This window comes from Acomys russatus, chromosome 27, assembly GCF_903995435.1.
Source record: "Acomys russatus chromosome 27, mAcoRus1.1, whole genome shotgun sequence".
In the NCBI taxonomy this organism is placed as follows: domain Eukaryota; kingdom Metazoa; phylum Chordata; class Mammalia; order Rodentia; family Muridae; genus Acomys; species Acomys russatus.
This window is the reverse complement of record NC_067163.1, coordinates 4,401,583-4,473,671: the sequence shown is the minus strand read 5'-3', so window position 1 is coordinate 4,473,671 and position 72,089 is coordinate 4,401,583. Positions and strand designations below refer to the sequence as shown.

General features: G+C 45.9%; 1 protein-coding gene across 1 annotated transcript; it reads right to left on the bottom strand.

The window, feature by feature from the left end:
• Nucleotides 1-37,209: 37,209 nt before the first annotated feature.
• On the bottom strand, nucleotides 37,210-37,709 carry LOC127209856 (60S ribosomal protein L27a-like). The gene has a single exon (XM_051169489.1). The coding sequence runs from the start codon at nucleotides 37,707-37,709 to the stop codon at nucleotides 37,263-37,265; it is 447 nt and encodes a 148-aa protein (XP_051025446.1). The 3' UTR covers nucleotides 37,210-37,262.
• Between the last annotated feature and the right edge of the window lie 34,380 nt (nucleotides 37,710-72,089).

Below are 72,089 nucleotides of genomic sequence, written 5' to 3'. Positions count from 1 at the left end.
TAGAATGTGTGGATCCTGGCAACGTCCCCATAGTTTACCAAAGGAAACACCCATGCGCACACGCGCGCACTAACGTGAGTTCCGCTAAAATGAAGTAGTTTTGCACCTGACATTTCTCTAAAGGTTTCTCTTACAATTTCTGCAGGGTGGGTATCAAGGCTGCCAAGCAAATAGTTCATTGTTTAGGAAAGCCTTTCAGCATATGTAGCATTTCAGCAGAAATAACTTGCTGTGTAGGCATTACTCAAAACGTGTCTCGTGAATTTTCCCCCCATAGAGAACCCTGGACTGACGCCCAGGACAATAGCATAGCATGATCCCACTGAAGTTTGGCTTGGGAGCCAGTGGCTTCGGTGTGCTGACTTACTGGGCATGGGTGAAAGGTCACCCCAAGGTAGCCACACCACCAGAAAGTCTTGCCCGGGCAAGGATGACTTCTACATAGCTGACTATATCCCCTCAGCTTCGTCCCCACACCGCGTATATCTAATATCTCCTGCAACCATGAAATCGGGGCAGAATTAGAATCTCAGAAGTGTGAGAAGGAGAAGCTGCAATCTCAGGCCAGGCACAGTAATCCTCCCCATCGGCAGGAAACTAGGAAGTCTCGAAGTCTCTTGTAAGTGGTCACAACTGTTCCCATGAAGACAGTGGTTATAACGCTTAGAGAGAAACAACTCTATAGAAGCAACTTGAACCCCAGTAAAGCAACAAACTCTTGGGCATTGCCTTGACACCAGCCACATAAGAGGAAAGAAAATATATATCACACTGTCTCCTGCAGCTGGGTGAGGTGACTGGATACGTCCCAGCCTGCAGAGTGGAATGGCAGGAGGGACTGGAAAGGGTCATGGAACAGTCTTCACTCTTTTCCCTCATCTACAAAATCAAAATGCAAAACCAAAGCAAAACAGAGACAAAAGCACCACCAGCACGAAACAAAACAAACAGCTTACCCCAAACTAGAGCGACCATCATAGATCATGAGAAGCTGGGTGTGGGTTACCATGCAAGCCCTAGGCTGTACAACACAGCAGAGAGGAGAAAAAGCAAACATTGGTGGTGCCCAAGCAAGTGACCTGGATGGAAATGTGCTGGCTGTGGTCCATGAGACCTTGAGGATGCGGAGCTGAGATTTCCCACTGCTCATCCCAGGAGGAAACAGAATAAGCTAGAGACGCCATGTTTGTCCCCTTAACACTCCTAAGAGGCACCGAGAAACAATTGGTTCCCACAGGATCTGCGTCCCTTATAGGTAGACATGCAGGGGATACTCTGGGTGTCAGGTGCTCTGAGGACAGAGTTTTCCAGCTTCAGCTTGTTGTCACTACAAGGTATCCCTAGATGACAAACAGGTCTAAGCACAATCAAATAAATAAAATTCTGAGGCTGGTGCCTCTTCTGGGCCTAATGACCGCTGTGTGCATGTGACAGGTGCCTCCTGGAAGCTGATGAATAAATAAGGAATAGACACAGTGATCCAGGGGACAGAAATTGCTTAAAGATTGCCCTGAAAAGATGTTACTGAGATAACGTTCTGTTTGAAGCTGACTTTCTGAACTTCCCACTGACGCAATGAAACAAAGTACCATTGTGACCCAAGAATGGCCTACAGACAAATGAGAGGATGCCAGAGGCGGAAAGGCTTATGATGAGCGAGGCCAGCACTTCCGTTGTGCATGTGGCTCATAGCAATGGAGCTTCTAACATGCTCAGGGACCAGTCTATCTAAGCTAACACAAGATCTGCTTTTAGACTGTACAAAAGCAAGGAGTGGCGGGCGGCCGTGCTAGCGCTGCAGTGAGGACAGCCTTGAGATCAGGGCTTATTTCCCAGGACTGTGCGTATTTCACTGAGTGCAGGCAGATGGGGCCCCTAGAGAAACACCCGTGCATTTTTTATTCAAGGCAATTAATAATTCAAGGAAACATGAATTAATTTAAAATGAATAAATTATCACCCCACATAGAAATCATTTTTCCTCTTGAATAATGGCTACTCGCTGAGACACATGGTCCACTAGACACATCATATCAGTGACTGCATAGCCACCAGCCAAGGCAGAGACTCTGGGGTTAGAAAGTTGACACGAGTCTGCACACAAAGAGCTTTGTATCTACGTGAGAGATACACTAGATCGGGCGGCTCCTCCACTCATCTGAGTAATCTATCGCCGAATGTTTTTTTCCTTCACTTATAGTTGTTTACTGGATCTGAAAGTATTTTAGTCTTATGGGAAACATGCACACATTCTCTTAGAAAGGCAAACTTGAAATACCTATGCCACTCTTTCTAGAGAATTCTCCATGTGGGGTATATATGCCGGCCCACACCACTGCAGCTCTTGCCCTGCCCTGCCCGCCCTGCCCTTGCCCCTCACTCATCCGTGATGGATACTACACTCATTTCACATGTTACGACCACAGCTAGGAGCTGGAGCTTTGTCTCAGATAAAGACACAAAACACAGGTCATAATCGATGCCTCCAAGTGTTTTCTAGAAGATGCCACTCCAAGAGTCTGCTATTTCTATCTCTAGAAGCTATCTGTACCTCGATCCTTCCTTATTTTTGCCAACTGTGCTAACCACTCGGCATGCTGGGAGAGGGTCCCTGATTATAGTCATGTGCAGGTTTGACTCCAATGCCTCAGGGCTCCCACCAACGCCCTGACACAGGAAGGATTCACATAAGTTCAAGGCGTAGTTCTGAGCATGTCAAGATGAAATTCCTCTTTGCGGTGAGGACTAAGTACCCACAAAATTCACCAGAATGTATTGGGTAAGTGACTGTGTTTATCATAAGGCAAGCATGCAGATTAGAAATGACCCTGGGGAAACCCTCTCCCTGAGGACATGTGACAGCCCAGCACACATGCATGGCACACCCATGGAGCATGGCAAAGCCAAGCTCACGCAGCAGTGTTTCGGTGTGTTTGCCCACGCTTCCTTACAAGACATGGCTGTAAATGCACACTGCGTGCTGGTCCAGACTTTGACTCTGTGGTCAGAGAAAACATCATGAACTGGATTTCTGCATGGCCAACGTCATCCTTAGGCTTCTACAAGCCTTAAGCTCAGGATTATTGTCGCAGTACATGCCCCTTTGTGACTAACCCCAAGAAGTCAGCCAAAATTCAGAGAAAAGAGGCACATTAAAGCAGGTACAAATGAGATCTTGAAGATCTTAAGGAATACAGCGAAAGCCCTTCAGTGCTGGCAAACCACACCTTAGATTACTCCTAGCATTTCTTTGGGTGATTTTCAGGTCCATGTTTCATTGCCCCGCCCCTAACCCCGCCCCCCCCCCAACCCCGCCTCCTGCCTCGGGATTCACACTGCTACAACTCCTGTTCCCTTTCCTTCACGCCATTTCTTCTGAGTCTGCACATACGAATACAGTGAGAGGCTGGGCTCCCTCAGCTCCTTTGCCTCTGGATGTGAAAGAAGGTTGGAGAAAGGCCAGGGCTGCAGTAGCAGAGGTGCCTGGGTTCTGAGCTTCTCTGGGAGGTACAGGGAATGGGAAACAGCAGCTCCGATCCCTTGGGAGGTTTTCTGTGGGGATGGCAGAGAATCAGTGTGTGTGTTGGGGGGGGGGAACCTGGTGAAAGAAAACAGGAGTGTCCCTCCACAAATGACTGCCCTCTATCTGTACCCTGAACAGTGACCTAAGGACACCCAGGTGGCACGGAGTCCGGGGACCTCCATTGACTGAAGTAATCAGAGATCAGGTCCACTGAACAAAGGAAAGGCAGAAGGGGCACTTACTATTCTTCTGAATTGTAAATGTGAGCCTTGGTGGTTAATCAAATCAGCATTAATTATTAAAGAACATTATTCAAAATGAGGCTTTAAAAAAATCGATGATAACGTACTCTCTCCTAATCTGGTTACACAATCCACAAGTGTCAGACTCACAGAGAGACTCCAGCACTGCCTCACACAGATCCCTAACCCCATGGAGAGACTCCAGCGCTGCCTTACACACATCCATACACCCCACAGACAACCCTTGTGCTCCCCCAAGCCCACTTGCACAATGAACATTCCCCTGCGATTTTAGTGGAAGAGGGGAATACAAGTCCAACACTGTGCAGAGATGACCATCCTTCCTGTGTGCTTCCAGACAGGAACACTTTGTTAAGACATGAGAAAGACTTAAAACAGAACTGCATGGGATATACAAGGGGACGACTCCAAAGCTGCAACGAACCCCACCCCACCCCCACCTTGCACACTCCAGTAATCTAGTGACCTCAAACCAGGGGACCACCCAAGGCCCGAGAAAACCACGAGACATATTCATGATAACAGATTGCCAAATGCAGCTGCAGGACAGGCGGGTCTTCAGAGCGGTTGGTGAAGGGGCTCAGTGTTTGGAAGTAGGAGGTTATTTGTAGTTGGAGTGGTTCAGTAAAAAGACTTCCTGGAGCAATGTGTTTCTGTTTTTGAAGAATTTGGTTATTGGAAGAGAAAGAGCAGAGCTAAAATGATGATGTCTCCTATACCGAGGTCACTCTTGGCTCACCACTTCTGACCTGAAGAAGGTTAAACACAAGAACGGCAGGCTTACCTCTTTCTCCTCACACCCTCATGCTCCTTCCTCTGACAAAGCTCTATTTTTTCCCTCCCTCCCACATACTTTTAGGAGAAAATGAAAGGCTGAAAATGCATTTGTGACCTTGGGAGGCAGCTCAGTGGATGAAATTCTTGCCACGCACAGGCAGGCTGAGTTACTGAGACTGCTCACTTGCTTAGACCTCTCACTGTGCTGGCCATGACCCCAGGGAGGTGTCCTCACTCAGGCTGAGTGGCGAACAATCACCTATGACTTCAGCTCCCCTGAGGATCCAATGCTGCTGGCCTCCATGGGAACCAGCACTCACTTGCAGATACCCATACACCCATACATACTGAAGACTTAGAAATAAGTCTTTATAGGGTACAAGATGGCATCGCCATGTATGGCCCACATATGAACAGCAGGGCAGCAGTGAGAGCAGAGCAACTGACAGGCCGGCAGCGGACTCACTAAACCCCAAACTTCTGTCTTCCCCAGGTAAGACAAAAGCTCACAGTGAGGAAAACTCATGGGTCCAACCCCAGGTCACCTGGCTAAGTCCTGACACAAAACATCCAAGAAATCAAGGACACCATAAAAACACAAAACCTAAGAATAATAGGAATAGAAGGATTCCCTGCTCCAAGGCCCAGAAAATATCTACAACAAAATCATACAAGAAAATTTCCCCAGTCTTACGAAAGAGATGCCTATAAGCATACACTAGGTCAACAGAACACCAAATAGATGAGACCAGAAAAGAAAATTCTCCTGCCACATAATAATCAAATCACTAAATGTATAGAACATAGAATAATATTAAATAAAAGCTGCAAGGGGAAAGGCCAAGTAACATATAACGGCAAACCTATCAGAATCACACTTGACTTCTCAGAAAGACCATAAAAGCCAGAAGGTCCTGGGCAGAGGTCCTGCAAACCCTAAGAGACCATAGATGTGAGTACAGACTACTATATCCAGTGAAACTTTCAATCACCATAGATGGAGAAAACAAGACATTCTACAGTAGAGCAAAATTTAAACAATATCTATGCTCAAACCCAGCACTATAGAAGACGCTAGAAGGAAAACTCCCACCTGATGAGGTTAGCTACCCCCCCCCAAAAAACAAAAAACAAAAACAAAAACAAAAAGCCTGCAGTATATAAATAACTTCAGTACAGCAAAGGCAAAAGCAGACAAGCACACAAACACAGTTCCACAACCAACATCAAAATGAAAGGTTCTAACAGTCTCTGGTCATTAATATGTCTCAACACCAATGGACTGAACTTTCCAATAAAAAGACAGAGATGAACAAGAATGGATGCGTTAAAAAAATAAGTCAATGTGCTGCACACAAGAAACACACCTCAGCAACAAAGGTAGACATTACCTGAGAGTAAAGGGCTGGAAAAAGGTTATCCAAGCAAACAGACCCAAGAAACAAGCTGGAGTATCCGTTCTAATATCTAATAAAATAGACTTTCAACCAAAATTAATCAAAAGAGATGAGGAAGGACACCTCATACTCATCAAAGGAAAATACCACCAAGATGACATCTCAATTTTGGACATCTATGCTTCAAATACAAAGTCATCCACAATTGTAAAAAAAGAAAATTAATAAGGGTTTAATCACACATTGAACCCAACATATTAATAGTGGGCAACTTCAACACTCCACTCTCACCAATGGACATACCCTCAAGACAAAAACTAACCAGAGAAATAATGAAACTAACAAATGTCGTGGATCAAATGGACCGAACAGACATCTACAGAACTTTTTACAAAAACACAAAAGAATATATGTTCTTCTCACCACCTCACAGAACTTTCTCCAAAATTGAACATATAGTTGGTCACAAAGCAAGCTTAAAAAAATACAAGAAAATTGAAATAATCCCTTGAATATTATCAGACTATCATGGACTAAAGCTGAACTTCAACAACAATAGAAATAACAACAAGCCGACACACACGTGGAAACTGAACAGTTCTCTACTCAAATGACAACTGGGTCAGGGAAGAAATAAAGACATTAAAGACTTCCTAGAATTCAATGAAAATGAAGGCACAAAATACCCAAACCTTGGGACATAATGAAAGCTAAGAGGAAAGAAAGTTTACAGACTAAGTGCCTTCATAAAGAAACTGGGGACATCTCACACAAGCAACTTAACGGAACACCTGAAAGCTATAGGGAAAAAAAAAAGTAGGCAGGTCCAAGAGAAGTAGATGGCAGGAAATAATCAAACTAAGGGCTAAAATCAATAAATTAGAAACAAAAAGAACAATTTTAAAAATCAACGAAAACAAGAGCTGGTTCTTTGAGAGAATCAACAAGATAGACAAATCCTTAGCCAAACTAACTAAAAGGCAAAGGGAGAGTACCCAAATCAACAAAATCAGAAATGACAAGGGAGACATAACAACTCCAAGGAAATCCAAGGAATCATAGGTCTTACATCAAAAGCCTATATGCCATAAAATTTGAAAATCTAAATAATATGAACAATTTTATTGATAAATCCTACTTGACAAAGCTGAATCAAGAACAGGTAAGCAAATTAAACAGACCTATAACCCCTAAGGAAATAAAAGCAGTCATCAAAAGTCGCCCAACCAAAAAAATAGGCAGGGTCAGATGCATTCAGCACAGAGTTCTATCAGACCTTCAAAGAAGAGCTAAAAGCAATACTCCTCGGACTATTCTACTAAATAAGAACAGAAGAAACATTACCAAACTCATTCTATGAGGCCACAATCGCCTTGATACATAAACCATACAAAGATCCAACAAAGAAAGAGAATTTCAGAAAAATTTCCCTTATGAACATTGATTCTAAAATATCTGCAAAGTGAATCCAAGAAAATATCAAAAATATCATCCACTATGACCAAGTAGGCTTCATCCTAGGCATGCAAGTGTGGTTCAATATACAGAAATCCATCAATCTAATTGGCCATATAAAAAACTGAAAGAAAAAAAAAAAACGTATGAGCATCCCCTTAGATGACAAAAAAGCATTTGACAAAATCCAATACCCACCCATTCATGCTAAAAGTCTTAGAGAGCAGGGATACGAGGCACATACCTGAATATAGGAAAGGCAATATACCCCAAGCCTATAGCCAACATCAACCTAAATGGACAGAAACCTAAATCAATACCACTGAGATCGGGGACAAGACAAGGCTGTCCACTCTCTCTGTATCTCTTCAATGTAGTACTTGAAGTTCCAGCTAGAGCAATAAGACAACTAAAGGAGACCAAGGGGGAAAATTCGGAAAGAAGAAGTCAAAGTATCACTATTCATTGCTAATGTGATAGTTTACATAAGAGACCCCAAAAATTCTACCAAGGAACTCCTACATCTGATAAACTCCCTCAGTAAAACGGCTAGATAAAAAATCAATTTTAAAAAACTCAGTAGCCCTGCTGTATACAAAAGACATTGGGGCCGAGAAAGGAATTAGAGAAATAACACCCTTCACAATAGCCACAAAAAAAAAAAAAAAAAAAAAAAAAAAAAAAAAAAAAAAATCTTGGTGTAATTCTAGCCAAACAAGTGGAAGACTTCTATGAAAAAAAACCTTTAAGTGACCCTGCCACCTGGGCTGGGAAGCCCAGGAGAGAGCTAGGAATACCTTCCAAACAAGCCAGGCAGGTAAATGCTGCTGAACTGGTGTGCCTACACCCCTGGCCCTCTAGCAGGAAGTAGGTTAGCTAGAAAACAGCTCACTGTCACAGAAACAGTGTTGTCATGTGGTGTTGGCCCAGGGAGGCTAGAAAGGCCACTTTGCCCACAATGGCTACTCAGACACTCACAACGAGACAAGGCAGATGTCCAGACTGTCACGAAGACCTGCAATAATCCACATGCAACAGTTTTTTAAAGGAGGAGCTGTAGGAAATTATAAGCTCTGTATTCTTTGATTCATTAGGCAAACGCCTGGAAGCTGGGGGTTGGGAACCTGGCTGACAGTACGTGCTCACCAGCCACCATGCACTCAAACAAAGGGCGCTGTTGAGAGGCACTCGGCAATTTTACCACACCGAAGATGACTCTTATTTGTGTCCCATCAGTTAACCTTGAATCTCCCCCATTTCCTAAGGATAAAACCAGTGCTTTCCTTTAACTATGGTAGGGTCTTCAATGACAAAGTGCCAAGCCCTTGTTCGCACACGCTAACTGTGGAAAGCCGCATTTGCAGAAGTTTGTCTTGGAAAGCTGTGCTGTTACTAAAGGCCATGAGCCACTTTTTGTCAAAGGCGGTGGGTTTTATGCACCAGCCACTTGGTAATTATCTCGCCATCTGTGGTCGCACAGGGGTTTGCGATTCCATCCAAATTCAACAACTTGACCTTATTAGTCATCCAGTGAACAAGAACAGTGTTACTGAGATAAGATTCAAGCCCTACAGTCCATCAGCCCTTCTGAGCTCAGACTCAGCTTATCCTGGGGGTGGGAGTGGGATGCGCGAGGGGCTACTGACAGCAGACTCAGGGGTCTGGTGACCACTAGAGGCAGAAACAAAACAGACTGTCCATAGGGTATCCAGCTCATCCATTAATGGGGATACTTTGACCAAAGTTCAAACACAGTGGGTTGGGTGAGAAATCAGAAGTAATATGCAAATTAAACTATGAGGTTATTATTATAGGAATCTCATTTTGAGGTGATTAATATGCAAATCACATCCCAAAGATATCAAGATCCATTCTTTCAACTTTAGAAAAACCATTACTCTGAATGCAGCAGCCCTCTGGATACATCTGAATATTGCTCTCCTTCCATTTCAAATAGAAAGGCTCACTCAAAATCTCTCTGGAAGTTTCTTGCTTTCAGTCAGACAGGGCATCTGCTAAGCTAGCTTTTTTTGAAATGCACTTATTTACCAAAAAGTTCAAGCTGGTGAATTAACAAATCCCGAGACAATAGCATGCATACAGTTTTCATCGGATACAGCATCTGGGGGCCAAAGCCCAAAGCTGGCAACATATGCTTCCAAAGAAAAGAATAAAATATCTGCTCTGTTACTAGGAACCTAAAAGTGAAGGAGCAGCTGCCACTGTCATGGGAGGTTGCTCACCCAGGTCTGCACTTTTGAGAGCAGCAGTCTGTAATTAATCCTGCACTCACCAGCTGCCTCTGCCGTCCCCTCCCCAGGCCCCTCCTGAAGAACAAGTGTGGCAGGGTGGTGAGCCTCATCTGCTGCCAGGCTTAAGAAAAGAAATGGTATTGTTTGCTCAGGCAAGTCACCCTGAAAGTGTACAAGAGTAACGGTAATTAAATTTCTATATAGTGCAAGTTGAGTACAACACATTCAATCACAGGGTCCTAAGTACCCAGACTTTATTTTTGGGATTATCACTAACACCTCCTTAGTAAGTTCATCACCTGCTGTGGATGTGACCCAGCTGCCCCCCCTCACCAGCTGTGTGCTCTGTTGGTGTTCTTCAGGCCCACCCAGGATGAAAACAGGTGGCAGAGTTGATGCTAATGTCTCTATCAGAGGTGTTTCTGTGGTGGGTGATTTTGATTCTTAACTATTTTGGTGACGCTCAAGACAGGGTAGTTGACAAAACTGGGTTTGGGAGCCTGTTTCTCCGTGCAGAACCAGGTGACCAGGAGAGGCCCCAGAGCACAGGTTCCCCGGATCCTGCTGAGGTCCAGAAATAGCAGCCACAGCATAGAGACTCATGAATGTCCACTGACTGAATGACCATGCTAAGTGTCCAGAAGCCCGGAGTGGGACAAGAAGCTGTACAAAGGCTGTAGAGCAGGCACGTGGGTCACAGCTGAAAGCAGGGTGGCTGGGTCTGCATCTTAGATCCAGCCACAACTAAACCAGAAGCAAGACTGGCCGCGTCAAGGGAAAGGCTCAAGAGAACTGAGTACGGAGAGAACAGACCTCACCACTCTTCAGGCCACGTCCGCTTTACTTGACCAAGTCAAAAGCAATTCACAGTTCATCCAGCGAAGGGGTTTGGCTGCCACACTGTTGTGCTCCAGAAGTGACATGCTCCTTGTCTGACACAACAGGACAGGGAGGAGATTCCAGCTGCTTCCACTGACGGAGCGGAGAACTCGGGGCAAGAGGTGAGCTTGCTTACAGACCTGTCTTTTCAAAGTGAAACGTGCTGGTCCGAGGCGTTCGTTCAAGCCTCCTGCAGATTCTTCTGCTCTTAACCATCTCCCCCATGACGAGGCCGCTGACCACCCCCTCCACCAGACACGACCACTTCATCACCAGAGTCACCACTGTCCTCCCCCACCTCCCCCATCTTGGACTCATTTCCGGATTGAACTGCTTGGGGGCTTTGTGTGATGTGGTCTGCGAGGGTTGACTCCTGTTTTCTGTTCTAAAATGTCCATGTTGGAGCCTCCAGCTGGTCCTTACTTGGGTGTGGGGCCATTGCGTCCGTTTTCAGAAGTGGTCATTAGTGTGGCCCAAACCCAAGAAGACTGTGTACTTTAAGCGGGAGAAGGGTATTCAGCAAGAATGCAAGGATGAACAAGGATAGCAAGACAAGCAGCTGCTCGCAAGGACCCAGAACACGGCTGGATGGATTCTTAGCCGCTGTCCGCGATAGAAGCCAACCCTGTCCCCTTGGGTGCCTGACACCCAGAGCTGTGAGAGAAGACATTTAGACAGCTGTAGCCGCTCAGGCTGTGGTACTCTGTTACAGAAGCCGAGGAAAGGTGCAGCCATGAAAACCAGCTCTGCAAATTATGGTATGTGAAATGCAGTTTAAAATCCATGTGCAGGCAATAAGCAGGCCCTACATGAAGGACCCTGGCTCCGTCATCTGTTCACGGACGCTGTAAATGAGACGATGGAGATGTGTTGGAATTGTACATCACCGTAGTTTGTTGTAACATAACTCACAGGAGTCTTTGCTTTCTGCACAGGGAGGGACTTGGGGATGTACAAGCTGCCTCCCCAGCCCTGGCCTGTATCTCAGGCTCTTAAAAAGTCTCCCCATTCCAGCCATGTGTGGTGGCGCATGTCTTTAATGCCAGCATTTGAGAGGCAGAGGCAGACTGGTCTCTGTGAGGTTGAGATCTTCACATTGAGTTCCAGGATGGCCAGGGCTGCAAAGTCTCCAAGGAAAAAAACAAACAAACAAACAAAAAAAACGGAAGGTTCCCCCTTCTAGAATACCGTGGGACATTGATAAAATACCGTCTGTTCTTAGGTCTGGTCCCTTCATTCCATAACTTGGTTTTACATTTGGAAAGTAACGAGTGGCTAGTTACTACACTAGAAACAATCTCTTAACAAGAAAGATAGGGGGAATGCAAAGTAAGAAGATTGTTGTCTCTCCAGTGGATGTTTTTCACAAATCTAAATAAGTTTGAGACCTTTTGTAATGAAATAAATGTAAATTTAGAACCAAGTATAAAATATACATAATAATAGGAACATCTCCAAGATGTGTAAAGTTGACATTTATTTTCCTAATTACTTTCACTTTCAAATTCTGCCCAGAGAAAGGAAAAGCCACTGTAGTTACGAAACAGATCATTAACTATAATTACATTTATAAGGAAAACCACTTAGGTCCCACATGCCAGGTTCAAGGTCATATTGTCAGGCACACAGAGACAGTTTGCAGTGTGAGTGGTGCTGTTTTCCAGCCAGCTGCACAGAAGGTGAGGGGGTTAAGGAGCACGCAGACCCCTAAGATGTTTGTATTACAGGCAATTATGTCTGCAGCCAAAGGGATCAAGAAACAAGACTTGTCTGGCAGATAGCTGTGCTGCAAATAGAAATTTGTAGATAATTAAAAGAAGTTGAAATCCAATTTAGAAGTCCTAATCATTTGCTCTACTTACCAACCAACATAAATCTACAAAAAGAAATGTCAATAAACCACTGTCTTGCATAGTCTCCATGTAGCAGCCATACAAATGAGCTGTGTCCTTTGAGTGTCTCTCATGAGCCGCCTCCCCTGTCCTAATCTCACAGTCATCTCCTTTCCCTGTGTCCCTGGCATTGGCATGGTGTGCACTGCACTTCCTGGGACAGAGGGTCACCCACTGGCTGCACCCCAACTGCCTTAATGTTTCCCCGGTGTGTTCCTTCCCAGCTAGGCTGAGACCCAGAGGACCAGATCACATGCCCCTATCTCTTTCTCAGCATGACAGCTCTCTGGGTACTTTGGACAGGAGAAAAATGGAAGAAGTGGGATAAGGACGTGGAGCAATGGGGAGAATGGCGCTGAAGGAAGAAAACACAGGAAAATGGCAGTTACCCAAGTCAAGCATCCCAAGTGTAACTAAGGCCAGTTCCCAACTGGCTGACAGCAGTGTCAGACATCTCCATGCTGGTCTCCGCTGGGAGAGAGAGACCAGATGAACACAGGCCAGCGCTCTTGACTGCCCCCTCCAAGGCCGAGGCGCTGACCTGATGGCCAGTGCAGGCTTCTCCTGGGGGGCAGCTTCTCTTCTATGCTCTCAAATTGTATGTAACTGTACTGCAGAGCTTTAAACGTTTATTGATTCAAATATACGCAAGACAGAAGAGAATTTAAATCTCCATCACTGTTAAATGAATTGTGAAATGTCTCAGATTGTCGATGGGTTTTATTAGCTAGTTTTCTATGTGATAAATGCCAATTGTGTTCAATATGCCATAATTCTGTAACTCAGAAAGAAAATATACTTTTCCCCTTCATGAGGTTACTGACAAGTTGTTAAAATGTAAGGAACTTCGTGTTCATGATGAAGATCTTAAACATAATCCCAAGAGTCCATGTAACAAAAGCCACATTACCCTTACGTTTTATCCTTGCATATAAGTTGGGCTCCCTTCAGGCACAGTGATCCTCAGTCAGACCGAGACTGTAATTCACATTTACCTGCGTAGCAGTGACCCTTGCAGATACATCACAGACGTCATCTGAGTCTCACCACAGCTGAAGCGGCTCGACTCATCTCCAGGTCTCAGAGCTGCTCTGCCTAATAGTAAACTGTTTGCTCAGGTCAGATGCAAAGCAGGAGTGGCCAAAAAGGAGGCTTCAGTGAGGCCAATCCAGACAGAGTGAATTCTGTAGAATATATTTTTAATGTTTTTTATGAAAATTTCCTGCATGAATACTTTATTTACATCATTTTTATTCTTCTCTCTTCTCCGTTAATTTCTCCCTTGTCCTCCCAACTCTGTCTCAAGCCCATAACCTCTTCTTCATTATTGTTATGTATATTTGTATGAGAAATATAATATATATGCATGCATAACCCACTGAGTCCCCTCACATGTACGTGTGTTTAGATGCTGTCAGCTTGCGATCAAGTCATTCATAAGGGGTCTTGTCTCTGGCTTGATTCTCCATCAGCAGCCAGCGATAGGCCTTCATCTAGGGGTGAGGGGCTTGTAAGGTCTCCCTCACCTGTGCTGGCATGTCAAATGGTGTTGCTGTTGTTCAGGTCCTGTTTGGGTGGCTCTATTTATGATCTTTCGTGTATATTTAGTTAGTGACAAACTCTGGTAAATCATTGTCTTATAAACTGATGGATCTTGGATTAGAGTCTCAAGTCAAAGGGCAGAGTTCAGCTAGATGTGAATTTCTTATCTGTGTGTGTGTGTGTGTGTGTGTGTGTGTGTGTGTGTGTGTGTGTTCATGTGCATTCACGCACACGTGTGCCCATCTATGTGTGTGCGTGTGCATTTGTGCAAGAGTGTCTATGTGCACGTGTATGTGCCCGTGCATGCATGTGTGCATGTGCATGTATGATAAAAGTAGAAAGTGTGACAGCAGAGAGGGTTTCAGACAGTGGGAAGGAAAGGCAGTGTAAACCCAGGGTATCGGAACACGTGTAAGATAAAGACAGGCATCTACTTGGGGACAGAAGACCTTCAGAGAAAGTCACTCTGAAAGGAGCCTGAGCACAAGGCACACTGGCACATCTGTATGAAAATGTTACAATGTAGCATAAAACATTCTCTTACTGGAAACATTAATTTAAAAAAAAAAGGAAAACAGGGAGCAAAGCTTACATCTGTAGTTTTTCTACTTCTTTTGCCTCTCCATCAAGTCTTGCTGCAGTTTCTCTTGCTGCAGTTTTGCCCATGGGTCTTTTATCTTTACTCTATTGCCTAGTGTTTTATCGTCATTGCCTGACGTTCTGCTAAACCAGGCTGTTTTTTCAGCCTTCTTTTCAACGAGCCCAGAGGTAATAGTTGCGATCGTGTTATAATTTTTCTGTCTTAAGACATGGGTGTTTATTTTTGTTTGATTCATATCTTGTTACGCTGCTCAATTGGTACAACAGACCCTTTAAATATTTTTTTCTTTAAAAAATCATGTTGTCTCCAAAAAGAAAGGGAATAGCATGAATTCAGGATAGAGAGATGCCTCAGTGGGGAAGAGTGCTTGCTGTGCATACCTAAGAATCTGAGTTCAAATCTCCAGCCATCGCATGTAAAATCTGAGCATGGCACACCCTCCTGTAACCTCAGCACTGGGAGGAAGAAACAGGAAGATGCCAGGGGATCAGTGGCTCGAATTGCTTTCCCCAGGCTCAGTGAGGGGACTTGTGCCAAGGCTGTGAGGCAGAGAATGATGGGAGGCACAGAATCTTCCTCTAGAGCTCTATGTACACACACACACACACACACACACACACACTCGCACACACACACACTCGCTCACATACACTCGCACACACACACACTCGCTCACATACACTCGCACACACACACACTCGCTCACATACACTCACACACACTCACACACTCACACACACACTTGCACATGCATACTTGCTCACACACACTCACACATACACTTGCTCACACACACACACACTCGCTCACACACACACACGCATAGATACACAGAAGCACACACACTCGTGCGTTAAGTTCATAAGACAGATGCAGTATTAGTACATAAAAGCACTGAGTTCTTTGTGACCTCTTAGAGCAGTACGTAGCCTCTGCTAGCTATGTGGCTTTCCCCTGAAATGTGTGTCCTACATGTTGCTTACCCTAGTCAGTTAAATATCTACCCACCCTCCCACCTGTTCACATTGTTGGACTTTAGATCTGAGGAACACGTGAGCAACTCATATGTCCATGCATACAGCTTTACAAGGAAAAGAACGACTGAAAAAAAATATTAGCAAGGAAAAGTAAAGGGACCAGAGAATGAGGAGAGAAAAAGGCAGAGGCAGGGGAAAGAGGAGGAGGAGGAGGAGAAACAGACACAGGGGGGCAGGGACAGAAGGAGACAGAGGCAGGACGGAGGTATAGACTCTGATTTCCAAGCCACAGAAGAGCCGCCCTCCCCCTTGGCTACATATTTTTACCAAGCAGGTGCACTCCACAGGGTGCTGGCCTCCCACACCACCAGTGCTCACTACAAATTGCTACTGGCCACTGACCTGGAACCATCTACTGTGTAGATTAAACCATCCTGTGCTTGCCTACGTGGAATCCAGACTTCCAGTCTCTAGCAGAATAATCATTTTGGGATAGAGAATTAGAAATTTATTTATCCCACTGGTTTCCTGGAAACATGAACACATCAAAACAGTAGGAGGGTGTCTGTTCTGTTTTGTTTTCTATTTGAAATACTTTTATTGCATTGCTGTTCCCAAGTGCTTGAAGCTAGTGTTTCTCTCAAGGACACTGAATTCAAGGTACATACAAATTGTGTATGTAAGTATGTAATCCTCCTGATTTTTTTTTTCCTGAGACACAGTTTCTCTGTGTAATAGCCCTGGCTGTCCTAGACACATGTTGTAGACTAGGCTGGCCTTGAACTCACAGAGCTCCACCATCCACCTGCCTTTGCCTCCCGAGTGCTGGGATTAAAGGCATGCCCCACCATGCCGGCTCAGATTTTTACTTTTATAAGATAATAACTGAACTTTAAACCATCAATTCAGACAATTAAACACACTCCTATCCAGGTCTGTTTATGAGTCCTATCCAAGGTTACATTTGGTTAGAGGCCACCATATGGGTGCTGGGAATCAAACCCAGGTCCCCTGGAAGAGCAGCCAGTGCACTTAACCTCGTAGGCACCACTCCAAGCCCTTGAATCAGCAAACCTCTGAAGAAGCTGTGACCGTAAGGGTTACTCATAGCCTGTGACTTTGGAGTGGTGCTCCTCTTCCTTTGTTTTGACTTCATCCTTTTTACAAGCAATAATTATTTGTGTGGAAGGCAGGAATGACTGTCTAAGCCGCATTGCACATGTAAGTGGAAGCTATAATTTAGGACTAAGAAATGCTTCTCTCTGTTCAAGGAGGAAAATGCTGTGAGAAGAGCAGCTGGAAGACCCCGGGATCCCTGGTAAAGACCGTACCCTGCTCCCATCTCCTGAGAAAGGGAGATGTCCTAAGATAACATCTAAATTCCAAATTTCAGACATCCAGGGAGGCATATTTCCTGCTTGGCTGGTTCCTTGAGGACACACTCCACAGAGTGTAAGGTCATTTTTCTCTTTATTCAGAATTCTTAAGGTCAAGTTGACATTGACTAGGGAGCCACAAGAAACACACTAAATATAATCTTCCTCTATCCGACCCAGTGGCCCAAGGGCAGCTAAACAGTGAGCAGGAAGAAGATGGCCATTTCTCTATAGGAAGTTGCATGCTATCCCAATTTCTCTGATAGAAACCTTTCCAGGGAAAACCCCACATGCTTTCCTTTCAGGGCTTTCTTTAACAATTCTAGTCTATTTTCATCAAATATATTACTCTTTAATTTGTTATGATTCTTCAAAACAAATGCATGGCTGTAAATATTGGCTCATCGGTGAAGCTATGAGGCACTAGTGGGCTGTGATATCGTGTGTTGTCTGCAAGTTCAGCAGGTTTTATGCTGGTGTGGTTCATTGTGTCAAGTGTCAATCAAAAACTAAAGTCTGGTCCGTATGTCCTCTCATCAAGATGGGTCCTCAACCTTTAAAACTTGTAGCATCATATTTCTGAAAGCATCAGCTGTAGGCGACAGTTCTTCCTGATAAATTACCTCACATTATTCTTGGCCCAAAACATCATATTGCTCAGATTGACTTTTTTCAGTGTTAATTCATGTAGAGTATTCATTTTCAGGGCTCTCTCTTACTGCCTGGCTACACTTCCTGTCACCATTTTTACACCTCTGTACCCAGGAGCGAAGGCCGACCTGGAGAGAGAGACATGATACATCCCATGGTCACTACAGACACAGCCCTCAGTGTCCAGGAGCAGTAAAAGAGAAAATTCATTCTGGCATGTGGCCAGGAACAGACTCATTCAGACATGACTGACCCACAGCCTGTGCGACAACCCTCCACAGTTTCAGTTATGAGCACTCTATCATCGCACTGTAAAAACTACAGTGTTCAGAGGTGGCAGGTGCTGCCCATAAAAGTCTGTCTTAATATAACTCACTAAAGCCCCATTCGAATGCTGCTGCTACACACTCATGACGCATTTATCTCCTTTATGGCATTCTAGTTTTCATTAAAGATGTCTGAGGGAGTCACTAGGTAAAGACACGTGCTGCCAAGCCCGACCACAAGTGTAGTCCCTGAAGCCCACATGATAGAGGGAGAAAACCAATCTCCAAAAATTGCCCTCTGATCTTGATGTGTGCACCATGATACATGTACACACACACACACACAAATGTAAATGTAAAAGAATAACTAAGGTTAAGTATAAGGAATAATTGGAATAATTGTGACAATCCTTCTGCAACCCACAACCATTTCAGGTTTCAATGTGTGCTTTCTCTGGTTAGTAAAGTCAGCACTGGGCACTAAATGTGGATCAATTTCAGCCACAAAGCAGAGGCTCCTGGAGACTGAGTCAGATCAGTCCCACCCAAACCATGCTGCTACCCCATCGTGGAGAAAGGTGTGTGATAAACTATGATCTTGCCACCCGTTTGTACATATAGAGAGCGCACACATGCGCACACATGCACACGCACACACACACACACACACACACACACACCTGTGTGCCCAGTACTGTATGCTGGATTATGAACAGACCTGGAGCATTATGTGGCTTCAGTTTCTTCTCAGTTCACCTGCACTCTGCAGTTATTGTACTTTTTGCATTATTGCACTAGGTACAAGCCCTTCTCGCTGGCCTGAATGAGAATACCCCCATAAGCTCAGACCCCCATAAGCTCAGACCCCCATAAGCTCAGACCCCCATAAGATCGGATCCCCATAAACTCAGACCCCCATAAGATCGATCCCCATAAGCTCGGACCCCCATAAGCTCGGATACTGGAATACTAGGTCCCCACTTGGTGGAACTGGTTGGGGAGGGTTAGCAGGTTACAGCTTGGCTGGAAAAGCACACCATGGGGCGTCGTCTTGGAAGTTTCAAAGCCCCTTGACATTCACAGTTCCTCATCTCTGCTCTGTGCTCTTTTGGCTCAAGATATAAGCCCTCAGCTGTTAGCGTCCAGGTCCAACCGCCATGTTTGCCGCCTGCTGCTGTGCTGTGCCCAACATGTGGACCTTCGTCCTCTGGAACCATGACCCAAATAAACTCTATTCTGTGTCTCCTTGGTGGTGGTGTTTAGGACAGCAATGGGAAGATAACTAATAGACCTTCATCCCGTTGTCTTCATGGGCGCCACCTTTCCCTTTGCAGAACAGTTCAAACTGTCATGCACTGTCCTGATTTTGGTGTCTTCATGGGGCTTTATTTTAGTCTCTCTTCATTCTTCATGATTTGGTCTTGATCGTCCGTCTACTGTCTGTCCCCTGAAGTTGCCATATGTCTTCCTCTGCTCTTCCAAGTGTGTCTCACTGTTGTGGGCCTTTGGTGTTTCTAGGGTGATGCTGGCCCTTTGATAGTTTGCTCTGCAACTAACTGGCTTAACTCACTCTCTCCCTACCCAGAGTCTCCTGCACTTGGATGTTAATGACAGTTAATAAGGTCAATGTTAACATTCTGCAAAGTTTGCCGAATATCTTGCTAAAATTGGACTGAATGCCAACACATGAAACAATACTAGTGAAATAGGAGGTGGCAGACTAGAAACCCTCTTAGGGCTAAAGAAAGTGTGATGCCCTGAATCACCGGTGTCATTCAGAACAAAACAAGCACTTGCCCTGCAGTGATGGCCACAGAAGACCATGAGCATCTCAGAAAGGCTCTAGAGGGAGTCTGAGCATGAGAGTTCCGGAAAAGAGAAGCAGGAAATCTGCTGACTGGGAAAATATACAGAAAATGGAAAGTAAAATCTCAGAAAGCCAGACTGGCCATGAATGTCTTCTCCTGAAAGGAGTCAGTCTACAAAGACTAAAAAAGTTGGTTAAAATTTCAGACACCAAAGTCTCATGAAAATAGAAATATGTCCCAAGGTATGCAAAGAAGCAGGGGCTCAGTAAAGTGGGTAAGATTACTGTCCAGAAACAACCCCACAGATGTAGATATCTGTTAGTAACCTGACAGAGAATACAAAGTCTCATCATAACACAGTTCAAAGAACTTAAATAAAACACAAACTGGCAATGTAAAACAAACAAAAAAAAGTAAAGCAATGGTATGAACAAGAAGAGGATGTCGACAGAGAAAAACAAATTATAAAAAAAAACCAGAATATAATGCTTTAATAAAACATCACTAGAGGGTTTCAGGGCAGATGAGTCAAACAAGGGGAAAAAAAGAATTACCTCATTCAACTTAAATTATTGAGTCAGAACAGCGAAAACAAGCACAAAAGTGAAGCTCACGTAGGGGAACTTATGATTCCACCAAATGGTGGGGGGAAATGTGCACTGTGGGCATCTCAGAGTTTCCAAATGAGAAGAAGTGAGACAGGGACAAAGATGACTCGAAGAAATGATGTCTACAGTGGCCCAGCTCTGCAGAGCTGCACATCTGGACTCACGGGACTCTACAGACTGCAGCAGCATGATCTCAGAGTGGCTCCCAGGTTCACATGATGTTTTTAAAAGCCAACGACAGAGGAAGGACCTACCTGCTCTCCGGGTGGGAGCTTCATAGGATCCTCAAAGAACCTTAGCACGAAAGTCAGAGGAAACTGCAGTAACCACATCCAAAACACTGGACGGAAAACAAAAACATGCCAGGCAACAGGATCATGTGAGGCAAAACTGCCTTCCAGAATGGAAATAAAGGCATCCCTTGATGAACAGATCGAAGGGAGTTTGTCACTCAAGGCTGCTCTACTGGAGACACCCTTGGATGAGGTGGGTATGGAAACCATCCACTGTGGGACCTGCTGCTCATTTGTCTTTAAATCCAGTGGCGCATTTTGGACACAATCGAGTGCCCCCGGAGTTTGATGTACATGTGTCTAGGATGGCGATAACTTCTTGATTCACTGTTGCTCTCTACCTCTTCTGATTAGCTTTAGTCTGACATCTGTCATGCCAAACATTAGGACAGCGATGCCTGCCTCCTGGCTTCATTTGATGGGAGTCCTTTTTCTCACCCCTTTTTCTCTAAGCAGAACCTGTAAGTAAAGCTGTGTTTCTTGTAGACCATAGACAGATGGATTTTTGCTTCTTGGTCCAATCAATCTGCCTGTGTCTTTATTTTGTTCTAAGTCTGTGTAAATCATTATTTCACTATAATGTATGCCATTATAATATTTTTTAAAGATTTATTTATTTATTATCATGTATACAGTGTTCTGCCTGCATGTACATCTGCAGACCAGAGGAGGGCATCAGATCACATTATAGATGGTTGTGAGCCACCATGTGGTTGCTGGGAATTGAACTCAGGATCTCTGGAGGAGCAGTTAGTGCTCTTAACCGCTGAGCCATCTCTCCAGCCCAATTATAATATTTAAAAAAAAAAACAATTTTAAGTACTTAATAGCATACAGCACATATGATGAAAGATTTCTGCCAAGCCATGAGTGGGACACCTATCTTACTTCGTCTAGCGCTCGGGGGACATTGAGAAGAGAGACGCAGGGAGGGTAACGTGGAACATTGACTTCCAGCTGTGATGTGGGTGTCGTGCTCCTGAGCTCACAGCTGTGGTTTCCACACAGGACTGGGCATTGACACTCTCTCGTGGAAGAAGGAAAGGCTCTTGGGATCAGGCTGGTCTGTAAAATGTTATACGCAGCCAATGGCTGACAGAGGGAGGGAGACATTCTTTTCAGAGGTTAAGCCACTAATAAAGGTGCACCTGCGTCTGTAAACGACCCCCCACCCTATGCTCCTATAAGAAAGTGTAGTGAACTCAGAGGGTCTAACTCAAACATACACACAGACAGGAAGGCGGAAGAAGTACTAAAGGGGTGCGTAAGAGAATCAGTGGATGAGGAGGGAAAAGAGGCAGTGGAGAGTAAATATTGTCAAAACACGCTTTGTAATGGATGAAGGTATGACCATAAAACCAATTGCTCTAACCGGTTACTACATACTAACAAAACAGTAAAAATAAGTGTGGGAAAGACATTCTGTGCGCATGGGTTGGAAGAACATATAACATGAAGTGTCCACACTGCTCAGTGAGACCCACACGTAGCACAATCCCCCCCAGAACACCACAGGTGGTGGCGGTGTAGAAACAGGAAAGGTGCTCTAGAGTTCATGTGTGATCTCAAAGGACCCCAAGTACCCCAAATGATGGTTAGAAAGAAGAACACAGCTGCATCACTACTGATTTCACACGTCCTGGTGCCAGGACACATTAAAAGCTACACCCATCAAAGCCGTGGAGTGTGGCATAAATATAGACAAGGAGTCCAAGGAGCAGATTAGAAGACTCAGGAAGATGCTTGTGTGTGTGTATACAGTTAGCTTATCGCCGGTAACAATCCCCAAATCAACAAAACTGTCCCAGAAATGCTCCAGACACAAGAACTTTAGATGTGCATGAGCCTAGATCCCCAATTTTAGTTCTGAGTAAGTCAGAGTGCTAGCTTCTCCTAGCTTCATCCTTGGACTCTGTATGTAGTCCGGCCCGCTTGCACTGACTTATGGAGGTCTAGCCCTTTACATTCCTACACATTGCTGTGACCTTGTGGCACGCAGGTGTACACGTTACATTTGGCAGGAATATACACAGCAGCTCCTGGCTTCTGGTTGTTTCCCTGTGGCACTTGGGAGAGAAGTCCACCTTACCCAAGTCTCCTGGAGTTTCTGGTGTCTCTGTCATTCCTGCAGATGGCCCTGGCTGAGGAGCCCTTCATAATTCACCCGTCTTAGTCTGTAACGTAAGGTTATCCTAACATAGGGGCATTTCACTGTGGTCAAATGGCACTCATCTTCAGTGCATCTCTGTACAGTGTTGGTGACAAGCAGAGAGAAGCTGGCCACTGCCCGGGGATCACAGCAGAAGAGATGGGTGCTTTGTCTCCAGCGGCTTCCTGGCTAAATGTCACACCGGACAGTGGGTGGCCTCTCTAGTTATTTTTCTTGATTTCTCCTGACAATGTAGGTGACTGTGAAATGACCGTTTTGCTTTTAAGAGCCTCCCAGTCTGTTCACATCCTGTCTGGTTTTACAATAACAAATGTGACTCTGTAGTCATCTCTCTGTAGAGCCATTTTCCCTGACATCCTTACCGCACACCTGTCGCCGGTGGGTCCCATGGATTACTTAGACTCAGGCCCATTGTAGTACTTCTTGTTTCAGTATTTTTATTTTGCCATTTTTATCTTTTGAGAAGATGGCTCAGACTCTGCAAATCCCCAGACTCTTAAGAATGAATGAACCATTCACCGGTGAGGGCGGTATTGACAAGTTGTCTTCTTCATGGTAGCTCAGCAAAAGCTGAGGCCTCCAGACCTCTAGATCGGTGGGAAAGCCTTGACAGCTTTGTCCCATTAAATCCTGCACCTAACCCTGCAGCGCCCTTTGCCTGCCCTGCTGAGCTGACAAAGCCTGGGAAGGTTATCCCAAGTTTCCATCTGACTCAGAGAAGCGCATCTCAAGCCTTTTCCTACTCAAGGTTGTCTCCTGGTGGCTCGTGTTACACACACACACACACACACACACACACACACACACACTTCTTCCTAGTGCTTGTGCACCCACAGCGTCAGCAAACTGCCCCCAGCAGATGTAGCTTGCACACCTTAGCTAACCCCAGACCCCACTGGCTGCCTCTGCACAGTGGACATGATCCCTCGCTCTGCGGCCCTATATTTGTGTCTTCTCAGCACTGGCCATGACTCTTTCTTTCTTAGACTGTATTCCTTTTATCTGGCACTGAGTTTTAAACCACCGAAATGAATTTCCCTTTCCTAAATAAAAAAAGATAAAAGGAATATTAATAGACATTTTAAAGCAGGATCGAGACAGGAGCTCAGAGAGCTAGCTTTACCCAGGGACTCCCAATCACACAGCACTGGGCTGCTAATAGCGGAGGATCTGATTTAGGAAGGAAATGAGTGGCCAAGTGAGATCTTATCTTTCTCACAGGAGCTATTGAATATTTTAGATGCGGTCGCTAAAGGCACAGAGAGCCACGTGCCAGGCAGGGGCTGCAACCTCCAGGTTCATTTTAAAACAGGAAATAATCCTGATAGTAAAAAATGAAATTAAAATGCTTTCAATGTGTTCTTTCTAGAGAAAGAAGGGTGGCTTAGAAGCTGATTTTTATACATAATAATTCAGTTTAGCATATTTGAACTTTAAACTCATCCTGTTACACACCCCCGAGCATACATTTTTAAAAGATTTGTTTTATTTATGCGTGTGTATTTATATGCATGTACAGGTACCTGCAGAGGCCAGAGGACATACACTCTCCTGGAGCTAGAGTGACAGGTGGTTGTGAGCCACCCCATGTGGGTTCTGGACCTGAATTCTGGCCCTCTGGAAGAGCAGCAAGGACTCTGAACTGCTGAGCCACCCGTCCAGCCCTTCAGCCTTACATTTTAAGAACAAACACTCACAATGGTATTTATGTGCCGTGAGCTAATTGGCTTCCCTTGTATTCCATATAGTAAACAGGTGTATTATAGTTAACTATTTATGTATAAATGATAAGACTGTTTTGTTTTTTCAAGACAGGGTTTCTCTGTGTAGCCCTAGATGTCCAGGAACTCACTTTGTAAACCAGGCTGGCCTCAAACTTACAGAGATGCGCCTGCATCTGGGATTAAAGGCACACACCACCACTGCCCAGCAAGATTTAAAATCTTAATAAATGGACATCACATCAAGTATTTGGACATAGTATGCCTCATATCTTTCCCCCTTAATTTAGTCAATCTATGATTTACTTTTTAAAATATATTTATTTTAATTCCAGTTATGTGTGTCCATTTAAGTATACGGTGGGGTGTGTGTGTGGAGATGTATGTGCACGCGCATGTGTGTGCGTGCCCATGGGGTCCAGAGGAAGATGTTAGATCCCTGGAACGGAGGTGCAGACCATTGTGAGCTGCCCGGGATGGGGGCTGGGAACTAGACCCGGGTCCTCTGGGGAACAGCTAGACTTCTTAGCCGCTGAGACACCTCCCCTTCCATGTGTCCGCCAACATCCAAATAAACCATCTGTCCCCTCTTTTTTGTTTTTGTTTTGTTTTGCTTCTTTCATGATAGGGTCTCTCTGTGTAGCCTTGGCTGGCCTCAAACTCACTTTGTAGACCAGGCTGGCCTCAAACTCAGAGAGATCTGCCTACCTCTGCCTCCTTAGTGCTGGGGAAACTGAGGCAGGAAGCTATTGCCACAAAATCAAGGCTAGCCTTTGCTATAGATTGATTTGGAGAGCAGCCTGGGCTATAAAAACACAATCTAGACAACATGCCAAGATCTCAGGCTGTCTGTCGACAGGCCACACATGCCCTGCTGGTATCACACGCCATCCCACCACCTGGTTTCCTGCAGGACACTTAAGGGGGTAATTATCCTCACTCGTGAAAGCTGGTAAGAATACAGCACAAGTAAAGAGACGGCCGTACGGTGTGGCTCTGAGGTTAGCCAGCAGTGCAGCCAGCAAGTCTCTCAGGCTCCTGTGAAATGAGGCCGACCTGTGAGAAGAAACTGCTAGAGGGCTTCAGAGGCACGAAGAGGACAGAGTTTAGGGTGAGGCAGAGGGGAGAAGCAAACAGAGTTAGAAGGGGCTCCGCAGGCCAAGGCTGACAGTAGTGAGGCTGGAATACTCTGGGGCAGCTTTCCTCTCACTAATCCTCATGCCAGTTGCCTGTTCATAAGGAACGTGCCATACCTAGGAGCGAAAGGAAGTGGTGATCACACGGCAGGAAAGAGAAGCCGGATCTGTCAACTCAGCATTTACAGACAAGCACGTGCCTGCACCAGAGACGCCAGGAGAGGAACACACATGGCACCAGGTGTCCCGAGAAGGTGTTCTGCAGAACTCCGCTGTACAAAGTTGGGGAGCCTCCCTCACCCATTGAGTACGAGAGAACGACGTGGTTCAGCAGAAGTGGAGGAACAAGCAGAAGGTGGGCATGAGGGGTGTGGATGAGTAGTGATGTGCACTACATGGCTCAGAGGAGCAACGGTGATGCGCACCACATGGCTCAGAGGAGCCACGGTGACGTGCACTACCTGGCTCAGAGGAGCCACGGTGATGCGCACTACATGGCTCAGAGGAGCCACAGTGATGTGCACTACCTGGCTCAGAAGAGCCACGGTGATGTACACTACATGGCTCAGAAGAGCCCACGGTGACGTGCACTACCTGGCTCAGAAGAGCCCATGGTGACGTGCACTACATGGCTCAGAGGAGCCACGGTGATGTGCACTACCTGGCTCAGAGGAGCCCAAGGTTTACACTATGGGCAACAGGAAACTGCTGTATCCTTCAGCAAGTGGTCTCATGGCCAGATTTGCATTCAAGACAGATCTCTCTGGCAACTGTAAGCCTCACTCAGAGGGACGAGTAAAGCAGGAAGATGGATGAGGGCCTGGTCCCTGCGCCCTGGCAGCCAAGCACCATGGAGCCTGGATCGGGGCAGCCGGAGAAGGTCACAATAGGAGAACAAATCTGAGCCATATTCATGAGATAAACGTTGGTGACTCGGGTGACTGATGGGAAATAGAGAGTGGGGGAGGGGGAAAGGAAGAACAGAGCCCACGGAAACAGAGCCCATGGATGAGAGAACTGTGGTCGCACAAGGCGGCAGCACAGACTCAGTTCGGAGAGCCTGTGAGGGAAACCTGGGTCAGCTTGTGGAGAGCCAGGTGCTGTACCCAGCATACAGGGAAGGGCTCCTGCAGGTGGACAGTACATGAAGACAAAATAAGGAGCCACAGCCTGAGGAGACAGGAGGAGAGCTCAGCCACAGGCACATAGCAGTGGAGAACAGGATGTGAGGGGGAAACGAGGGTAAAAAAAATACGGGGGCAGTGGAGAGACAAAATTATAGCTCATGGGGCCAACCAGAGGCAGCATGGGAGGTGGATGGCAGGGCACTGAGGCCAGAAGTCTGTAAAACTTATGAAACCAGGTCAGTTTGTTTCAAATAGTTAACAAAATTGTATGTATGTGAGATTGTGTGTGTGTGTGTGTGTGTGTGTAATATTTTAAAATCCTGTGCGCATGGTGTTATGTACCTAGCTAAATATAGAGACAAGCTCCTAATTCTCAAAAAGAAAGAAGTGAGGAAAGAGAGGGGAGGGAGGAGGAAGAAAGGGAAAGAAGGAAAGAGAAAGAACCAGGAAATGGAGGGAGGGAGAAAGGCCCAAAGAAATCACAGCATTAGCTTGCCACTGGAAAAATAACAATGTGTTTGAAAATATTGGTATTGTGTAGAAGTACTTTAGGCTGCAACTGGATGATACAAACCTAAGTGTTCTCAGGGTTAATGCCCTGATATGTTGTCAGCTTTCCCTGGTTATCATAGTAACAAAAATGATCATCTAAGAAAATCGTTATAGGCTCTCGCCTAAGTAGAGGAGAGAGCTACCCCAGCTGGAGGGAGCCACCACGCTTGCGCTCCTAGACTCAGCACTTTTCAAAGGACAGGTCAGAAGAAAATGACCTGGGGATAGCTATGTGTTAGCCTCAGACCTTGTGTCTGCAGGACCAGAGTGAGCTAGGGAACTCCTCTCCTTCCTACCTACCTCGAGGAAACACTGAGTCGGCAGCCACAGAACACCTGCACTCCACCTGAAAAGTGCACACTGATCTCTTCAGAATCAAGTCAATGCATGCTTCAGTCATTTACCACAAATTAATTTTTTTGTTTTGTTTGGTTTTGTTTTTGATTTTCTAGACAGGGTTTCTCTGTGTAGCCCTGGCTGTCCTGGACTTGCTTTGTACACCAAGCTGGCCTCGAACTCACAGCGATCCACCTGCCTCTGCCTCCCAAGTGCTGGGATTACAGGTGTGCGCCACCACACCCAGCCTCACGGTGACAACAAGTGAGAAGCAACTTAAAAGACAAGAGGTTTGCCTGGGTTGACAGTTTGAGGAAACTGTAATGTTGGGGAAGGCGCTGCAGCCTGTGCCCTCTGCTCACACGTGCCAGGAAGCACTAAGGAGAGAAGGCTAGGGCACAGCTGGCTTTCTAATTTCTCTGTCTTTACTCAGTGCAGGTACCTGGCCCGTGTGGTGGCGCTGCCCTCATGCAGGGTGGGTCTTCACCTTCAGTGAGCTCTCTGAAAATGGCTTCTCTCTCTCTCTCTCTCTCTCTCTCTCTCTCTCTCTCTCTCTCTCTCTCTCTCTCTCTCTCTGTCTCTCTCTCTGAGTTTGACAACACAGCTAAGCTAACCATGAACATGGCTAGCCATCACAGGCCCATTCTCTATCAACAGGACACCCAAGACCCTCACTTTTAAAGCCATCACAGCCCAACTTCAAAGACGCTGCAGGAAAGCGAGTGGCAGTGTCCCTTGAATGTGCCCACGGCAGGGAGAAGCGGGATGGTTAGCCAATAACTTCCTTCATTCAAAAAAGATTGTGGTTTTTCAGGGCAGGATAAGGAGGACCATTAAGAGGAAACACACAAAACAACGATCAACCCACACCACTCAGAGGCCATGAGAGGGAAACATATTCCAGAACGAAGCAGGTGCTCATCTCTTGTCTTGCGGCCCCAGCACGGGGTGTCACTGTCCCTGGCAGAAGTCTACAGAGGGAGAGGGCATGGCATTCAGAGGCTGGAATCAGGGAGCCTGAAATTAACAACCATGCTTGGCGTGCCTTGTGGAAGGTGAAGGAAGATCTTAGAGTCAAAGGCAAAAGAGGGGACGAGGTGTCCCTTGGGGAAGATGGGAAGTCCTAGGACCTGCCTCCTCACCTTGTATTTCCGGTGGGGAGCACTCACTTTTACTACCTGGCACTCCTGCTAGCTCACATGGCCACACCGAGTGCTAGGGTACGTAGCCTTGTGCGCAGTGGGGCACAGTGGAGGAAATGTTAAAGAAGGAGGTGTGCCAGACATGGACCAGAATCTATAACCGCCTGGGGACAGAGAAGGCAGGACCCCTGCTGCTCTCCCCTCGGGGTCTTGTCACCAAGTCCCTCCTGTTTCCCACAACTCTAACATCCCAGGCTGACGGGGACAGTAGGGCTTGGTAAGTCTGCACACATCTAGCTGGTAATTAAAAACAAGACTAAAACCACACAAGCCGACAAGGCTGCCCAAGTCCTCTGAGTATTGGTTGCTTCCAGTAGGAACGTAAGACGTTTCGGGCTCCTCTTTACATACCGTCTGTCTGTGGCTCAGATCCACTCCTGCGATGGAATCTGCAAAGGGCAGACACCTGTTTGAGGTGCTCAGCACAGCACAGACTCTAACGGAAAGAAACACCATTTTCCTCCAAATAGCTGAGACCTGGGACAATTCTATTCATCACATGTGTGCCTGGTGGTTCCCCACCCCATATTCATTATCTGCAAGCTACATACATACACATACACAAACATGCACATTTGAGTTCCATGTGAATTCTATGCATGGATGTGGCACAACCCCACACATTTTCCTTCAGAGATGTTTCCATCTTTATATTTAATCTCTCTCAAGAAGACCCGTGTCCTGCTGGAAGCCCGTGCCCTGCAGAGGGCTCTCATTCTGGAGGCACTGTCTTTTATCTGCACGACACGGAATTGCTCACAGATAACACTAATGACTTGGTGTAGCAGCCACTAGGATGTCTGTGTTGAAGCATTTCAGGATTGTGGGGGGTGGAGAGAGAGGGCATCTTTACAGAACAAAGTGCAAACACAAGACACTTCAGCTATTTTAGTGTACACAGAACACGGCGGCTCTTTACATTTCGGCGGCCCCCAATTCTCACAGAACAGAAATGAACTTAAGCACTGCATTGAGCTCCCTAGATGTCATTTGGACTAAAGTAACTATTCATTTAGTAAACTAATATTACACTGTAAGTGACATTAATGGCATATGATGCGGTCTGTGTTAACCATGGGTAGATCAAGATGGCATATATCCCAGCTGCCACAAAGTCCACCAAATGTAGTTCTTGTGGGCTCACGCTGGTCTCTGCCCTCACTAACTGTGCATTAAGGTTAACCATCCATCACTCACACTTCTGTAACTTTAACAACCAAAACACTTTTGACACATTTCAGGACACGCTTTACCTATAAAAGGGACACCCTGCCTTTGACACCTTTAGAGATACCAGGAGCAAACTTGAAGCAATCCCAGCAGCTCTGGAGAGCCTGTAGAGGTCCCTCCTGAGCCTGGCTTTCACAGGTCTCACCGGTGACTTTGCTGCCTTCTCTTGACTCTAAACTAAATGTTTCAGGACAGGCATGACACTCTGGCAGTAATATGGAGCAACTGTCACCCTGGCAGGACACCAGAGACTTCCCATGACTCTCAAAGACAGCCCCGCCTAGGTGGTTAATGCTTCTCAGACACGCAGGCTCACACACCCAGGCACAGACCTTACACACATATGCATGCCTTGCACACACACACACATGCTCCACATATGCACACACACACACACATACCTTGCACATATACCTGGGTAAAGACTGGTCCCTAATCCTTCCCGCTAAGCTCAGGACAGCCAGGTCTCTCTTGCCCTGGCTCCTTGATGACTTCTGCAGTGACCGATAAATAGTCCCTTCAGGTGGCAAGTGCTGAACACAATATTTTAACACACTGACCCCAAATCCATTCACGAGTTTCCTGGACCACGTGTAAGTAAAAAGCGCGAATTAGCGAACTCTCTGAATATCACCTTTATTTCCCTTTTAGAAGGTGTTGGAAGCATCTGAGAGACTAGTTAAAAGGAGAGCTTCCGCCTGCCCGATGGCATTTAACCCAGGCAGGGAAGGCAGGCTTTGTGGCCCTGGGAAGCACAACACTGACCTGCTCCTCACTTCCTCGCAGGCGTCTAAGACAATGGGCTGACAAGGGGTTGAGAGCAGGGGTCAGAGGGATCCCTGCAAAAGGCACCAGCTGGCAAGCTCCTGGTGCATCTTTGTTCTCCCAAGTCTCTTTTCCATTCCCAAAGAGGAGGAAGAAGTGCATCCCATCGTCCCGGGAACGGTTGCATAGGTGACAGCGCAGCATCTCCCATGGCAACTAGAGGCTTCATACAGATTAACAGTTTTGCCTCCCTACGGATAGTTCAGAGAACGATTCTGGTCTTGGCCTTCTTTCCCACGCCCCAAAGGTGGCAAGGTCCTCGGGATCCTTTGCCCAGAAGGACCGAGAAACAGCGTCTCCACGCCCTATGCCCACGCCCCACGCCTGTCCAGCGCTTATCACCGCAGCTGGGACGGGAGCTGGGGACCCTGCAAGGCTGGTCCACGCATGCTACACGACCCAGGACGGAGGCTCCTCCAAGTTCCCCATGCGAGAGACCCCAGACGCCGCCCCTACCTGCCTGAGGACGATCCTCGGATCTGGATGCCCCTTGATCCAGCGACGGTCCCGGCTCGTCCAGGTTCCTGGGCGCGCAGAGCAGCGGAGATGCGCTGCACGGAGACGCACTGGGGACACGGACTCCACCCGCCCGTGGCTCGCAGCCCCCGCCCCTCCGGCCGCAGCGGGGTCCCTGCCTCTCGGTGCTGAGCCCCGCCCCACTCCCTACAGGGCACGCCGCCAGGTTCCCTTCCCTCTCCGTTCTCCCGGTCCCTCCCGGTCTCCGAGCAGCCACCGGGCCTCGTCCTGGCGCCCTCCCGCCTCCCCGCCGCGCCCCTCGTCCCTCCCACCCTCTCACGCGCTCTCACGCGTTTGCAGAGACCGCGCCTCCCAGGATGGCTCTGCCACCCTCCCTCGGGTTCCTCCCGTCTCTCCCTCACTGAGGATGCGAGAAAGGCTTTAGCGCCTCAAACTTTTCCGCCCCCGACTTCTGTAAGGCCGCGGGGAACCAGATGGCACTGCGCCCTGCACCGGGGCTCCCCTCGGACATCCCACCAGAACAAAGGCCATCCAGTCCTGGCGACGGTGGCAATTGTCCAGAAGGAATGGGTGGCCAATTTTAAAGCTACAGAAGCCAGTACAGTCTTCTCCCTCTCTGCCATTCAAAGCCTGCTGAAATGGGCTCCAAATTAAGAGTTTAGGCGCGGGACACAAGGAAAGCACCCAAAGACTGTAATGCTACGGAGATGTGCCTACCCCCTTCAAATGTGGTTCTTTGTCAATTCCTGTACATTTGCTTGTCTTTATTTTGCCAAAAGTAAAGAATGGTCTGTTAATTCCTGGGTGGGGTGTGTGTGTGTGTGTGTGTGTGTGTTTGTGTGCCTGTGTATGTGTGTGTGCGCGCGTGCGTGTGCATGTGTGTGTCTGTATGTGTGTGTGTGTGTGCCTCATAGGGACCAGCAGGGTGTCAAGAGACACATGAATAAATGAGTTAGTTCTTGAACACATGGGGATGAACTGTACAAGTTCATATAACCATGGAGAAGCTGTAGATCTCTGCACTGAATACATTTTACATTTTGTATGTAGGTGCTATCACCTTACATTTTAAAAAGAGTGTGTTAGATCATTTGGAAGATAACCTAAGAATGTCGAGATAGGTTCAATTGAACTGTTGAATTACCATTAAAATTTTGAAGTGAAGGGCTGGGGACACGGTGTCTGTCTTCGAATGCTCACCAAGCAGAAAGGCCTGAGTTCTACCTCGTAGAATCCATGTGAGAAGACAAGTGTAGTTTTAAAAAAAAAAGAAAAAACAAAACAACAACAGCAACAACAAAACCCACCACAACTAAGTGGCTTGCATCCAACGCAGGCCAATATGGCAAGCCCAGGACAATGAGAGACTTCATCTCAGAAACCAAAGTGGGGATGCAGGAGAGACACCTAGGCTTGCTCTCTGGCTTCTACACCCTCACACGCATGTGCCCACACACAACCTGCACATACAACATACCAGCACAAAGCTATGAAGTGGTGATATGAAGACTTTTTTTTCCAACATATAAAATAAAACCGGGTTTTTAGTTATTTAAAGAACTAACTTGTGAAATCATTTATCAAAATAACCCAACAACATCACCAAGCACAGTTTATCATGGCTGCAATGACTTTAAATTACAACTCAAACAGACACTTGCGTATCCGTTTCCTCTCCTGGCCTCTTCTGCACTTAGCAAGATAGAGATACTAAGTGTCCCGCGGGAAATACCAAGCACTTCTATGAGGTGTTGCGTGGTATTTGAAATCCTAGCCTCCCATTGTATCCTGAGATTCCTAGATACAAGGAAGCATATAGAATGTTAGTGCACTAAAAGTCAGGCCTGGCCACCAGCATTTACAACTGGGTGGGCACAGAGTAAATGCTAACAAAGCATAATTCTATTCATTGTGAAAGTTTGTGTTTCCAGTCATCAAACAGAACATATTTGTGAATTATGACTACGAGCTTGACATATACTTAAATCTTATTACAGGTCTAAGCTTCGGTATTAGCCGAGAAGCCATAGGATAACCCTTAAAAAATGTACAATATGAAACATAAGCAGTAAACACATCCATTTCATTTCAGCTGTTCTCAACACACTGTGCACATGAGTAGCCAGAGGCCTGGAGCACGCCACTGCTCTGATAAGGTTTTTAAAATGATTATTCTGTCTAGGACTATGGGCAATGTATTATTAAGAATGTCAATATTGGCTCAGCTCCCAAAGGTAATTTTCCTCTCTAAACTGAGATATAAATGCTGGCTTGCCACTGATCTCCGTGTTTACATACACACGTTGCACTCTGAAATAGCAATTATTTTGCTACCATAAAGGCATGTGTCATCTGGCCTTGCCAACCCCTTGAGACCAGCAGAGCTGTACCCAGTAGTAAAAGAAGATGACCTTCAATGGAAGCCCAAAGGACACGATTACCAGGAAGTTCCCAATTACGTTGTCCCCCACCCCCAGGAGAGAAACTGTTCATTTCATGAGGGAAAAAAAAAAAAAACTCTGTGAAGGATCCCACCCCCGACCCATCCCTAGTTGTATACTTTTAATCTACTCTGTCACTATAGATTTAAGCGACTTTGGAACACACAAGTTATCAGCTAAACAGAAGTATTCATTCTCCATGAAACATCACATGGACTTTAAGGTTCTGCCCATGAGCACCTGCTTAAGAGAAAACTGAAGAAATCCCCCATGAGATGGAGAGAGATGCAGGAATAGTGTCAGCAATGCAGCCGGCTCTCCGCTGGCTACGCGCCTGTGGGCTGCAGTGTTGCTCCCGCGTCTGTCCTAAAACCTCTGACGCGTACAAGACAACACTTCCTCACACAGCATCTCAATTCACACCTTCTAAAACATACCAATCGCCATCCTTGTGCAGATATATTCCGAGGGTTTATTCTATTCCGTGTGTCCACTTACATAAACCCACATTATTAATACACTGTCCTGTTTTACTGTGACTTGGAGGGCCTGAAGTTAAGAGAGTGTAAATCATCCACTATAATTTCCATTTTATCAGATGTTTTTCTCTTGCCTGTCCTCTGCATTTGCTTGTAAGGCATGCCAAAAAACAAAAACAAAAACCCACCAAAAACCTAGTTGGTCAATCAGAAAACTGCAGTATGTGTCCCAGAGTCCACCAAGTCTGTAATTGACATTTTCAGTTTGCATCCTAACCTAACCCCCGGGTATTTGCATTTATGTCTCTCTAGGTTTGATTATTTCAAAGATACATTTTAGTTTCACATACTCTCTTATAAATTCACTCACATGCTCAATCACATGCTCTCTCACATGCTCACTCACATGCTCACTCACATGCTCACTCACATGCTCTCTCACATGCTCACTCACATGCTCTCTCACATGCTCACTCACATGCTCACTCACATGCTCACTCACATGTTCACTCACATGGTCACTCACATGCTCTCTCACATGCTCACTCACATGCTCTCTCACATGCTCACTCACATGCTCTCTCACGTGCTCACTCACATGGTCATTCACATGCTCACTCACATGCTCACTCACATGCTCACTCACATGCTCTCTCACATGCTCACATGCTCATTCACATGCTCACTCACATGCTCACTTACATGCTCTCTCACATGCTCATTCACAGGCTCATTCACATGCTCACTCACATGCTCTCTCACATGCTCTCTCACATGCTCTCTCATATACTCACTCACATGCTCTCACATGTTCTCTCACATGCTCACCACATGCTCCCTTACATGCTCACTCACATATTCACTCAAATCCTCTCTCACATGCTCATGCTCTGTTCATCTCTCTGTGTTTACTATTAGCACACGATTTCATGTCCTGTCCCATTGCTTAGCCAACAGTTCTAGTAGCTGACTCGGTGGTTCTGTGAGGTCCCCTAAGTTGATGCCCACACTTCTTCCTTTGTGACCTCACAGTGTTGTTGTCTCTGTCTCCCGTGCCTGGCACTCATTGGGCCACACTCATTGGCTGCACTCGTCGGGCTGAACTGGGAGTGGATTCCCTGCCTGGTTCCCGGTCTTTCCTTACCCGTGTGGTGGTATCTGTCTGCCATGGATTCCTCCTATGACGGGGAAGCTTTCTAGGTAAGGAACGGTGGAATTCATCAACTGCCTCTTCCTTCTTGCTGATGTTAACTGGCCAAATGTACAGATTAAATCTCTAATGCTAAACTAATCTTGGATTCTGGAACAAACAACTCATGAGATAATTACTTTGAAATATTGCTGGATTCTATTTGCCTAAGCCCGGCTAGAAGTTGCTTCATTTATCTTCTTGAGAATATTCATTTATAGTTTTCTCCTACTATCATGTCCTTGTCTGGCTTTAGTGTTAATTTACCTTTAGTGAATAAATTAAAAAAAAAAAAAAAACTCTTGTGTTCTCTTTATTTTCCTGAAATAATTTTAGTGTAAAGGGAGTGACTTGCTACATTGCCTGATATGTTTTGAAACAAACCAGCAAAGATATCTGGGTCTAAAATTAACTTGGAGGTAAAATTTTCATGTTTAAATGTAAAGATAACAAAACAGAACTATTGGTGTCATCTTCTTCCTTGTGAGAGGAGTTTGTGCTCTTTCGGGAATTTATCCTTTGCATACGAACAATCACATTTATCGACATAAAGATTTCATTGCAGCCTCTTACGTTCGCAACATCTTTAGAATGTGCGGCGAGGTCAGCCTTTTTGCTCTCCCAACTGGTAAGCAGCTTCTTTTTAATCCTCCTGGCCGCTGTGAGGGGAGCAGGTCACTTAGCAATCTTTCAGATGCACAACTCTGGTCCCCTCTTGTTTGGTTTCCTGTATCCAGGATGTTATTGCTTTTTCTCTACAGCTTTGTTTGAGCAGCATAATCCTTTTTGGTTTTTTTTCCCTACAGTAAAGACACAAGACATTTGATCCGAAGCTTCTCCTGTCTTACTTGTTCTTCGGGAATCACAAACTTTCAACTTAGTTCTTTTGTAGCTATGTCCCCAGCATCTCAACACTTGTCATTTTCAATGAGCTCAACACACTTTGTAAATTCTCCTTTGAGTTATTATCTCAATCTAGTGATCACTGAGGTCAGAGTTAATATTTGATTTCCAAGGCTTTGGCCATGTGTGAGACATTCTTATGGTTTGGTATCTAAGTCAATAAAAGTGTGCCCACCCTGGCTATCTGCATGGCTTCAGTCCTTTCTCTTTGTTTATTTTTTGCATGTGCATGTGTGAGGTGTGCACACCTGAATGTATGAATGTTTGCATATGTACAGGTAAACATGTGTGTGTGTGTGTGTGTGTGTGCATGTGGAGTCTCAAAGTTGACACTTAGCGTCTTCCTTGGTGACTCTACAGGAATCTCACTGAACCTGGATCTCACCAATTTTACTAGTTTAGCCAGGCAGCTTATGCCAAGGAGGCCCTGTCTCTATGTCAGGGTGCTGGCACTACAGGCCTGCTCCACAGTCACACAGCTTTCACGTGGCTCCTGGAGAGCAGAACGCTGACTCTTCATCCACTGTGTCATCTATCCAGCCCTGCTTTGATCATCTTAAATTCATCAAACTTTATTTGATGACCCAGAACACGGTCAACCATGATAAACATTTCCAGACTGCTAGATGAAGTAAGCGTATATCATGCTGTTTTCAGTTTGTAAAATTAATTTGGACCAAGATAAATTATGGGGTGGCTGGAGTCGTTTGCTTATCTTTATTGCCTACCTGCTGTAGCAATTATTAAAGAGGTATTAAATCTCAGATTTTAATAGTTTAATGTTTTTATTTAGTATGTAAACTTTAGAATTGTCATATATTCCTGGTAAAATGATTGCTTTCACATTACACAATCTACATCTTTTTTTTTTTTTTTTGAAAATGTTAACATTTAATTAACCTCCCCAGGCAGCTTTAAGCCACCAGGACACAGGCACCTCCAACACCCTTAATCTTCTCTTCAGCTCTTCTGCTAAAGAATTTGGCCTTCACAATGACTGGCTGCTGAGGGAGCTTGCCCTTCCCCAGAACTTTGTAGTAACCCAATCGCACAACATCAATGATGGGAGCAACTCCAGTCTTGTTTTTTGCAGCATTGACCCATGTCTGCTCACTGACCAGTGTCCACAGCTTATCCAGGTTGACAGTTGGGCAGAAGCTCTGGTTCCTCTTTAAGTGGTAGTGCCTCATACCGACTTTTCCAAAGTAACCTGGGTGATATTTGTTGAAGTTGATCCTGTGGTGGTGCATGCCTCCAGCATTCCCGCGGCCTCCAGGGTGCTTGCAGTGCTTACCGATACGGCCGTGCCCGTGGCTTACGTGGCCCCGGAGTTTTCGGGTCTTCCTCAGTCTGGATGGCATGGCGGCGGCAGAAAGGAAAGAGCCACAATCTACATCTTTATACCTGGTAATATTTCACTATGTAAAATCCAACACACACACACACACACACACACACACACACACACACACACTTATATGACATTTCCGATGCAGATGCAGTTTGGCCACAGAGCGTGTATTTTAGTTCTGACATATGCACATAAATAGCACTAACCAGGCTCAGCAGGTTATATTTATATATTTAGACACATATAAGCAAAAACACATACGTATATGTAACAGTAATAATTAAAGAAAATAAGTCCATAAATTGGTGAGGACATGGGAGGTGTTGGAGGGAAGAAAAAGAAGGCTGCGATTATATTTTAATTAAACTAAAAAGCTGTCAAAGAGGAAAAACTGTAGCCATGAGACAATGAAACATTCTCCCAGGTAATAAGTAATAAGGCAAGCAGAAAGCAAAGGCCAAGTGTGGGGCCTCCCAGCAAGGGGCACGCTGGTACTGAACAGCAAAGCTTTTTGTCAACACTGTGCAAAATGCAGGGGTTTTCCTTGCCACTCAAGGCACTCGGGCCAACTAGAATGATGCGGTCACTCTCGTGTCTGAAAACAAACTCTTCTTAGAAGGGTGTAACTGAGCAGCATTAGAAGCCACAGAATAGACTTGAATGAAAACCACGTACAGATTCCAAGCTGAAGACTTTCCACTTTGCCAGGTGTCAGATCATTGGTCCAGTGTGTCGGGCTTTTGCTGATGTGATAAACAGCATCTTTGTGCATGAGTTATGACCGCAAGACATCTCGTAAAGCCTGCAGCCCCTTTTTCTCCCAGGATCCTCATCTCGCACTATGTAGCAGCCTCTTGGGTCTTATTCCCACAGGCTTAGCTCTCTGGGCTCTTCAGCTCCACAGACTCTAGTTCCAGCTCATGCCTTCAGTTGCCCGTCCCTTCATGTAGGTAGACGATGTTCACCCTGACCTAAGCGAACTGTATTTCCCAGGCCCTGCTCTGAGCCCGTCTCCATGTGTTGTATACGTCTTCCCTAGATCAGCTGAGTCTGCTTCTGTCTGCAACTGAAATCTGCCGACTTTAATTCTCCACTTCATGTCTCCTTGTACTCATCCTGGGCTGCTCAGTGTGTCACTAAGCCTTGTGGCACAGCCAGGCGCTTTCTCAATCCTCTTACTGTTTAACTGTTATCTACATACTTTCATGGGTGAGATCAGAGTAGAGAGAGATGAGTGTATAACGAGGTTAGGATGAACAGCTAATGCTAGGGATTTAATTTATTACCTAACATGCTCATGCAAGTGTGGGGCACTGCTGGCGAGGTCAAAGTCCGGTGCATCCAGATAGCCAACTGAGCTTGGTCTATTACAATGGACTCCCTTTTTCCTTGTGGGGGTTCCCCTTTCTGAACCCTAGAAATTCTAAGGAGCATCACATAGCCCTCAGGCAAAATTACAAGCCTGACCCTTTCCTGATAGGACCTGTTCATCCATCACCTGGGGATTACCCCACCCTATGCTGAGGAGATCCTAGCCTCCAGCAAATGGCCTTTAATCATACTTAGGAGTCCTCCTCTCACCTACAGGATGATGAAGCACTGTGTTTTCCTTCTTGGGATAGGACCACATGCCACTGTATGTAAATGAGCTACTGTACCACTGTATGTAGATTAAGTATCTCGGCATCACTAGCCTAGTGAATCAGACACATTCACCCAGAAACCCGTTCCCACTGCCCAAGGTTTATAAACAAAGGTTGGCTGGATTGCACTCAGGTGCTTGTGTCATCCCTCCACCATGACCGACTGAGGTTCCGTTTATTTTGGGGAAGAATTGCTACTGGATGCCTGGGGCTTGACTGCGGGTCAAGACAGTCAAGGCTGAGATGGTGGATCTGCCATGGTGAAGCCTGTCCCCCCGACCCCCGCCTCCACCCACTGACAGCAAGATTTGTGCAACCTCCCCATCGGGCCTGCATCCCCCCAGGCTTGTCTTCTGCCCTGCTTAGCACTGCAGCTTAACAAAGGACAGTGACACTTTGGGTATCATCATGGCCGTATGGCGCTCCCAGTCTCCACTGCTGTCTGATACCAGCAGTCTCATCCTAAAAGAGCTAAACTGTAACATCCCTTGGAGAATCATTTCTAGATGTTCCTGAGAGAGGAACCAGACCTTTGACCTCAAGGTCCATCTGTTCTCCTCCAGAAGCAAGCAGCTCCTAGATCTGCCCACCAGACGTGGACAGACAGGCAAGCCCTCTACTCTGAGCTACATCCCAACTACCTTGTGATTAGATAGTCACAGCTCTCTATATGACACACATGGGAAGAAGGAATCTCAGCTGAAGGATTGCCTCCTCAAATTGGCCTGGGACAGTGTCCGATTGCAATTGATGTAGGAGGGCCAGGCCCACTGTATACAGTGTCATCTCTAGGCACATGGCCCTGGGCTGCACTAGAAAGGCAGCAGAGAAAGCCAGCAGAAACACGCAGGTCCTCCATAGTCCCTGCCTCTGCCCCTGCTTGAATTCATGCCTTGACTTCCCCCAATGACGGACTATGATGTGGAAGCGTAAGGCAAATAAACATTTTCCTCCCCAAGATGTTTTTGGTCATGGTGTTTATCACAGCAAGAGAAAACAAACTGGGACACACCTGAATCTCATATATTTGGTGATTTGCATAGTTATTAAGTCTCACAGTAATTAGACAGGAAAGAAAATCCATTGTTCTAGAATGTTGACCTAACATTGTCTTCTTACTCTTTCTCTTTCTTTTAAAATCTCATACACAGTTGTGAGGTTCAAAATGCTCAGCTATGATACCCACTCAGTCTATACTGTATGACCTCTTCTGGGGGTCAAGGGAAATGGGCTTGGTGAGCCGTTCTCCAAGACCTTCCTTGAGTTATGCCATCTACCACAACCTTAGAAGCCCACCCTTACATTCTAATCTGCTTCTCCTGGGTTTGAAGAAGACATTGTAGATGCTGAGCTTGTGATGTGGTCTCTGTAGGGATGCCTGGTGTCCTGGCCACAGTGGAAGGCAAGCAGGTGTTTAGTGACAACAGTGGGAAAGTTGACAGACACAAACAGCAAAGGGATGCCACAGACTTTTTTGATGAGTCACTCAGGCATTTATTCTGTCTTTCACTGAAGCTTAAAAATGACCAAACTCAACATTAGTCCTGAGTATAAAATCTTGAGAACACCCTCCTCTTATTTAAGAAAGAATTGCATTTCCAGATGTGCTGAAAATTCCTTACCAGCAAATTTTGTCGTTACAAAACATACAAATGCTTTTGAGAGATAGAACAGCCCTTAACAAAAGAAGCCGCACGAAGACTGTGTGCTCCTACGTAGGCCTTCAGGTTCTGTAATGTACGTGTCTCTTCTCAGCCAAGGGAAGAGGGCAGACAGACACAGTTGTGCCTCCTGGAAGCATTTCATATCCGCATGAGTCTTGGAGGCTCCTAGACCTCCTAGGTGAAAGATGATGGGCTAGAAGCCAGCTGGATCCTCACCCAACGCTGGCTTTATTCATCATACAATTAAAGAATGCTGGCTTTCCATTGACATGCCCTTTATTTCCACATTGGAATCTCAGCAATCAATCTCTTCACTTTGTTTCAATCTAACTGTTTAGTGCCATCACTCCTGGGTACATTTGGAAACTTCTCTTTCCTAGGACATATTTTCCAGAAAACAGGAACCACTGATTCCAATAAACCACTTAGGGAAAGAAGTTGTAGATTTTGGGTGTCACATTTTCATGCAGCTACCTAGTCTCACCCTCTGTCAGGAAAATGTCAGAAAATAAAGGCAAAAATATCCTTGTTGTCTGGAAACAATGTTTACACCTGCGATTTACAAGCACCATCTGCTTTCTAGTGGTACTAAGTTTAGAAGTAATTGTTAAAACTCCTGAGTTCGATCCAACTGTGAAACTCATCTTTAGATCCATGCATATACCCTCATGAAAACACTGTGTGTCTCTTATATATCCATAATGTACACCCATTTCAAAAAGAAACTAGATTGTGAACAGGTATTCTGTGCCATCTTTTATTTGCATTTATTTCTTTGCACTTCCTAAAGTTTTACGAAGAGAGATATGAAGTAGCAACGAGCTGAAGAGCACAGGGAGAAACTAAATGGAGCAGAACTTTCTGATGAAGGAAGTTGCTATTCAGCAGCCCGTGATGTCTGGTCTCATAATGGGATGTATCAATAACACAAGGGATAGGCTGTATCAATGACACAAGGGACAGGATGTATCAATAGCACAAGGGATGGGATGTATCAATCAATAACACAAGTGATAAGCTGTATCAACAGTACAAGGAACAGGACTGTAGCAATTGCACAAGAGACAGGGATGTAGCAATACCACAAGAAATGGGCTCATAGTGAATAAACTCACAGTTGCTTTTAACAGTCTTAGCAACAACAACAAAATAGATGTAAATATTTCATCAGTTATATCTTTCATGAAATACGTGAGTGCTTTTTTCCTGTGGAAATAGCACAGTTTCTTTTCATGTTATTTTAGGCAGGTAACAACATCTCCCAGTGAGCATTTATTTATAGAATCGTAGCAGAGTTGTCTTAAAACCCAGCCTTTAGGAACAACTGGAACTAATTCTATCAGTGATGTGCACCTGTGTAGAATAAGTAAGCACAGTGATGTGTGCTTTCAGTTGGGTGAGATGTGAAGATGATGATCACAATGGAGTGGGGAACAGAACAGTGTTTGCCAGAAGCTGCAGAGATCAAGGGAGAGGGACCAGTGGGCAGAGGGTGTACAATTTACAGTTGTTTAGGAGGAATAAGTCAAGAAGCCATTGTAGAGAATGGGGGCTATGCATACAATAAACACCTTCTATTCACTGTGATTACTTGGGTGTGTGTGTGTGGCCAGATGTTGACATCTCCTGTCTTCCTCAATTGATGTCTACCTCAAGTTTTGAAACAAGGTCTCTCACTGGATGTGGCTCACTAGTTCAGTTCAGCCACTGAGCCCCAGATGGCCTCCTGCATCCCCAGCCACTTGGCATGGCTTTTTCCATGGGTGCCAAGGAGAAGAGCTCAGGTCCTCACGCTTGCTCATCAGTCACTTCCCTGACTACTGTGCCAGCTCCTCAGTTCCTGTGTTCTGGAAAAATATGAACAAAGTGGATGCTAGGTATTCTTGCCACCAAAAAAAAAAAAAAAAAAAAAATGACCTCAGAAGCAACACAACTAGTAGTTGTCTGTGACTCACACATCTGTCATCCCAGAAGTCACGAGGCTGAAGCAAAGCAGGGGCCTGAGAACAGCTGAGGCTGCACAGCTGGATTCTGCTTCAGAAAGACAAAAACATGAAAAGTGGCATCCTATCATGATTAGCACTTTACACATGAATATAAGTATCCCACCACAGCCTGACTGAAGGTGCTGCCATCATTACATCTAGCCAGTGTCTACACTATTGCTCTCAGCAGCCTGTCAGTACACCTGACTGAGGGAAGGAGCGCTTGATGACTCGAATTCTGATCTCCAGGCCTCTTCACTAAGGCCTCTCCTGTATTTGAGGCAAGCTCTGTTTTTAGGCTGGGTGCGATATTTACAGTTTTAGTTTGTACTGAATGCTTTTTCTTACAATTTTGGTCAAGGTAACGAGAAGAATTCCATTGACCCATAAAGTGACCCAACAGGGTTCTTGTGGGTCTGAGGGTCTGTTGAGTTTCTGGCTCTGGGGAGATGGTTTAGCAGACAAATTCTCACCCCTCACTGAGCACATCACTCACAGGGAAGTTTTATTAAAAGACACTGAGATTCTGTGGGCGAGGGGCAGGACCTGATGCTGCAGTCTTTGCATTTTTTATGATGCCATTTTTATACCTGGAGCTACTATTTCACTGTACAGTGATGTTTTTCCATTTACATATGTTTATGATAGTGTATCTGTCTTGAGAAAGTCATGGGAACCATGTTTAATATGCAGGTATGATTATTGATCTTATTTTGCCAATAAAACTGAGTATTTCAAAGAGGTCAGTAGGTGCCCAGATATGCACAGCATGCAGAAAGGCAGTTACAAAGCCACACTGTGGGCTAGCATTCTGGTCCAAACGCTCATTCCACCGTGTGTTCCACCGAGAACGATGCGCCCCAGCCCTCTATTTTGCACTTCTTTGCCTGTCCATCGGGACGCTAAGCATCTGCAGATGCAGGCATTGGGCCCTGGTGAGGGCACAACACTCCAGAATGCTCACGAATGTCTCAGAGGCCCAGACACCCAGGTTGTGTCCATGTCTGACAAGTGGACCTGGGTGTTGCTTACCTGTGTCCCCCTTCATGGACCCCAAGAATGGGCCAAGTGGGCAGAGTCAGTCTGCTCCACTGATCTGAGGCCACTCATAACTCATGGCCTGAGGAGTGCCCTCCCCCTGTCCCATGATCTTCCTCCTCCTGCTGCCTCTTCCCTTGTCCCAAACTCATGTCTGCCTTTCCCCTCCACACCACCCAAGGATGGCATGTCTGTGTCTGCATCTGCAAATGCTGAAAGAAGGTCATGGTGCCCAAAGCCTCATCGCACAGGTATTTAAAAGCTGTAACTGGCAACTGTGACAGAAGTGCCTTCAGCCTCACAGAGAAAACCTGTGGCGATATTTAACACCAGCAAGGAGTTATTCCGATGTGGAGAGGCTCTCAGGCCCTTCCTGGTTCCTATTCTTCAGGGCATTTTGAACTGCCTGTGAGGTACATAAGTAAAGAGACCATAGGCAAAGCGCCATCACCTAAATTTACAGTGGATACAGCAATGCTCTGATCTTTGTCTCATGTATTTGTCCAGGCGCTCAGTAAAACAGGCATTGGAAACATTAAAAAATAAAATAAATAGAAAAACAGACCCCTGACCAAGACTGGGTGCCCATATATGACTATCCCAATGTATACAGAGCCACTGGGTACAGGGTTACCATCCTGCACATGGAACAGAGATGTGCTTTAAAGTATAGGCTTTTCGTCACGGATCTAGGGAGAAAGCAACACCTCAGCAGCTATGGAAACCATAGGCTGCCACACTTACAGATCTCAGGAGGAGGGCTGCAGGACAGCACAGGGAATCACAGCCCCACCAGTAGATAACCTAATTGTGCCTTCTGCATGAAGGGCCCAGAGAAGGAAGGCCCAGGATTGGCTAGTGTGGGCAATGTCAACAAGACCTGCAATTAGTAAAAGAGATGCCTGGGAATGTGGACTCTGGGTGAACTGATTAATGAATGAAAGGTATTCCCTGGCCAGCCCTTTACAATGAACTAGACTTTGGGGAAGGCCTTCAAGATGCCATTGCATCAAAAGTACAGAAAATATTTGTAAAGAGGTTAATACCACAGATACTAGGTTAAAGCATTTATGAAAACGTTTTATTGTTCATTTTTTATATTCACAATAACAACTCCTTTAAGGGGTTGGGACTGTCGCTCAGTTAGTAGAATGATTGCCTAGCATTCATGAAGCCCTGGGGTTGGACATACCCTTCCTCTAGCACTATATAAACTGAGTGTGATGGTTTGTGCCTATAGTCCCGGCATTTAGAAGGTGGAGGCAGGGGGATGTAGAGTTTAAGGTCATCCTTGGCTACATAGTGATCTCAAAGCCAGCCTGGGACACATGAAATTCTGCCTCAAAAGAAAAGTTACTTTCAAAAGTATGTCTATAAAACACTTCCAAAAAGAGACCATGAATTTGAAAGAAAGAGGTGAGGGGTATGTGAGAGGGTTTTGAGGGAGGAGAAAGAAGGATAAAAAATCACATAATTATACTACAATCTCAAAAATAAAAGGAAAAACAAAAAAGATCACAAGTAATTTTCTACTGTACTCAGTTGATGCATGTTGGTGTGATGGTGATAAAGCCATGTCTATGTTTTACACAAGAAATTAAAATGTCTCCTTAAAATGCAATTCCTATGCCACAAACAGACCAAATGTATTAAACAGATAAGTGTTAAAATGAAGCCATGAGGCAGGCATGGCAGTGCACACCCCTAACCCCAGCACTCAGGAGGCAGAGACATCTCTGTGAGTTTGAAGCTGGCCTGGTCTACGCAGGGAGTTTCAGGTCAGCCAGGACTGCACAGAGAAATAATGTCTTGAAAAAACAAACAACAACAAAAAAACAGAATGAAGCCATAAAACCATAGCACAACCTGGATACAACACAGAGTGGATTTTGCATTGATTGAGAAGAAAATCTTCACAAGAAAGAGCTCTAGGGATCTACTGGTTCCTCCAAAATGTCACAGGATAAAAGGGCAAGCACCAGAGGACGAGGAGCTGGCACAGCAGAGCTCCCTGACTTGGAACTGCACATCTCAGGGCCGCCTTGGAGAGCGCTTGACCCACTTCAAACCTGGAAGGCTTGAAAGAAGGGAGGAGTCCTTAGGGCACTGCTGCCCACATGCAGATTTAAGTCCTTCAGGGGACAAGATGTAAATCCCTCATGGCCGGGAGAGAATGACTGCTGATATTTTAGTTCACTGTTGTAGCACATGTGTTATGCATCCAAGGGAGCTGGGGCCTACATATGCAACATGCTTCTAAGACATAAATAAAAGATCCAAACAGAAGGGATTTTACAGAGGCTCCCAGAGAATTCCGATGGGCACAGGCCTCAGCCTGAAGCAGAGAGGTCTCTTCTTACAGACTGTGATGGTTAATGCAAAGTCAGATCTGATTAAAACACACACACACACACACACACACACACACACACACACACACACAAAAAGAGAGAGAGAGAGAGAGAGAGAGAGAGAGAGAGAGAGAGAGAGAGAGAGAGAGAGAGAATAATTGACTGATGAGAACTCATGAGTGCTCAGTTTTTAAAAGGACACCTATCTCATCTCCCACCACAGAGAGACAGAGACACAGACAGAGACATAGAGAAAGAGAGAGAGAGAGAGAGAGAGAGAGAGAGAGAGAGAGAGAGAGAGAGAGAGAGAGACAGAGACATACAGAGACAGAGAGAAAAAAAGAGAGGGAGAGAGACACAGACAGACACAGAGGCAGACATAAACAGAGACAGAGAGAGACAGAGGGACACATGGAGAGCTTCCAGGGGACTAAGGCTAATTTAGAAGGACACTCATCCCATGGAACATGAGAGTAAGTATTCAGTCACAGTAACAGTGAAAAAAAGCACAGAAGGAAAAGTTAGATCAGATGTTTAATTATCACGTAGACATCTTTGAAAATATCAGAAGAGTCCTGTGTTTACCACAAGAATGAACTGCTGTGGACATCACTGCAGGCACACATTGTCACTACAAAAGAAGGACAGCCCGAGGGGGCCATGCTTCCTGTGGATACGGGCACTCCAGTGCAGATGATGGACGGACACGGAATGCTGATGTTCGGTCAGCCACAAGTACCTTCATCAGATTAACACGTGTGGTGCTCCTATTAACAAACTCTAGAAGGATTGGCATACATCCTCCTGTGAGCGGAGCACTGTGGCCACTTCCTGTCCCTTCCCACAAATGACCTGGTAGTCGCTGAGAAAGTGACAATGCACAGATTCCTTCTCGGTGCAGGAATGTCAGCCAAAGGGCTGGAGCTCAGTCAAAGGCAAACAGACTTGGCTAAAAGCACAGCTGCTTTCCAAAAGCAAAGTGTGCTGAGGGCTGTGGACTGATGTTCTCCAGGCCGCTGTGTGACAGCGGCGTGAACCCTCAAGCTCCCCAGACCTCCAGCCAGTCACACGTTCAGATGGCTTCCATGATATTTTTTTAATAAGATAAAGAAAATAACTGAAATTCACATGTGGCTGGTGTGATATAGACAAGGAAATCTTAGAGAAGACAGTCACGAGATTCTACGAGAGAACTCATTTAATGGAAGCCAGCGTGCTGAGCCAGGATTGATGGCGAGAAAATAACATCCCCAGTAACTTTCAGAAACCCTGGTGAGGGCACTGAGCTTTCTACAATCTATTACATGGGGATTTTTGAGTCAATCTTATCTACAGCTTAGGAAATAGGCTGACCCCAATTTGCCATTTTGATTGTCAAAATCCTAGATTTCTATGGAGCCCTTATGAAAAGAATCTTCTAAGGGCTGTGTAATGGCAGATAAGATTGCCCAGGCTTATATTATTTAGTGAACAAGCGAGTACAGAATTACATAGCCAGTGTTACAATTTAACATTTTAATGTATAGATAAGAGGTGACTGTAAGAACCGTTAATAGTGGCTCTCTGTGGGAGGTGATTGCACGGTGGTTTTTGTATTCTTTGTTCATCTCTATTTTATACACTAAAAATGGTGGTCTTTCCCTGAGTCTGTTTGATGCACAAATCCTCAGCGAGGTTATCCGTTCACCCATGCATCTCAGGTCAGCTTCTGAACCCCAAATCAGGTGCCTATTTGAGGGACTTCAAGTTTCCTGCAGAGAATTATTAATATAAGGGCAGAAAAAAATCTACCATGATGCCGCTGGCATGTAGCAACACTCGCGCTCCTTTTAATGTCACTCTCAACATCTAAAGGCGGAAGACGGCCTGAGAGATTGAGCATGCACCCACGAGCCCTTCAGGGTTTTAAAGCCCAGAGGCTGGAGCATGGCTGGTAGTGCTTGCCTGCACACCAGATGCCCTGGGTCTCACTTCCAGCCCATGTCCTGAGCAAGGGGGGTGCACAATTGTAGGCCCAGCACTCGAGAGGCAGAGACAGGAGAATCAGAAGATTGATGTCATCCTCTGCTCCAGAACAAGTTTGACACCAGCCTGGACCAGTCTGTCTTAAAAACACCAACACAGTGGGTATTTCAAAAACTTTTCCTGGCCCAGGTCACTACTGAAAGCCTGGATCCTGAAAGTCCAGCTAGGGAAGCAGAGCTCACCACAACTCAGTCATACGTGCTGCTCGGTGATGCCTCTGTCCACCTGTGCACCCGCCCGTCTCCCCACTAAAGACCACAGCTTCCTTGGTTCTCACCTGCTTGGGTCCAAACCATCAACAGCAATGCGGTCCTCTCCTATACGAGCAACCCTGAGGAAACACAGTTGGTTGGAGCTGCCTTCCAATCACAGGTCACACCCATCCATCCCTGTGTCCCCTGAGCATCCTGACTCAGCCGTCTTGGGCCTGAGCCTCACAGGTGTGAGTTTTAAACATGACTGGTGGAATGACGCTTTGAAGTTCAGGCTAAATCTTATATCTCCTTAGCTCAAACCCCTCCAGACCTCTCATTTCAGAGTCCAGTTGGCCCCTCTTCCCCAGCAGTCCTCCCTCCTTCACTGGCTGGTTTGCATCACTCCTTGGGCACTCCCCGCCCTGCCACAGAAGGCTCACTCCCTCCTGTCATTGGGATCACTTTGCAAAGCCTGCCCCACTGAGGAGCACACACGGCTAGCACCTGGACTAACTGTCCACCCTCAGTCCACCCCTTACTCCTGATTCAGCACTCTGAGAGGAAAGGCCTCACTTGAGCATTTCACAAGCGTGGTTGGCTCCTGCTCCAGAAAATCTGACATGTTCTGGAATTTGGGGGAGTTTGTACTCAGGTGGCACACACATACAGAGAGAGAGAGAGAGAGAGAGAGAGAGAGAGAGAGAGAGAGAGAGAGAGAGAGAGAGAGAGAAGAGGAGAAGGAGAGAGAAAGAGGGAGGGAGGGAGAAACACACACATTTGTAGGAAAAATGTAGGAACTCCATTCATTTCTGTGTCACCCACAAGTGGCTGTCATACTTTTTACTTTGTAATATTAAGTCTAAAACAGCCCCCTCCCGCAAGCCAGTGCTGCTCACAATGTCCTAAATGACAGTCTGGACTCAGCTCTGGGAGGAGACCTGGCCTTTAAGTGTGGCATGGGTTACAGAGGGAAGAGTGAGGACAGAGGGCAAAGAAAGCCAGAACATCGTGGGTCTTGGATCACTTGCCTGTGCATTGGCAGAATTCACCAATATCAGTGAGAAGTTGATAGCTGAATGTGCCATTTTCTGGACATTGAGAGTGATTCTCAAGCTTGAATTGTAGCCAAGCCATATTGTGGTAAATAATAATGATGGTGATGATGCTGGTGGTGATGGTGATGATGATGATAATGGTGGTGATGATGATGGTGATGGTGGTGGTGGTGATGGTGGTGGTGGTGGTGATGATGGTGGTGATGATGATGGTGATGGTGGTGGTGGTGGTGATGGTGATGATGATGGTGATGATGATGGTGATGATAGTGGTGATGGTGGTGGTGATGGTGGTGGTGATGATGGTGGTGATGGTGATGATGGTAAGGATAATGGTAGTGATGATGGTGATGATGGTGGTGATGGTGATGGTGGTGATGATGGTGATAATGGTGATGATGGTGGTGATGATGATGGTGATAATAATGGTGGTGGTGATAGTGATGATGGTGATGGTGATGGTGGTGATGATGGTGATGATGGTGGTGGTGGTGATGGTGAGGATAATGGTAGTGATGATGGTGATGATGATGATGATAATGGTGGTGGTAATGATGATAATGATGATGATGGTGATGGTGGTGATGATGATAATGGTGGTGATGATGGTGATGATGATGATGATGGTGGTGGTGGTGGTGATGATAATGGTGGTGATGATGGTGATGATGATGGTGGTGGTGGTGATGATGATAATGGTGGTGATGATGGTGATGATGATGATGATGGTGGTGGTGGTGGTGATGATAATGGTGGTGATGATGGTGATGATGATGGTGGTGGTGATGATGATGATAATGGTGGTGATGATGGTGATGATGATGATGATAATGGTGGTGGTAATGATGATAATGATGATGATGGTGGTGGTGGTGGTGGTGATGGTGATGGTGGTGGTGGTGGTGATAGTAAAACAGTGAGAATTAATGTTACCTCAAGGTCCAAGAAGGGGATAAGACCTAAAAAGACCGGCAATGGGGGTTGCAGACTCCAGTTTTGAATGAGAAGAGCCCATGATTAGTTCCAGGGAGGAAAGGAGACAGTTTTGAAAACAGTAAGGAGCTAACATAGGCTCTCTGTCCCCCAGACCAAGGCCCTGGGTCACCCCCAACCCAGCAGAACACCAGCGGCACCTTCCCTGCCTCCCACCTGCTCCCATCTCCTGTAGATTCCAAGCATCTTCCCTTCTAACCTCCCCTTCTTCTTGTTGTTTTGTCCAAGACCCCAACCCCAGCAGGTACCCCATGCTACCGCAAAGGCTGCTCCTCTCAGGGCAACAAGTGGGCTGAAAGCTGACCCACACCTCTCCCGCTGCTCCTGAGATCTAGCTCCCTCATTTTTTAAATTTAATTAATTTATTCAGATTACAACTAAATTGTTATCCCATCACTTGTATCCTCCCATTCCTCCCTCATTCCTGCTTTCACCCTACTCCCCTCTCCTAGGTCTATGACTGAGGGGGACCTCCTCCCCCACTATATGGTCATAGGCTATCAAATCTCGTCTTGGTAGCCTGCTTACTCTTTATTTGAGTGCCACCAGGCCTCCCCACCAAGGGGAGGTGGTCAAATATGGGACACCAGAGTTCATGTCAGAGTCAGTCCCCACTCTCCACATAACTGTGGAGAATGTCCTGTCCATTGGCTAGATCTGAGTAGGGGTTCTAGGTTTACTATTTATATTGTCCTTGGTTAGTGCAATAGTTTAAGCAAAACCACTGGGCCTCCTCATTTTATCCCCAGCTCTGTAGCAGGAAACCTGCTGTGGTCTCCCTTTACTTTCTGATCCCACCTCTAGTAGATCACAAAGATGGTTCCTTCCAGCCTTCCCTCCCCCAACTCATCCCAGAGTCCCAGCCGCCAGGAATTCCCCATGAACACACATGCTGAGCAAGCCAGTAAAACAGGCAACACACACCCATTACACTCTGAAAATCCAGAAAGGATTTGTGTGTGTGTGTGTGTGTGTGTGTGTGTGTAAACCTACTCCAGTGAACCTTCCTGGGATCTATGAAGGCAATCCTAATGAAGACTCCTAGGAGCAAGAGATACAGTCTCAATTGTATCTTGTAACCAGGCGAGGCTTCCAGTGACAGGAACTGGATTGCATTCGGTTGAGTAGTTGGCCAAAGGTATCCCACGGAAACCTCCAAACAACCCAGGCTGTTGCTCGGTTGCTCTCCACAAACTGACAGCAGGGCCCCAATCACAGAGGACCACAACCAAAGAAGCCATTGAACATGTGGCAGTCTTTGACCTACACTCTGTCCTACCTGCAAACCATGCCAGGGCAATGGTGGCACAGAACTTGTGGGAGTTTCCACCTAATTAAGACTGAGTTGACTTAAGCCTCAGTCTACAGGAAGGAACCCAGACCTGACATAGTCTGGGTAACAAGGAACCAGAGACTAGATATCCCTGAGACCTAGGCTGAGACCAAACACTACTGGTCTGAATTTTTTAAAAAAGTAGCAGTAAAAGAAAAGAAGTGATGTTCCCCTGCTACACTGAGAGATTAGTGTCTTGTCCTGTCATCACCAGAGAAGCCTCCTCCAGCGCCAGATGAGAACAGATGCAGACATTACTCAGAAAGAGCCTGAATTGAAGTTTCCATCAGATCCCTCCCCTCTGAGCTCAGGAAAGCCTGTGGAAGAGGATGTAGGGAAACTCAGACCCAGAGGGGATGGAGGACATCAGAGCATTGCCCCTGAGTCAACTAAGCCAAGCATATGAGTGGAGAGACTGAAACAGCAAACACGGGGCTTATGTGGGTCTGCATCCAGGCCACTGGGTACATAGTACAGCTGTTAAAACTTAGTACTTTTATGATCATTCTCGCCTGTGAGAACAAGTGGGTCTCTGACTCCTGTGCCTGCTCTTGGGGATGTTTCCCTCCTGCTGGTTTGCTCTGTCCAACTTGGGTGTGACAGCATCTGATTCATCTTATTATACTTTATTTTGTCATGTTTGGTTGTTTAATCTAGAGTCTGTCTCTGGCCCTTCCCTTCCCTCCTCTACTCACTCGTCTCCTGCTCGGGAGGCTGTCCTCTTGTGTACTTCCTTTGGGACTACACCCATGTGTAGGTAGCTGGACCAGGCAGTAGTTCTATTTGTAGTTCTTGAGGACCAAGATACCCTTCCTTCTCCATGGTGACAATCATAATTTGTGGCCTCAGTATCTGTGACAAGAATCTTTCTTCCCTTTGCATCTTTAGCAGGATTTGCCCATTCTGTCCCTTTGGTTGGTTGGTTTGGTTTGATTTTTAGTTTTTCAAGACAGGGTGTCTCTGTGTAGCCCTGCCTGTCCCAGAACCCAATATGCAGGCCAGGCTGGCCTCGAACTCACAAGGATCCACCTGCCTCTGCCTCCCCCAGTGCTGGGATTACAGGTGCCATTCTGTCTCTTTAACATTGTAACAGTTTGGACTCACAGCTCCCTGGAGGCTTGCAGGACTGAGCGCTGCCCCTTGTGGACTTTCTCATGATTTGCATCTCCCTTTGAGAAGTGACTCGAGCTCTCCTCATACCTGAGAGCTAAACATGTTGTGCCCAGAGAAGACTCAAACAGTGAGGAGTAGTGACTTGAGAGGGAACAGGATGCTGGGGAGCAGAAGATGACAGGATAGAGCAGCACAGAAGAAGGTGATTTGCTTCACCACAGAGTGAGGGTGGAGCTCACAGCCTCCAAACAAAGAGATGACAAGAGCAGAGTACTCATGACCTTAATGTGATAATTAGCCATGAGGCCTCGTGCTGAATTATCTCACTGCATCCAACAAATATGTATTGTTGTTATTGATCCAGTAAAATGAAAACCCTCTCTTCCTGGAGAGAAGTCAAAATATGTTACAGAGATTCTGGAAACCCTCCAGTGGAGACACATCTTCCCTTCACACACAGCCTCTGTAGTTTTCAGCCTGTCTCCTTCATGCACTGTAGCAGGTGCCCAGCTGGGTCTCTGAATCTCCACAATCCAGGTGTCTGGTACCTCAAGATCTTAAGAAGACCTCTGACTGCACATTCTGTCTTTGCAAGCCTGTGAGCACCTTCCTCAGTGAGAATCTCCACTCTTCTATCTCTCACTCTCCTAACTACTTGTATCTCCTCATGTTTGCTGACTGCACATAAACACCCTCCATCCTGTGCCAGGAAGTTGTCTTTCTCTCCCTATCACTTTGCTCCCTATTCCTTGAATTCGTAAGTGAGATTCTGTAGGTCCATTACTTTATTTACAGGTTACTGCAGCCACTGAAATGTTTTTGTTTTGTTTTTGTTTTTGTCTCTGTCATTTTGTTAAAACTCTGTTGCCCTCTATCCTGCCATCCCTGGGAAAGTGGTCTAAAGCCTCACCACATCTCGAGATTTCTAGTACTCTGAGCTTGGACTCCCTTCAGGCTGATGATAAAACAAGTTTCTGTTATTTAAGCCACCTAGCCTGAGGTGTTTTATAATGGCAGCCCTCTACAAGGTGAACACCATGGCCTACACCCACTGAGAGAACTAAGCTGTGGGTGAACACAGACGTGCACGGTGTAAGAAGCTTGAACACAGATGGCTTTCTGAATTGCCCTCGGCTTGGCTCTCACTGGGTGCCCTAGGACCCTCAGGGGAAAGGGTTAAGCGATGTTTAGCCAGTATGTATAGTTAGCTCTTTTTGCCTCCCAAGACTTATTAGCACTCTGGGTATCAATTCACCAAGAATGAATAATACTTTGAATGACATCAGCTTCCGCCAACATGAAGAGGTTACTATGGTGATGGAGCAAGTTTTTCAGAGCACAAAACAGATACCGTGCTTGATATATTAGTCAGCCAGGGAAAGAAGTAGCAGGAAAGCCGCGGCATTCACTCGGTGAATAGCCATCTATGCAGCGTGTGTGTCAGCAATTCCGCTGTGTTTCTCTGAATATCAAATCTGTGGTGGTTGTACTGAGAGTCTTGGCAGATTTACAGAAGTATTAACACTCGTGTTCAGAGCCTGTTTTGTTTGTTTTTGTTTGCTTTTCCTTCTTCATTTATTGGAGTTCATATTTTCAACAGGTTTGCGGAATGTTCTGCTCAAATGCCAAAAAGGAACGCCCTCCCTCAGGCCCCTTTGCCACTCTACTGTGAACTCAGTGAGCTCCCTCCCCGCCACTAAGACCTCACATTGCCCTGCCCTTAACTTCAGCGGTTGCCTGTACATATTTCTTTGAGGGTTTTTAAAGGACACATTTGAGGTTGTAAGGCTCATTTTACTCTCAGATTCCTCCAATTAACCTTGTTCAGAAAGGCCTCTAAACCAGAGAGAATAATAACAAACGGTCAGGACTGCAACAGCCGTCATGTCTTCTAGGGTGAGTCGGCTTGACTCGTGCACACGGAAGAGAACCCACCTTGTCAGGAGAGAAGAGAACCCACCTTGTCAGGAGAGATTGCTTGAGAAAGGAGGGAACAGTGAAGAACTAACCCTGAGCAAGAGCAGCATCCCCAAAGCCAAAGTCTGCCAGGACAACAGGCGCTTCCGCCTTGGTTGTGTCATGCTGGCAGACATAGAAAACCCTCTGGGGGCATCTCAATTTTAGCAAAGCATTTAAAAGGCACCTAGTATTCCCATACTGTTTTATCAGTGACATTTCTGAATCCTCATTGGGTAGGATTTCCTGGTTCTGAGATACAGCAGCAAGGTCTAGTCTACACAGCGTCTCTACCTTAACAGGCCACACAGTGGCTCTATCTTTTTAAAATCTTTTTTATATGTGTATATATTTTTTTAATTTATTTCTATTACATCTAAATTGTTATCCCATCCCTTCTATCCTCCCATTCCTCCCTCCCTTCCGCTCTCCCCCTACTCCCCTCTCCTATGACTGTGACTGAGGGGGACCTCCTCCCCCTGTATATGCTCATAGGGTATCAAGTCTCTTCTTAGTAGTCTGCTATCCTTCCTCTGAGTGCCACCAGGTCTCCCCATCCAGGGGGCATGGTCAAATATGGAGCACCAGAGTTCATGTGAAAGTCAGTCCCCACTCTCAACTCAACTGTGGAGAATGTCTTGTCCATTGGCTAGCTCTGGGTAGGGGTTTGAGTTTATTGCATGTATTGTCCTTGGCTGGTGGGTCTATCTTAACAGGCCACACAGTGGGTCTACCTTAACAGGCTGGAATGCTATGGATGCAAACAGCATTGTCAGTGATTATTAGGAGCTCCTGACCATCAAGATCAGACAGGAAGATCTGCATAAGGAAAAGCCAAGTGGTCCAATATGGCAGGAGCTCTTAGGAGCCCTTTCTGTATATTGGTAATCAGTTATTTGCGGGTGTGTGGGGGGGGTGTCTTGTTTTTCAGTACCAAATATAGGCTAGTGATTTATGTAAGGGAACGGGCCTTGCAAACAAAAATCTGAACATTTCTGAGCAATATTAAAGATGCATCCTCTTTGACATGGACATTGATGAACTTGAGGGACCAGACATTATAATGTCTTGATTTTAGTTTGGCTTTCTATTAATGAGTTCAAACACGTTTGCTAGTGAGAAGACATGTCAACCAAGTTGTTCTTTAGTCACAAAAGTAAAACCACGTTTCACATATTTGAACTTATCTGATCCCTTAAACTTAAAATGTAGTCAATGTTTGGAAGTTCCAGTGATTTCCTGGATTTACCAGGGTCTCATCTTTCTGGCTATGCCCAGATTGATCTCAATTTTTACCCTTACTGACGATTTCATTATAATGTGGAAAAGCTTAAAGATGTCTGCTCTGATCTGGTTTCATAGTAGCATTCTGGGGTGCCTCCCTTCTAGTTGACCACTGTTTGAAGACTATCCTGTTTGTCCTATTTGCAGGAACACAAATACAGGGGTATTTTATTTTTTAAATATATTTTATTGATTTATTCATATTACATCTCAATTGTTATCCCATCCCTTGTATCCTCCCATTCCTCACTCCCTCTCATTTTCCCCTTACTCCCCTCCACTATGACTGTGACTGAGGGGGACTTCCTCCCCCTGTATATGCTCATAGGGTACCAAGTCTCTTCTTGGTAGCCAAAAACAGAGACAGCAAGATGACTAAAGGACAGCATAAAATCATAGAGGGGTCTTTTAAAGCAGTGTCAGTCATATTTGCTACAGCTACGTCAACTTTTACCTAGGACACTGAACCAATGGGCTCAGTATAGGAACCATCAGTGTCCCACGAGGAAAGGATGGCCACTGAACCTAGCTGGGGTTTGGGGACTGAAATAACCCAGTTTGGAGGACGCAATTAAAGCTTAGCTTTTGTTATTGTCAGAACTTCCTTTGGGAGGAAAAAACAAAGAGTCACAGCAACTGATTCTTGCACACCTCTTCCCTCCTCCCCTATCATTATAAAAGCACAAATAAAATAAAGAGTTTGAATAAAATGGCTGCAAGTATAAATTAAAATATGAATTATGGCTCCACACCTCAGAGGTAATAACTCTGCCTTTACATGCATTTCACAAATTATTCGCTTACTAACCCTGAGAAATACTCAGCCTATGGGGATAATTTTTCCTACCCTCAAATACATCATGACAAGCTTCCTGTGTCTTTAAAATATTCTTCAAGAAAATAACTTTCAGCGTTTTAGTTGCTGTTCTTAACTGGGCTGAGTGTCATCCCGTCAAACAAGCTCCTGGGTATATCTAACAACTGGCGTATTGTCTAAAACTTCTGCTGTTTCTCGAATTGGGGGGCGGGGTGGTGACAATGGGTTTGAGGTCTCTGCATGTAAAGCCATGTCATCTCCTTGGGGTAAATTAAAGATGTGATTACTAAGGTAAAAGACATAAAGATTCTAAATGCACTCGAATGAATCACCAAATTGTTTCACAAAGGTCACCCAAATTCATGTTCACACAGAGGCACCAACCTTAGCTGCCTTTCCCAGCCTCTTCCCAGGGACTGGTCTGATTAAAACGCTCAGGCATGACCGACAGTGGAGTGATTGTAGAAGGAGATGATGTTTGTGTGCTAGAAATCTAGCCCGTGGACAAGGCAAGGCTCATGCATGGTTCCCTGGCCCAAGTGTTCAGAGCATGAAATATGAATGAATGAAGTTCAGCTAAGACTGTCCCTGGAAATTTAGAGGAAACAACATAGAAATAAAACAGAGGAGATAAACATTAAATGTCTAGAGCCAGAAGACACACAGTCACCATCCTTATCCACAGATGTAACAAGTATGGCGTGGAAGTGTTCGGAGGTATCCCAGAGCTGTTGCAGAATGTCTGTGCTGCGCAGGGTCATAACTAGCCCAGAGATGCTCTGAAGCACACAGCAGAATTTGTGTAAAGATTTGTAAATGTTGCATCCTTTAGGTAAAGAATGCGTGTGTGCGTCATGTGCTGGTGTCCTGGCTATTCTGGGAATCCCATCTCTGGAAGTTACCAGAAATGAATACGTACACGTTTGAGGGAGCTGATTTAGTGGGTAAGATGCTCACTGTGGAAGTGTGGGTATCTGAGCCCAACCCCAGGCAGAGAGTCACCATTGGCAAGTACTCCTAGCACCCAGGTGCGAGATGAGAAGCGTGGAGGAGAATCAAGATCAGGGGTCAGCCAGCCCACGAGTGCAGCGGTGAACAGTCAGAGGTCCTGTCTCCAACAAAATGGAAGGCGAGGACTGACCACTGAGGTTGTCCTCTGATTTTCACACATGTGCCATGACACATGTACCCTCAGAACTCACAAACACAAACATGTCACACGTACATACATGCTTTAAAACATAGAAAAAAATTTTTTTAATCCAAAAGGTACATGAATTGTAGCAGAAAAGACGAGCCAAGCATGAGCTCCTGCAACTTGGATTTCTCACTTGTCTGCTTTTAGTAACTGCAGCTGTGTCTGGAGATGGCCGTTTCCCACATCAATTTCAGTGTGACTTTCCAGAATCTTCAGGAAGGGTTGAAGGAGGGAAAGAAGGAGGGCAAGCGAGCGAACATGTGCAGGTGACCCTGAGTCACACACAGACCCTCATAAGACACAATGACAGACAAACACCCTGTATGAAGGTCATGGTGGAGGCCTCGGCACCATTGCTTCAATGTCTTCTTCCTCAGAAACCCGTGGAGGCCACTAAGCCCACCTCTGAAGCAGCACCCGTGGCTCAGTCACCTCCATGAGGCCCTGTGTCCCAGGGCGACCTCCATGGCAACCGAGATTCACCATGGGCAAGGTGGATGCCCTGGTGGATGCCCCGGTCTTGCCCTTTCACCTCCATCCTAAGATGAAGAAGTGGGAAAACGGCTCTGGAACCGTGGCTGTGGACTGTTAGCCTCAGAACCGTGAGTGGCGAGTTTGAGGTTCAGGAGTTACCCCACTCGTGAAGTAGGTCAAGGCCCACGGACAGCTCCAGGTGTGCTCTCCTTCTGCAGTGCCATCTTTTGCCAGTGTGACCTCAGCAGGTCCCTTCCTGTTCTGAATTTCATCTGTCGTTCTGAGTTATGAGCACAAATCAAGGATAAAAATGCTTGTTGCTGTTCATTTTTTTAAAAATACCTTTTGTGTGATTAATTTTGACTTGAATGTTAAGTTATCAGGAAAATTTTCAACCACAATTAACTACTATTGTGAATCTGTAAGCAAAATCTCCAGTGTATAATAAACACGGAGCAAGGGTTTAGAAGGTTTATTTGCATGAGAGGGTTGAAAGCCACAGAAGCACAGAGAAGTAAGCAAAGGAAAGGATGGTAAAAATTTTCCTTTTTACCTTAACATAATAAAACACTAAGCATTGTACAAAGCCCTTGGCCAGAGATAAGATGTCTAAAGCAGTGGTTCTCAACCTGTGGGTTGTGGGGACCACATATCAGGTATCTCGTCTATCAGATATTTATATTACAATCCATAACGGTAGCAAATTCACAGTTAGGAAGTAGCAATGAAATAATTTTATGGTTGGGAGTCACCACAACATGAGCAGCTGTGTTAAAGGGTCACAGGAAGGTTGAGAACCACGGGCAAGAAGAATCGAAGTGTCACAGAACAGCCCCGTGGCACCGGGAGGATGGCTGCCTGCTGTGCTGGCAGGAGCAGTTAGCTGTGCAATGCCTGCTGGGGGTTGCACGGGAGGACGCCTCCTGCAATCCCGAGTCCAGAGAGACAGATGGAGGAAACGGATCCTGGGAAATGAAGTGGAAAGCGGAGAATCTGGGGCAATTGTCACTTTTAACTTCTTGGACGTGATGGATGCCAGGTAAGCACAATCCAGTCTAAATAGGTCAAACACTTTTCAAGAAAAAAATTAGAAGCTACACTTCTCAAACTGTGTAACACAAGGATAGACTGACTGTACCTGAGCTTGCTCCACTTGTGAACGTTAAGAAACTTTATGGAAAACCATTGGGTGGAAAACAATTGAATGAGAACCGTGATTTAGGCCTGCAGAGCTGGCTTGGCACATCCGGGGACATGCTGCCCCTACAGGGAACCTGAGTTCAGGTCCCAGCACCTATATCAGGTGGCTCACAACTACTTACAACTCCAGCTCCAGGGGATCTGATGCCCTCTTCTGTCCTCAGCAGGCACCTTCATGCATGTGGTGCACAGACACACATGGAGGTACATACACATGAACATTAACAAAAATATAGTGCTTTTAAAAAATAAAACAGAAAAAACATTTTTTTGTCACTCACGTTCACAGAAAAGAGCCCTACTTGGTGCTCTGAAATAAACAACTTGTGAGCTCCATGATTGTGAGGCTCCTCCACACTGATGCTTGCCGAGGTCATCCTCCTTAGAAAGGTGCAAACATCCCTACACCCTCACAGAGGAAAGAGGCACCGAAGTCACTGAGATAGCAACAGCATACAGTGTGAGCATGTATGTAAGCATGCATGCACATGTGTGTGCTTGCACGCATGTGCGTGTTTTCAGGGTTGATGTGAACATTCGTACAATATTATATGGCTATGAAACAATGTGCTGCAAATGAATACCACAGTCAGGCGCCTTGTGCCAGGGACCTTCCTCCTCCTTGCTCAGCAGTGGAAGATGTGTTCACAGCGCACTGGGTGTGGGTGGCAGGCTCAGGTCCCTGGTGTCCTTCTCTAAGTCAAGAAAGGGAAGCTTGGGATCAGAGCAGCACCCCAAATGAAAGGCCTATGCGGCGGCACAGAGCACAAGCTCTGGAGGCATCTGTGCTTAGTTTTAACGATCGACAGCAAATTCTGTGAGATGCACCTAAAGTTTTGGAGAAGAGGTCTCTCCTTTCACTTCATACTGAGCCCTGCACACAGACAGCTAGTCCTGCGTTAGGGACACACACGTCATAGCGAGAACACAGAAGTTGGCTTGGGCTAAGGTTCCTTCTGAAGCTGACAAAGCATAGGGGCCTCTGGTCTGTGGGCTCTGACTGGAACTGTCTAGCCATATCCATGGTGAGAGTGCTGTGCCCAGTGAGGTTAAAGGACCCTCCATCTGTGGGCCTTGGATACAACCGTCTGTCCATGTCTACTGAGAGTGCTGGTGGGCCCGCTTCCTAGGAAACATGTATGACAAAGACCTGACACAGGGCAGACAGGACCACACAGAGTGAGTGCATGGTCAATACAGTCCTGGTCACTACTACATCTGCCTGATGAAACGGTGCTGCCAAACACCTTTGCCAAAGTCTGTAACCCAGGCTTATCAAGCTAGATGTAAAAAGTGGCTGAATCCATCAAAATAAAGACTGCAGGTCCCCTTTCACCTTTCCAGTAAAACGACTTCACTCATTGGCGGAACACAAGCTACATACTCAGAGAAACACAGTTGACACGTGCATAGAACAGAGTTATGGGCTCATCTGGAGGCTGGATGGATGGGTGGCCGGGGAGATGGACCCTTCAGAGCACAGTTGATCAGAGCGCTGTGTGCAAGACCTTTGTGCACTAAGGTTTGGTGCGCGGTGGACTCACGACCCACCATATCATTAAATATCCCCAAATGGGTGACAGAGTGGTCCATCCCTCAGCCCTGGATCCCAAAAGGTAAGATATGCAGGAGAGACTTCCTGAAGGAGATCTTGGGTTGCATTTCTAGCTAAAGGACCAAATGCAGTCAACAGTTATTTCTCCATCAGAGCCTTTATGGCCAAGATATGCGTCGGTAAGAATCAAGGCTGCCATTAGATCCGGTGGGAACCAACGTGTTGTGTGGGGAACCGGGAGTCTCGTTGTTTTTAAGAGACCTTTAAAATCATATTAGTCAACATGACTCTCAGTATTAAGCCATTTGCATACCCTGAATATGAGTCCTCCCTGCCAGAGAATAGAACAACAGCCAGCCGACCCAACGGGGACATTGCCTATAATGAGGCTTCAAGAGGGTCATGAGTCCCCAGGGTGGCAGGTGTTATTAAGATCTGAAAGCGCATTATGGTTACAGTTGGGCAGGGAGTTTGGCTCCTGGCACGCAAGGCCATTAATGCCATCTGTCTTGCTTTATGCTCCCACTGACATCAAGGCGAGCAGAAACACACTGGGATACCTTTGAAGGAAGACAGAATGTTAAAACCACAAGCTTGAAACACACATTCTCAAGCTGTACCCGTTCTGAGTCCCAAGCTTGACTCCATGTGTGTCCCTCAGTCAACCCCCCCCCGCCCCCTTGTTCTCCTCATCCCAGGGTCTCAAGGGCAGGAGCGGATCACGTGGGCCAAGTCTGTGCCATCTGAAGCCGTTCAACGGGTGACGTAGTTACGTACCTTCAGTCCTGCCGTACTCCGATGTCACTGAGGTGCACAGAGTAGCACAGGTGGGTTCTACGTGCTCGGCATTCCCCAGATCTCAGATCGCGAGTCTTTCCCTGGTCCAAGCTGAACTACGTGTGTACCTGCCTTGGATTGCAAGTGGCATCTGCTCTGTGCTCTCCCAGTGAGGATGCTGACGGCTTGCAGAGAGGGTCCCAGATGACTGACGGAGATCGGGGCTGCTCATCTGTGGATCTATTAACTTGAGTTATCCGGGCTAAACACTGCCATATTATTTCCCAGGAGCATCCTTAACTTCCATCGTTCTGTTTTAAATATCTGGTTCCATTTCTCAGGAACGCTTCCAACACTTTCCCAAATTGAAATATGTTCAGAAACAACAAAAAAGGAATCTGTGTTTGTCCCCATTTTCCCAGCCCAAAATAAAGATGCAAAGAGTCTTCAGCTTCGTGCTCATCCTGTGGTGCTGAAGAGTAAGCCGGTCTTGTGACTGGAACGTGCAATCCCTCTGACTCTGCTGGGCTTCTCTGTGGTGAACTACATGGTGGTGAACTAATCTTATTTCCCTAATTTTTTTTCTTACATAAAATGTCCCACACATTGGTGAGATATTTTGAGAAAAAGAATTTGTTTCTGTGTCGAATGAAAGTCTGTCTCATGTTTGTGTGAAACGATCGAAATGTGAGTTCAGAGTCTTCCTACATGTTCCCCGTGGACTAACGACAAGCTTCCAAGGGACGGCGAAGTCTCTGTCCGTGAAGCACTGGCTTAGTTGCTCTCTGCACTCAGTTTTCATGATTTGCCAAGAAACCCAGCACTGAGGTGGCACGAAACCAAGGAAATTTTCTAAGGAATGAATTGTAGAGAGCCCTGAACCCTGATGTAAGCACTACACTGAGGATTTCTGGTCTGCACCAGTTGTACTGCGTGTGCAGCCTGCAGTGTGAGGCCTAAAAGGGTCGCCCCACCTCAGAAGGGCACTGAAAAGTGGAGTTTCCTGTGAAAACATGGAGCAACCAAAAAGGCTAAATTGGGAAATGAAGGATGAAGCATTATGGTTACTGCATAACACATGGAGTGGGTGACACAGACTAACGTGGACAGCGCTAACCGTGGCTTTCTTCGGGGTCCACTCCTGGCAGCCTCCAAAGTGGGGAGAGAATAGAGCGGGACAAGTTGTAATTACAGACATCTGGAGTGTTTTTCTTTGTCAAGATATTAGCTGTGTGTCCGAAACAACCAAATAGGAGGGCTCTGTGGATCACCTGACTTTTATACACTGAGTCCAAGGTGATTGCAAATCCTGTTACCTCTTAGATAAATACTTATTTTGTCTTATCTCTGATTTAAAACATACAGAATTACATAGATACACTGAGAAGAAAAAAAAATTACAGGAGGACCGGACCTTGGCAACAGAGATCCAAGATGCAGCTACAAAGCCCAGGGAGGCATCACGGATGTGGTCCTCTGTTCAGCATCCTCCTTGAAAATAACACAGAGAAAGGACTTGGGTCCAGCTGCTTCACACACACACACACAGCACACATGCACGCACACACTCACTCACTCACTCACTATTTCTGGCCTGCATTGATGATTTTCCTGCAAATTATAAATCAGCATGCAGGTGTGTATGCAAAGCTAGCATCAGAAGTGACTGCTCTCTAAAGCAAAATGGGAGGTGGCTGTTTGAATGAGAATGGCCTTTATAGGCCTATGAGGTTGAATGTTTTGTCTCCAGTTGGTGGAACTGTTTGGGAGGGATTCAGAGGTGTGGCCTCGTTGGAGGAGGTGAGTCACTGGGGGTAAACTTCGAGGTTTCATTCCAGCAACCTCTCTCTCTCTCCCTCTTGCCTGTGACCTGAGGTAAGCTCTCAGCTGTTGCTCCAATGCCATGCCTGTATGCCTGCCGACACGTTCTCCATCATGATGATCATGGGCACTCAATTTTCTGAACCAATAGCCCCTAGTTCAATGTTTTCTTTTATACACTGCCTCGATCATGGGCTTTCGTCATGGCAAGAGGAAATTGGCTCCTGATCTTATGAATCATCTTCCTTGCATAATTGTCCCTGGTTATCGGGGAAACAGTGGAACAGTGGTTTCTAAGGATAGTGGACACTACAACCTCTTCCCCAGCTCCTGCGGCTTCCTTGGAAGGCTGTGTGGGCCAGTATCTGCTCACAGTTTCTGACTTTCCTAACACAAAGGGACCCATGCACTTAGCTCCCCATCCATCTGGAATGGGTCTGCAGCCCAGCTTGATGTGAAGACAGAGATAATAAGTACCAAGCAAGCTAAGTTTGGATAGGGCCAAGCTGCGGCTACGAGCTGCCTTGTCTCCCTCGGCTGCTGCATGGGGGGGGGGGGGGGGGGTAAGGGGGGTAAGCGCCTGCGTTGTGCAGTGAAGAGATACTTTGTTTCCTTTGGAAGACCAGAACTTCCAGAAATAAAAAGGATGAAATCCAGATTAAAGAAGGGATCCAAAGTCTTGGCGGTAAGCTTCGATTCCGGAGCAAACCCAAGCGTAGCTTGTTGACCCTGTGTGAGCGGACTCCTGGCAGCTAAGGCAGTGTGACTGTGCATAGTTTGGTGAAGACGGTGTGTTTATTCCCCTTCCACAGGGGACAACAGGGACTCGTTCCTAACTACTGGAGAATTAGATGACGAGAGGCAGAAGGTTATATAAACACAAATTCAGCGCAAGCTTAATCTCACTCCATCTTAATAGAAATTTCTGGACCTAATCTCCACCATAAGACACTTTTTTCTAAGGCTGTGACTTCTCCTGCCATCTACAATTCAAATGTCTCCAGGACATAAATTAATAGTTACGCCTGCGATCAGATAGTTAGGTTTAGAAAGTGAGAGGCAGCAAGCAGCTCAAGACTTGAAGCAGCCTGGCATGAGCGCAGATGAGCAGCATTTCCACAGAGCAGAGCAGCAATGTAAGGTGATGCGTGGGGGGGGGGGGGCCGGGGGGAATGGAAGGAGGTCCTCTGTAGCGAACAGACAATGCCCTCAGCCCGGAAGGGAGCGACAAATGAGCCCATCCACACACAACAGACCATGCAACAGAGCTTCCATCCGACCTGCGCTGCTGAGGAAGCTGCCTCAGGCTCTGCCAGGCCTCTCTCCCAATGCAGAGGTTCACATTGCCAGTCACAATAGAGCCTTGTTGGAACCGATTACCTAGTTATTGTTGGTTCACGATGCTCCCATTCCTAGACTTCCCACGCTCTGCCCACACTGTCACTTGCCAGCCTCCTTGGTTATCACATTGCTGGTGTTAAGCGTCTGCTCCTTCCTTCACTCAAAGCAGAACAGAAGAGCATTATCTCACTAAGTGGATTGGAGGCATCACTTTGTCTCAAGAAGCTGCACAATACAGCCTAGCAAGATGACGAATATGGTGGCAGAGAACCAGGAAATCTCCTTCCCAGGGACTCACCTGAGAGAAGACACAGATGCAGCATTGTAATCTCACTTTCTCCTTTGTATTTTTGTAAACAAACAAACAAACAAACTAAAACATGATAATCACTTTCTTTTGATCTAGTCAAGTTTTTCATTTGCACAATGGCAAAACTGTAAACATATTTTAGTACTAAACATTTAATGGCCCGTTATTTCGAGCCTGTAACACAAGGAGTCTCTAGAATGTTCAGATTTACTGTATTTCTAAGGAAGAGGACTTTAAAGGTATATTTGTCTTTCTATACATAATTTTTATCGTTTTATTTTTCTATTGTGTAATCTTTTACATTTTTATGAACCGGGCCTTTAGCGTCTGGCCTTGAAGGCCACCAGCTTGTTCACAGACAGGAACTACAATGGCTGCCCCCCGTAGGTTCTGCACACAGCACTGCTCATGTCGGGGGCATTGTGCGTGGTGCCAGGGGGTCAGACCTCTCAGGGTTCCAGGTCACAATAGCCTCCATTGTGGGTGTCCCATCACGTCATCGCCCAGGCTCCTCATGGATCCCAGGACTCCACAGAGAGCTGCAACGGCCCCAGGTCAGGTTGCATTTCAGACCAGATATGTGTCCTGTCCCTTCTGTGTCCCTGTGCTTTCTTGAGACAATCTTCATGTAAGTTCAGGTTTTCTCAGCTCTTCTGCTGGCTTCTGTGACACATGTGTCCTCTGACATGGACCTTGCCCTGTCTCTGTAGCCAGTGTAGACCCAGGGACATCTAGAGTGTGTCTGTGTGTTTCAGATTTCAGAACTGCAATTTAGTATCAGAAAATGAATAGTTTCCACTTGTCATGTCTAACACAATTGCTATTACTAAAATGTTTTGGGGAGTGAGATGGATGAACAAAAAGTCAGCTACTAGCAGTGACCACAGTAGGGTATAGTTTTCATAGAAGGGATACTGTTGCATTATATATAAATAAAACACAAAAAATAAAATTAATAATGACTAAAAATGATGCCTAGTTGGTAAGATGATGAGTGTGTGTCTCTCTGTGTGCATGTGTTTAAGAGAGAGACAGGGAGAGACTTTATATTATATGTGTGTGAGTGTAAGAGATACAGAGAAAATTCATAGTGTATATGTGTGTGTATTTGTGTGTGTATATTCATGTGTATAAGAGAGAATTTATATTACATAGGCTCATGCTTGTGTGTGCATGTGTGTATACATGTGTGTAAGAGAGAGACAGAAAGAGAATTCATAATGTGTGTGTGTGTTTCACGCAGAAGAGGATAAGTAATCAAGCATAATGCTTGCTTCTGATCCTTAGATACAAGAGGCATCATTAGCATGCCTGGTGAAATTTATGGGAGGTCTCGGGATTGTAGCATAGTGGTACATCAATGTTAATACAAATGGGACACTTTAAAGTTGTTATTTGCTAAATCAACAGTTCTGACTCTAGGAATTGAGCCTAAGCAAAGTACCTTATTTTTCCTATAAGTGTCCATGGGATAACTATATATAGCATTGACAGAACCACAAGCCACCAATATTGAACTAGCAGATCATCAGAGCTAGGCCATTGGGCTGACATGCCAGCCACAAAATGCATGGAAATGTCAGGTACAATGAGGAAGAGCAAATGTTGGGCCATCCTCCTGGCACGGTATGATGAGGGCTGCAAAGCACTGAAGTGCAGAATACGACAAAGAAGTGGGGACAGGGTCTCAGGCTGCAGTGTCAGGGAAAGCTTCGTGAACTGCTGCTACTGTGACTGGGTTGTCCGGAATGTGGTTCAATTTGAAGGAGAAAGACCGCTGTGACCTGAATGAAGCCAAGTGAACAAGCAACAGCTAAGTCAAGAGCGTGGCCTGTCTTAGGGAGGCCCAGGAGCTCCCGAGGGGCCAATCGGAACGTGCCTCTGCAAGGCTGGGTAGAGCAGAGTAGGCATGGCCCCTTAGGAACTTAGGCACCATATTGACATGGCCAAAATAACTTTCAGGACATTATTTTGCTAAAGCAGTGGCCTACCCGTGACTCAGGGCAACACATTTCAGCTCTGCACCTGGGCGTTAAAACGTTGATGGGTGTTCTTGGCATCTCGCGGCCACATACCCAGAGTACTTCTCTCTCTTCCAGTTCTAGTGTGCCCCAGGCTAGTGCCCCAGGCACTAACGGGAAGAATTTGGCATAGAGTTCTTCTCCAAAGCTCACTCTTGCCAAACCTATCGTCTGTGGCCTCCTGTGTCCAGGATGAGGCCCGGGTGGGAGCAGGTGAAGTGTTGGGTCAGTTTACAATCTTTAAGCTTGGCATTCCTGGTCTACCTTTAGACTTAAGCAAAATCCTGCTGCAAGCATGCTGCCCTGGGCTGTGCAGAGACGTGGGAGAGAATGGCTCCAAAAGGAAGGATTGATTCTGAGAAATCCCTGGACATGTCATGTCAGATGGTAAAATGCTGGCATTTGCCCAGCAGCCTAAGGGAATATGGGTTCCTTTTATTTTATGTTTTGACCCATGAGAGGCCACTTGAGAAATGCCTGATTGTTAGCTGAGTTAAGATGACATTTAACACAAGGATAAAACTAGAAAAAGCAGCACACATGCGTGCGCGCGCACACACATACCTGCACACACACAGGCACACACACATACACACACCTGCATACACACACCTGCACACACGCAGACACACATGCACACACACACTTGCACACACACCTGCACACATGCACACACACACTTGTGCACACACACATGCACCTGCACACACACATTTTTCACTGGCCTCTGTTTTACTTCATTTTCCTCCCTTCAAAAAGTCAAGGCTTCTTGGTTCGTGTCACTCACTGTGCAAGCCTGAGTAAAGGCCATGCTGCCAGGAGGCCCTCTAAAGGTTCACATAGCACACCACAGCTTCTGCTCCACCTGAGGCCACTGCAGGCTCCTCCCCTGCACATGCAGATAGGTAATGTTGGTGGAACTCTCAAAATGTACGTAGCTTCATTCAGAAGGATTCTGGCACTTGCCTTTCAGAACATGGTGGTGGGGCTATGCTTTCTTCCTCCTAACTTTTATTTTTGATTTATTGGGAATGTGTGGAGTCAGCAGACTTTTTCTCTGAGGGTGTAAAACTTAACTCTCTGGGGCTGGCAAAAATAAGGGGGGGGCGGAACATATGCACATGTACACACACACACACACACACACACACACACACACACACAAACGGTAGCAAGGCTCCAATAAGCTCTAACCACTTTACATACATACATACATACATACATACATACACACACATACATATATACATACATACACATACATACATACAAACACCTACAGCTGGTAAATGGAGCTTAGACCCAACGAGCAAGGACCACTAATTTTATTTTTTCTCTTAGTCTTTATACCACCTAAGACAAAAATTCTGTATGTAAGAAAAAGAGTATCTCATAGCCACCAGCTACATATTATCCTAAAACAATCATCATAAGAAAACACTCTTTCAGAACACACTAAAACCGTCACACAAAGGAGAGTTATAACAGGATTCCTGATTGTGTATTCTTCTTCTGAAGTTCATGCTTAGCTAAACAGGTCCTATCTATCTATCTCTCTATAAGTTCATCATAACCCAAAGCAATCAATCTTTTGTCATTGATCTACAAAGTTTAAGCAAGCCAAGTCTGCAGCAGCACATTTCCCCCTGTGCTTGGCTGACCGAGAAACACATCGTTTCTCTTCCATCTTATTTTTGAGGCCTTGTTCAGCTAAACTGGCTAATCATCTATTCTCTATTCTTATAGTCATAATAGAATTATTTACTCTTTTCTCATAACCCTCCTTTTCCTGGTCCACACCTAAACCTGTGACCACACCCTTAGATCACAAGATCCATCTGGGAACTCAGACCAACCCAGAGTGAATGTTTTCTCTGACCATCCGCTTATCCCAAGCCCACTTTTCTCTTCCTAGCACAACATAATGTTGTAGTGCATGAAAGCTGACTGTCCTTTCCTCCCCCGTGCAGCCCTGACTATTCTACAAGGGAGGGGGCACATTCTGCTCTTAATTCCAACTTCATTACATCTTTCTGGCAAAACAACTTAAACCATCTCCTCAAAGATCCTGTCAACTGCCTTCACTTCCTAAAACTATTTAAATAGAATCAGAAATTCTGTAAAATCACTAACTCACCCAAAGCATATTATTTTATGAAAGTTCATTTTCATATAGATCTGCAGGAAAACTACCCAGCAGAGTGAGCTGTCTCCCAAGATGCCATCACGCCAGACTGTAGGCAGTGAGGGCCTCCCCGTGCTGAGTCACGCCATGTCAGATATCTGAGGAACACAGCAATGACAACCATGAGAAGGCAAGCAGGACAAGAAGCAGTCCAGCGACAAGCCCAGGGCTGTGCCTCTCTGAGGTACATCCATCATGGCTGTGCAAAATGGAGGACTACCTCCAGGAAGCTCGCTCACCCACTGCAGTCCCTCCTGTGTGGCATCCACCTGAATTTTGTTTAATACTCAGTGAAACGTGGTCTTTTCATCATCTTGCCGATGTGCATGCCACAGGAGGGATGCGTGCCTGGTGCCATCACACGGCCAAAACCCCACACAGGGAGCTCATAGACCCCAAGGGTGAGCAGACACAGAACCAAGCGACCTTTCACGCCTCTATACCAACATATTAGTGCAGCCCTCAGCCATCACAGCAGCTTCCTCATGCAGTGGACGGCAGTTAACTCAGAAACCCCATGACTGAAATGAAAGCTGTTGCCTTGGGAAGACCAAAATAGTCAAGACTGGCAAACGCTAGCTTTAGAAGTTTTTGTAAGTAAATAGAAAACAGGTTGGGGGGGGGGGAACAAATCATTAATGTCATTTATAAGACACTTGAGGGGTCATAACAAACTAAACTTTAAGTCCTAAGTCAAGCGGTTGAAGTTTTAAGAGCTTGAGGATATGATAAGATACATTGAGAAGCAGATTACTTTGAATGCCCAGTAGCAATTTAAAATGTATAATTATGATCAAAAGCTCTTCTATATGAGCCTATGCATGTGGGCACCACTCACCTTCAAGCACAAATTAACAGTTATTGGCAAGTAGTTTTTACAAAATGAAATCTGCCAATATTTCTCCAAATACTTGTATCTTTTGCAAATGGTTACATAAGATAGAATGGTAAATATAATGGCCCAGAGAATCAAAAATTCATAAGAGGCTAGAAGAATAGCAAGGCCACAAATAAATACGATTTCTAGGGTTATTTATACTAATAAAACTGTTCTGTATAGAACATTTAACGACCACATTTACCGGTTGCTCGTGCAACAGTGTTACAGGAAGAACGCCTGAGGCCAAACAGTTTACTTTAGGTGACTTCCTGTGGAGACTCTGTGTGTCACCTGTCCTGGCTTAGAGTGGAAACTGTCAGTCATCTCAATGTCAGAATGCACATTGGCGTCACGAGAGCTGTGTTAGTCACCACAAGATCCCCGAAACACTTTTACAAAGGATAGGCTGTTTCCTGCCGTCTGTCTTCAATTAACCAGTAAGAAAATCACCAATCAGCTTCTAAGAACTGGCCATGCCACATGTGAGTCTGTGGCAGGACCAAGGGGCCTCAAACCTTGAGACTGAACGACTCAGCTATTCTCAGCTAGTACCACAATTAACGGAGTGGAAATTAGATGTAGTGTTATGACACTTCCCGATTATCAAATAAAGTTTGATGATTCATTTCATAGCAAGAGCAAATTGAGGTGAAACAGTGGTGGGAGTGTAAGTTTTCACAAGTTGTCTGGAAGGAACAGGGTAATATTTACCAAAATTTAAATGCATGCCTTCCCCGTTTCCTGTGTAGGAACCAGTGCTCCAATGTAAACACTAATCTAAGCACGGACGTGCTGGTGTCCATGTGCAGGCACACTCCCCTTGGCCTTGATTATGATTGACAATGTCATGCTTAGCTGCCTAACAGACTTTTTTTTTTTAACTGCTGTTGAGTCACAAAACGGATTGAATGTCAGGCACACTGTTGGAGAAGAGTGAAAAATGATCCCAGGAAGGTTTGTAAAACGAGGCACAGAATACAGTTACACAGAAGACACGGTACCACGGGTGAGAATGGGGGCTCTTCTGTAAGCTACAAAGATATGTGCACTTGAATCAACCGTGTGTGGCTGGGATGTGACTGTGTGAAATCCCTGTCCTCCCCTTATCTGGGTGATCTCTCTCTCTCTCTCCCTCCCTCCCTTCCTCCCTTCCTCCCCCCCCCCCCCCAACACCACC

Excerpts from the sequence above, each read along its gene's own strand:
- LOC127209856 (XM_051169489.1), bottom strand. The coding sequence starts at position 37,709 with ATGCCATCCAGACTGAGGAAGACCCGAAAACTCCGGGGCCACGTAAGC.